Raw genomic sequence first — 72,089 nt, 5'->3', positions numbered from 1 at the left:
GATGAGGAAGAGTTGATTCTGTATGAAGACGATTTTTTCAAAGACCTGAACTGTTCAGATAGACGTCTCGGAAAATTTAAGTGTACTCGTCACTAGATCCATATGGCTTAGAGAAGAGTAGAGTACGTTTTGCGAAAATGCTTCAGTGAGTCTGTCAGTTAATTTGGTCAACCATAACCCTTTGTGTGACGTCTTTAGAAAGTATTATGCCAAGTCTAACCTAATTTATGATACCTATGTGTCCTATGTCTTTCCGGGCTCTCAATATTGTCTAATTTAGCTGTATTTTTGGATGATTGTATCGCTGCCTTCCAATCAGTTTCCCATATAATACTAATAAAAAAATTAGCCTTCTTAAGTTGGATCTCATCTTTCTTGCAGAATTGCCATTGCTTGAACGTCGTCGACAACGTTAGGTCCGCAAGGTAGTATTGTGGGCCCCCCTTTTACTAGTCATATAAATTTAATTATTGCCAAATCTTATGCCATGCTTGTTTTTGTTAGGCGTCATAGCTCTGATTTCTCCGACCCTTCTACGCTGAAGCTTTTGTATACGGCGTTTGTCAGTTCCAAACTGGAGTATGCATCCTTCATTTGGTCTACGTATTATTCGTGTCATGCTGCTAGAATTGAACAAATCCAGAAAGTATTCTTACTTTTCACTTTGCGTAATTTACGCTTTTCGGATCCTATCGCTACATATGAAGCGCGATGCTTATTGATCAACTTAAAATCATTGCAAAGTAGGAGAATAATCCTATCTTTATCTTTCATTTTCTACTTAATACGTGGGGCTATTGACTGTCCGATGCTTCTTGAGAGGATTTTCTATAATATTCCGGCCAGAGCTCTGCGTAGGTGGGAGCTCTTCTATGTTGGTCTTTCAAAGTCCCTTTATGCTCTGAATGCTCCTATTTTCAGAACCTTAATTGAGTTCAATAAAATCTCTAAATTTGTTGAGATAGATTTTTCATTTTTAAAAAATCAGCTAATAAAATCTTTGAATATTTATTATAAATATATTAGTTTAACTGTACTTTCTTTTTTTTATAGCCATTAACCATAAAATATGTCTACTTAGCCTATAAGAATCCATTATATTCATTGGTTAGTAAATAAATAAATAAAAAAATATATATATATATTATATATATTTTTTTTTAATATAACTTTCAAATAAATACAATATTTTTAGTTTTCTTTTTATATAATATGTAATTCCGAAGCTGAGTTATTTCTTATCACGATAACCTTGAATGTGTATGCAAATGCATTTCTATTTCTATAATATCTTACATCTGATTCAGTTCAATACGCAAATACGCACTGAGTATAGGAACAGATAAACTCTTCAAAAATTAATGAATACAAAACGAATGAATTCAATTCGTTTGGACATGGAATCCCCCATAAACATATTGCATCCATTGTATCACTGTGTATTATCCCTGCTGTTTCTGCCATTTATATCCTATTTGTGTTTGTATATCATTACTTATCATATACTTATTTTGCATCATAGTTGTTGAACGGATATTTTGAATGATATCAAATATGCTAAATGGGCAAATGTGCATACTTACAGATACATACAGAGATATGTGCATATATGTAAATGCGATAAGTGAAGCGATTGTGCAAGGCGGGGCGAGAAGCCAGATTCACTGACAAACACTACCGAAACTACACGACAGACACACATGACTACATACATACATATTTACGTCCAGACGTACATAATTTGAAATGAGACAATTTGCTTTTGGTTGTTGTTTGTTGTCTCTTCGTTATTTTATTATTGCCTCCTGTACGGTTGTTGACGGCGGTTGTATTCATGCGCCGATCGTGCAACAAATGACCAAACATATTTGATTATATTATACACCCACACAAGCAAACTATTATAGTCATGCAATCGCATTAATTTCATATGTGGATTTGTATGCGTATGCACATAAATATCTACGTATTTAGGGTGTAAAAGAAGAATATCAAATATTCGAAATGGTAATAGCATAAAAGCTTTAATAAATACGGGTTCCAAATTAACTGTTTTGGAGATATCGCCAGTTATTCTTTGCTGAAGCCTTTATTTCCATTTACTAGTTTATTTAAAATTTAGAAACAAAAAAAAAAAAAACAAAAAGCAAAAACTAAGTTACATAAGACGTCCGTGTACCCTTCTACCATTGCCAAACAGACACGACATCTATGTCTGCAAAATAGGTACATAGGGAGGAAAATAAAATGGTTTAAGTACCACTCTGTCACTTCCCAAGTAGCACAAAGCGCCGTTTTGATACCATTATGATGATTTAATGGAGAAAATTGATGGGATTCAGGTTACCGCATTGTCCCAGGCTGTCGCAGAAAGGATCACTCTTACAGAGAGGAGCAATCGTTAACACAGAAAGTGGTCAACTATCTCCTTCTCGGAAAGGCTTCACTGCTTCTGCAATTGCGATTTAATGGTAAACATAGCTTTTCCGCGTGTGTGCCGATCGTCCAATGACCGGTAACACTAATTAGCAATTTCATTTCCCTCGATGTTCTTATATCCTGGAATCCGGATCAGAGATATGTTACGTGTACACCCACTCCTTATAGGAGTTGATTAGTTGACTTTGTTATTTTGTTCGATTATCGGAAAAAATGTTAATATTTATTTGGCTCCCACGTACTCCAAACATTTTGTATGCCTGCGGGATCGCAAAGTATTCGGCAATTGCAAGGAAGTAAATAAACTGGCTGATTTAGAGAAAACCCCTGCTCCGACTTCCGATTCCATCTTGGAGCTGCCATTGAAGACAGAGGTACCGGCTTCGGTGCAGATTTTCCTTTTGTTCCAATACTGTCTACGTGGACAAATTGCCCCGGCACGACCCTGAAACTCCAGTTTGCGGATAGAGAGATCTGCCTGGGCTTGAGAGAAATATGGTATTAACTGCACAAAAATTCTACTATGTCCTTTGAGTGATTGTTTCCAGAGGCCAATCTTTTTTAACCTGATTGTACTTTGAGCAGCAATGGAAATAATCAAAAAATCGATGGGAAGTACGTTGTAAACGATATTCAGGGCAGCACTGGTGCAAGTTCGACATGCTTCGGTGATTTCAATGCATGCAGTCCTTTGTCTCCTCCCTAGTTTAGTGATATTATTTCAATTTCAAAGAGCTTCTCATCAGAACAGGCATCCATCCGTTAAAATTGGCAGTACCACTACGTTGTACATCTAAGGCAGGACCTGTGGCTTGAGTCCCCATTTTTATCGAACAGAGATTTGGCCTGCTTTACTTGAATTCCAATGTTTCTGAAACATTATCGAACACTCTCTTTAAAACCGCCTCTGTGATTCAAATTTGCTGGTGTTTTTGATTAATTTGTATTTTCCGTAATTTTCTTCGAATTCAACATAAATAATTCCACAAAATATCAGCTCATTGTGATAAGGAAATCCGCGTAAAAGTGGAGTTATAAGATCATGAAATTAACAAAGGAGCTAATTCTTTTTTAACACCCTGAATATGTATGCATGCATATCTGCACTGTACTTGGTTGTATATTCGCACAAATAGGGACATAAATTTAAAATGTTAATGTTCATTCTGATGCTGCACCAAATGGATGACAACAAAAATATAAATATCCAAGTAGTAGAACTTCTTTACGTACCGTTACCCTATTATGAACATTTAGGTATAGCAATAGCTAGGCTAAAGAATCACACAGCTAAGGTTGGCGAATAACTACTGGGGGATCTATCCAAACACGGCAATAAGAAGCTATTGAAATGAGTATATCAACTTCTATGTAGACCGTGGTTAGATGAAAGTGTGGGTATTTTATATTCCGATTAGTATTTAAGTTTTTTTTGCAGCACGGTCCTGAAATATGCGCAAATTATCTCGGTAACAATTTCCTTATCGCTTTTACGACTCTATTCAGCAGCACGAAATGGAGCCGCATATATGACTGCATACAAGTCTCGAAATCTGTTAAGCTGTGCCACCAGCTCTGCCAGAATCGGGAAGTGCCTTACGTGGTCTCAGATAGAGTCACACGATAGCTGGTCGATAGTCTTAGTCACAAGAGCGTAATGTAATATGATGATATATGTACATATAATTGTCTTACTACTTTTACCGTAGCCTTCCATCAGTAATGGCTTTTGGAAGGTGCACTGGCTTCACTCAGTAGTTGGGCTGCCAGTTCCGATACAAAACGGAGTTGATGCTATTCACCAGAAAATACATGCCTCCACCTTTTAAGCTTTCAAGACTAAACAACCAGTGTCTTACTCTCTCATCGGAAGTCAAGTATCTTGGTGTAATACTTGACCCCAAGCTCCACTGGAAGCTGCACGTAGAAAACCGAGTTAAGAAGATTAATATAGCCTTCTACGCCTGCAAATCTATGTTCGACAAAAAATGGGGTCTCAAGCCACGTATCGTACTTTGGATGTACATCTTAGTGTTCTGCCAATTTTGACATATGGTTGCCTAGATTGGTGGGTCGCTCTTCAGAAGGTCTACAAACCCACTAAACTAGAGAGAGTGCAGGGAACTGCAACGTTATTCTGCACTTCATTCCTGTGGATCTGCAAGATGAATCCATCAGAGTGCTATTTACGTTGGAGGAGATTGGCCTCTGGAGACAACTTCCTGTAGGACATAGTGGCATCTTGAAGCAGATCTTCCCTTCTTTTTCTGTTCTTCACACTGATCTCTCCATCCGCAAACTGGGTTTTGAGGGTTGTGCTAGGGCTATCTTTCCGAGCAGGCAAGATTGGAAGGAGGGGAGAGTCGGCACGGATATAGATACCTCTGCTTCCACTGACGGATCCAAGATGGAGTCTGGAGTGGGAGCGGGGGTTTACTCTAAATCAGTCAGCATTTCGGTCTCCTTTAAGCTGCCGGAAAAAAGCAGCGTTTTTCAAGCAGACGTCTTCACGATCCTGCAAGCATGCAAAATATGAGGGAGACATTCATATTTTTCCCGATAGTCAATCTGCGATCAAGGCCCTGTCGTCGCCGTTTTGCAGCTCTCTTCTGGTGAACTCCTGTAAGGAGGAACTCAAACGTCTCGAACGTGCAGGAAACATTTCCCTTATCTGGGTTCCTGGGCACAGGAATATAGAGGGAAATGAAATTGCCGATGAGCTTGCCAGGAAGGGATCGGCACTCATGCGGAGAAGCTTGGAATTCCGTACAACCCCTATTGCAGAAGCTGTGGGGATCCTGCAGAGAAAGAGGCTATTGAACACTTTTTCTGCAAATGTCCCGCTCTGGCGGCTAGGCGCTTGAGATTCCTTAACGTGCCCTTTGGGGATGACTTGAAGAAATTCTTCAGTCTATATGCCTTTTCTCTCCTACACTACATCAACAGCACTGTGTGGCTGTAGACGGTTTTTCTCTTCCCTAAATCTATTCACAGGTATTGGTCCAAAACGGCACGTAAGTGCTACTTGAAGTGTACTTGGGGTACTCTTGCCATCTTACCTACCTACCTTTACCATAGCCGGATAAGTCGGTGCATGACTACCATTCCGAAGCGCACAGGTTCGGATCTTCGTACAAGAAAATGCAAACGATAGAACCAGTCTTTCCTAATAGCGGTCACCGGTCACAATAGCAAATCTCCGAGTGTATTTCTGCCAAGAAAAAGCTCCGCATAAAAACCACTTGTAGTTCAGAGTCGGCTTAAAAATGTAGGCCTGTAGTAAGATCTGTCAGAAGATGATTAAGATTCTTCGATTCTAGATTCATATAACCTACATTGAATCCTATCAGAGGCCCTCCAGCGGTTTCTCAATGACAAGAGGTTGCCCACGCGTTATAATGAGAAGGCCAGCTACATCCACTATAATGAATTGAAAATAAGACTACGGAGGAGATAATCCAAATTCTTCGACAATATACGCGCTTCTCTCCCAATTTAGTTACACTAGTGTAAACATATTAAGCTACCACTTTAATTGCCTTATTCAAAGTGCACAGCTACAGTAGGATATGTGAAAATCGTACCAATTAATTGACGTTTGCTAAATGTCTGAAAATCTATTAAAAAAAGTAAGAATACTTTCTGCATAAACTTTTGACCTGAGAAATAACTGTAATAGTTTGTTAGTTAGATATTTGTGCTGATGTCTGCGTAAATATTTACTAAGTCATATTTCTTTGTATAACTTTTGCATAATTCAACATGTTGCATGAACAAACACAACTAGACGTTTCCTGGAATGAGTTAACCGCTAACGGTTTGTGATGCGTAAAAAGAGCACAGCTTCCGGTAAATTTCTTTACTAAACACAAAGGGAACTCAAGAAGCAAATACATTTGAATAGCGGCAGAAAACAAAAACGCAAACAAAACATTCATAACGCGCAAACGACATAAAGAAGAATGGGCAAACGTACAGGTGTCAATGGGGGTAAAATGGCTTAGGCATATCACATAGGCAAAAATTGAAGCTGCATATATTGTACATACACACATATCTAACATGCATATCACACATACCTTGCTTTTAACTTTATGACCCATAGGAAAATTACTATGTACCAATCAAAAGTGGTAGAACTTGCTCTTAAAGGCCACGCAAAGTACCTCGGAGTAATTTTGGATAGCAAACTATCATGGAAGCACAATATATTGGAGATGAAGAAAAAGGTCAGTAACGCAATATATGCAAGTAAAAGAATGCTCGGAGTTACATGGGGTCTATCGCCTTCAATAATGTATTGGTGCTGTAGTAATGCCAATATTACTCTATGCTGCTCTAGTGTGGTGGACTGCATTGAGAAAAACGACACAGAAAACACCTATGGAAAGTCTTGGTGCACTCTGCACGACAGGGGCAATTAAAACTACTCCTACGGCAGCACTTGAAAGAACACTCAACCTACAACGATTGACATTGCGGCAGAAGGTCTAGCAACTAGATCTGCCGCAAGACTTAACGCAACGGGTGAATTTACCTGTAAAATACTCGGACATAGCTCAATAGGTATGAGTTTTTGGACCAATACGGACTATATGACTACGAAATACAATTGGGTGAAGTGATTTCGAACAACAATAGAAGAAGAGGGGTGGAAAAGAGGTATGAAACCTAACCCAAATACGCTAAATATATTTACTGACGGCTCAAAACTGATGGACGGAGTAGGTGCAGGGATTTATTGCGCAGAGCTGAACATCAGAAGTCTTTGCGATAGGAAAAGCTGCTGAAATAGCATTAGCAAGGACATCGAGCAACTCCAACATAAATATATATGCGTTGACAGTCCAGCGGCAATAAAGGCAATACACTCATATCTACTTTTCGATTCTCTTCGTGTATAATCTTTTAAATTTCAATATAAATTGTTGTGAGTTACAGAGTTTAATTACATATCAAACAAAGCACCATGAGCAGGTTCATTTATTTGTAGATCAACGGTATAGAACTAACTATGCCCTCAATGAACCAATGGTGAGATGCATTCGATACTGCAACAATTATCCTAGCCTCGACTTTAGACTAAGTTTATATAATTTTAGGCAACAATTGTTTATAATCTTTAACTAATACAATAATTAAAAATTATAACTGATATTTAACTTCTCTCCGTTTTTACTTAACGGCATTCTTATTTACATACATTTCATACGGTCCGCTCAATTCACACGTATTCACACTCGGCCAATCAGTCGTTGCGGAGCCGGCAAGCAATCTACATGAGTGTTTGTTGGGTTGATTTTCTCGCATGGCTCCAATACAATCTCAGTTTTTTGGTAAACAAACACCTGTTCCGTTAGTCAATCAGCTGATTCTTTCAAGTTCGATGAGCGCTAGTTAACGGTCTAATCTTGGCCACACCTCTTAAGACCTTTTCACCATGATTCAAACTGACTCGACCTGTATTTTATTACACCAGGGTCTCTAATATACATTGTTTGTTGGTGCCTAGTATGCTACGTATGTCTAGCCTTTTCCTGCTGGGTTTATTTGCATAAAATATTTAACTGTAGATTCCTATGTACTTATATAATTGCAGGTGCTGTTGTTTTGTTGGTGTCAAAATGCGGCATCGTGCCGTCTACGTGAATGGTGTGACCCATTATTGATGGCCAACTCGCACGAAAAGTGTTAAATAAAAAATATTTACGTGATTAAAATCTCTAATTATTGTACAACTATATTTGCTACTTGATTATGTACTTATATGTATGTACAATACATATGTACGCAAGTGGCGGCAACAAGGTAAACTAAATTTCTTGTTAGCCTTGGTTGCTTGGGTTCGTTGTTGTTTTGAGTATTGAATTATTGCAACAAACAGTAGCACAGACAGAACTATATGAAGAAAACAAAAGCAGCAGAAAGGCTCGTACCATACATTTTTTTGTGCCGCTAATGTCACGTGGTATATATGTATATATGTTTACGTGTCTAAAATGCTGCATATGACAATTGCAATAGTGACAATAGTAGAAAAATACAATATTAGAAAAAAGTTGGTTTAAACAAATAAAATAAAAAAGTAGCGCAGCAGCAATTATTGCGGCCTCTTTGAACGCAAATGTCGAGGCATTACATATTATATTTCGTTAAACGTCATGACACATACGGGGGTCTAAAGAAAAGTTCGCTAAGAAACAATTACATTTAAAAACAATGTTGGGGACTTACAGGTGAGTACATAAAAATATTTATGTGTAGGTGGTATGTACTTATAGATTCCATAACTTCACTTTAGGTGAAATCCCTTAGTTCCGCGCCGTATGGCTAGCAACGCGCTTACTATATTCTAGTGTGCGGTATCGTTTATTCTCTGGATATGCGTGCGTAATAATTAGTTCGGTTATGCGGTATTAATGGGATAATGTGCAACATTGCTAGTTTATGGTTTACACATCGACTAACAGACTAACATCGATTTAACAGAGCAGAGTATGTTGTCTCCAACTTCTGTTGAGTACCCCTTTTTTGTAAGACGATCGGTGTTTCGCTATTTCTCGTGCTCAACGTTTTTTTATCTCATATTTTTTATTTTAAATAATTTCGCTCTTCTGATAGTTAAAAATTATTCTATCATTATTAATACTTTTTATTAAATCTTACATAATATAACAATTATTAATTTATATATTTTCGAATACCTTTGAACACATAGAGAGAGAGTTTTTGATTATCTTATTGGTTGGGGAATAAGGTCGTAGCGTTTTTATATGTTCTTTTATTTTATAACGATTTGTTTGCTGTTTGTCAAAGCGTAAGTATTCATTCGATGAAACTCTTTCTGCTGTTCAAAACTATGTTAATTGCATTTTTGAGTTATTTAATTTTTTATTAGTTTTGAGGCTTAGAAATGGAATACCCAAAAACAAACCATATTTGTGTTTTTGTTTGGTTCGCAGTTACAGCGACCATGGTCCACTGCGTCGTGTGGTGTGGCCATTAAAACGATACCTCCTCCTTCTGGGGTGACAACCTTCCCGCGACTACTTTCCATATTACTTAGGGAGGGCCCAGAACGGCATCCATAAGGACCAATTCTATTCATCCACGCCTGGGTCCACCATATTTGTGGTCAGCTTTCATGCTATAGGCTCATCTTCTTGTGTATCTGTCTGTGCGTCTTCGCTTTGTTGCAATGTGTCGAGGTCAATCTTTTTTTTTTCGTAGTACGTTCTCGATGTATTTCTTTAACGCGTTCCAGCTATCCTCGCGTTCAAGAATTTTGCTGGTTATTCTGCTCGGCGCGATGTCGCCAACCTGCTCCTCCAGAGCATTTCTTTCCACGAGCCATCTGTCATAACTAAAAAACGTGTGTTCAGCGTAATCGCTGAGCGCTTCGCAGTATATGCACTTGGAATCGCTTACCTTGTCCATGCGGTATAGGTATCATCGGAAGTATCCGTGGCCCGAGAGGAACGAAGTTAAGAAGTAGTTCACTTCCCCGAAGCTCCTTTGGACCCATTTGTCAATTGATGGAATAAGCTTCGCTGTCTATCTGTCACTCGGTTCAGTGTCCCATCTGCTTTGCCACCGCAGCATCTCAGCAGGTTTGCCATCTTCGTTCTGAGAAGCTAGAGATGACGTATTTCTTCTTGGAATCCCATTACAAGCTGATTACAAAGACTGTTGCGTCAGAGACAGCAGGGTGGGCTGGGCAACTTTGAGTGCCGCTGTTCGTTTCACAGCCTCCAGTGCTTTGCAGTTTAGCGCAATTCTCTATACCACTATAATTAGCCTACTTTTGCTCTGTGTTGGCCCATCGATGTTTACCATTAATCTACGTGACCTTTGTTGCTTTGGTAGTTGCTTGGTTTAGCTTCCTTCTAGTGTGCCGAGCTGGTATGACCGCCGCTATATCGTCCGCGTATCTTACAAGATATAGATCTTCTGGCATTTCTATGATCAATATCTCGTCGGAAATCGGTACCGTGAATAGATCCTTGAGCTGAGCCAAACGTTACCGCTTTTGTTTTCTGGCCATCTGGTGTGTCGTTCAGCAGTTTAAGCTCACTCAGGTAGCTCTGGAGAATCCTTAGCAGGTCTGCAGGTATTCGAAATTTTTCTCGAGTGTCTATCCAACGTAGGATGTTACGGGGCGTTTCGTACATCAAGCGTTGCTAGGACGGTGATGCGGTTCGGGTAGTGGCGTCTGCGTTGAGAAAACCATTTGAAACACATAAGTCGCAAGTTCTTCACTTGAACTCTAAATATTTTCCCAAAGTTATAATGAATTTATATTACAAACGTTTTAATAAAACAAAAAAATTTAATTTGTATTGCAAAAAAAAATTAAATTTTAAGTATTGTACAAATCATATAAAAATTCAAATTGAAATTAGGGGGAAGAAATCAATTTTGCAACTATTTATCGTTACTTGATAGCAAGCGGGCACGTTTATTCCGGCTGGACCAAAAATGTAGTCATCAGTAGATATGTCAGATACTATGTCAGGTATGTTCAGTCCATCTGTCGAGTTTTATTTAAATTATTAACGGCTTCTGCTGGATTTTTTGTTGGAACAAAGTCTGTTATTAGCCATTGTTTTCTGCTTCCTCGAGTTGTTTATACACGGTGGCATAAAATTAATCACTCTATTGGAAAATTTATAATCTTTGCAAATGGCGTAATTTTCCACTTGTGAACTAAACAGCTGCAGTGTTCAAGTAGACAATCGCACTCCATTGTTTGCCAAAGGTCAAATAAAGATTTTCATTACTCAAAATTATTATCTTTATCAAGTAAAAAAATGATTAAAAAAAGAATAGGATTAATAATTTTGTGCCACCTTGTATAATATCGTACTAAAATTTTAATGCACACTCGGACTTCATTGATTATAAAATGTACTTATTGCATCGTTTTTGGAGGAACATGTGTATGTTTGTATCTTTACTTAATCTTACACGAAAAATGTTTATTTATATTTTGTTTAGAAAACATTCTTTGTATTGAGATTAGGGCAAAAACGATAAATTCGTGAAAAAACTTATTAGTGCACCATGTTATTTCAAAATCGTGTAAAAGAAGGGAGTGTAAGCAGAGAGTTAGGTGTATAGCCCGAACAAAAATCTACAATTTCCAGAATTTGTAACTAATGGAACTTTTGTTAGTCCCCCTTCAATATTGATAACAAAGTTCGTGCAAACAAGAAAATGTATATTTGTTAACATTCAAAAAATTGCAAAATAAGCCAGCTGCTCCAGCATCGGTGGCAATGCACCACCAGCCGGTCATTTATCGTTGCCACCAGCCACTCTATACACATACTTTGTGCGGGTTTTTGTTGTTGTATTGAGTTGTGGGGGCATTCATGACATACGAATTATTGTTGCAAAGTGATGAGCCAAGTGATAAATGTGCAGCAGCCACTGACGGCAACTCCCCCAACCGCCAACATTATTTATGTATCTTTAACAGTAACGGCAACGGCAGCGGTAACGGCAACGTCAAAGCAACAAAAATACGTACGTGTAGCGCACTGCAGCTGAAACGTCAGCAACACCCACTTCTGTTGCAGTTGTTGCTACTTCACTTTTTGGTTTTTGTTAATTTTCTTGTTGCTGTTGCTCTCTTTAATTTATTGCCAAAATGCGTGCGCTTTGTTGCTGATGTTTCCCCTTTGATTGTTGTTGGCGGCGTTGGTACTTACTATTACCGCTGCGCTCTGTTCGCTACTGCGCACCAAACGTTATTGTTGTCGTCTTTTATCAGAAACTGAGTTGATATTTTATGTTTGTTTTTTATATGCTGGTTATTGCTTTTGTTGTTCCAGTATTTGTTACGTGTAGCGGATGTCGTTTTGTTGCGGTTGTTAAGCAAAATTTGTAGTGCGTGCCATAGTCTGATCGTGGCGGCGGTAAGCATTGTTGGTATTGTTTTTGTTCTGACACGAACGTCGCACGTCTTATCGTTGCGAAGGTAAATTACTTTTTTCCCCTTAAGCTTTCTTTGTTACTTTTTTTAAACGTTATTAACTTTTATGTTGCTCTTTAATTGTATTTTAATTTGTATTTCTTTATTTTTCCTTCAATACGTACATTAGGGTGAGTCAATTTATCATTAAAAAATATAACCGATTTTGTTTCGGTGACTGAAGTATTCTGCTGGTACTGCTGGATAGAAAATCCCATTGACCTGTTGCTCTAAAATGGATTTCAAATGCCCTTATTTTTAATTTTAGTTATTAATTGACAATTTTTTTTCATTTTGTTTAATTTTTTTGGAAGTATGTATGTATTCGATTTGCCCTACTTATAAAAATAACTATTTATAGCACCTATATTATTTCAAGTTAAAAAAAATATTTAAAATATATCTAAAAATATTATATTGTACATGGACCGAAAAGTCCCGGTCTAACTCAACCACCTATGACGAGTTTTATTTTCAAAACAATGGACAAAAAAGAATTTCGTGTTGCTGCTTCTTGATGGGAAAGATACCATCCAAGCGAAGCAATGGCTTGAAAAATATTATGGGGACTCCGCTCCTTCGCTCAAAAGTGGTGGTAGAGACACCTATGATGCACAACATACGATGCACGATGGACGACAAAACGAGGCGTTAACAGCAGAAAACATCGAAAAAATACACAAAATCGTTTTGAATGATCGAAAAGTAAAGTTAAGTGAGTTACCTGACATCGTAAAGTATCAAAAGAACGTGGTGGCTTTATATTCCTTTCGAATTTGACTATGAGAAAGGTCTGTTCAAAGTGGGTGCCACGTTTGCTTACTATTGCCCAACAACAAAAACGTGTTGGTGAATAGCGTTTGCTTACTTTCAAGACAACGCACCGTACCTCAAGTCAATCAATCCAATGACAAAACTGCATGAATTTAACTTCGCATTGCTACATCCACCGTATTTGGCCATCAGAGTTGGTTTCCAGTGACTACTGGCTGTTTGCAGACCTAAAACATACTCGCTGGTAATAAATTTCGCTCGAATAAAGAGGTTATCGCTGAAACTGAGGACTATTTTGAGACAAAAGATGAATCGCTCGACAAAAGTGGTATTGAAACGTGCGCTGGAATGATTTCGTTGTTCTTGATGGAAATTACGCTGATGAATAAACCTAAAAAATAAAACATGTTTTTTTTGTTAGGCCCCGGACTTTTCAGTCCATGTGTTGTATACAAATCAAAACATTAACTAACTATAAATCAGTATATTTCCTGCTGAAGTATTAAACTTGAATGTAATTTTCCTCAGGCTTGTTGAAGTAGGAAAAAATTGTATGCTCCAAATTTTTAAATTACTCATAAAATCTGGACTCAGCAGCTCCCAATGGTACATGAAATGTTAATATATCCAATCCTTAGGAAATTATTAGAAGCAGTTTTTTCTAGTTTTTCCTCCGAGTGAATTTCTGCTATGAAAAACCTCCTGATGAAAACCATTTGCCGTTCGGAGTTGGCTTAGAACTGTTGCTCCGCGAATACATTCTCTGAATAAAAATATTTGTTATGAAATTCTGCTGTTAGTCTCTTAAGTCTTGAGATTAAAATACAAATTAAATGCCAGAAAGGAGTAAAAACGAAAAATGTGTTAAGGATTAATTTCGTAAGAGAAAAAAAGGGCGTCTACCAAGTAGTTAGAGTGTTAAAATGTTTCACAATAATCTTACCAAATTTTTTTAAACGTAACTGCTGAACATCTAATACATATACAAGAATAGTTTTCTAAACCATAACTTTCAACATAACTTTCAAGTAGCCGATAGACAGAACCTTATTTTTCTTGTGTTTTACACATGTAATTATACGATTCGAAATACAGTTACAAATAACATAACTATTTTGGATTAATGTCAGCAAAGTAAATATCAAAACTGAATTCGATTTACCCATAAACCGCATACTTAAAGTTCCTTAAAAAAAACTTTAACAAAATAAAAAGAAAGTGATTGAGGATTGATAATTAAAATTCAAATGAGAAGGTTCGAAATCCATTTGAGAGCTTTGATTCTAAGGAATCAGTATAATAATTCTGTCGCCGAAGCAAGGCACAGAAAACATTTGACCCGCCCTAATGTTTATTTATTTTTTGTATCTAATTCTAGTCTTCGTTTACTTGTGATGCTGGTAATGGCGCCTGTTGACGCCAAAAATTGCTACACTTGACTACCAAATGGGCATAACCAGTGAGACGTAACTTTACAACGAGTCCAACAATCATCGGAAAAATAAAAATAAAAAAAAATTTCGCAGGCAAACAAGTTGCAATATTTTTTCATTGGGGAAGTGCATAAAATAGTGTAAAAATAATGCCTTATTTTTCATCGTGCATGTATGGGTGGCTGAGATATTGGTGGACTAGGCATATTCGGATTAATTAAGCGTATCACTCTATCATACACTATAGGAAATAGAATAAGTTTTACAGATAACCGATAACCGAGGAGTAACGCCATTAGAAAACACATTTTCTCATTTTGGTGTTTCATGCATGGAGATTTGAACCTACATACTCGGAATGTAGTCACGCACTAACGCATTCGGCTACGTCGGCCGATTAAGGATTTAAAATATTTAGGTAGTTCGCAAGGTGGCGTAAGTTTCGTTTTGTCTCAAGTCATAAAGTATTTAACATTTAAACAAATAACTATTTCGCGAACTTTAATCCACTTGCACGATACCTTGCGAATCCCCTAAACTCTACTTTTAGCCTTTTAAACAGCATATACGCCATATATCAACACCACACTTTCGACGGCTATTTCTAACATTTATTGAATATCACTTTCAAACTTTAGGATCGTCAACCGTGACTTTGAACTTGTGGCCGATTTAGATTATCCTAGTCAGAGAGCCAGAAATCATGCAGCTTATGCAGAAACTAGATATAATTTATCCAATCAAGCACTATTTATTTGCAAACTATCAGAAAAGGACAGCTGATGAATAAGTGACACACAGTTCTCTTAATTAAAAGATCTCTAAAAGAAGGGAATTTAATAAGAGGTACACATTACAAACCAGGATTTGCCCCTCATTAAAAATAATTGAATACGCTACGGCTAGGACAATTTACATCATTCAGAAGTTCAAAGTCAAAGTTGTCGATCCTAAAGTTGGAAAATGCCATTCAACAAATGTTAGAAAAATTATATGAAAAACAACTAATTGCGAGATAAAATAATATTTAACTAGAATAATTAGATAGCGAGGCCTCTTTTCGGGGTGTCATTTTTTCAATTTTTCAACTTACCTTCTATCCACTATCCGCTACATATCGGTTATGTTTTGTATAATATCGGAATACAAATGACTTTGAAGTTCTCAGTGTTCCTCCTAGAATACTCAATCCTGCAACGTGGACGAGACTAATTATAACTGATTTTTAGCATGATAGCAGTGTGATACAAGTTCAAAAAAAGGCGCTAGTATTCCCTATATTCAGTATTGTCAAGATGCTGCTTGCTTTGCTGTGAAAACTGTCAAAACAGAATAAAAATGTACGACCAATGGCAGATTTGTTTCAAAGTTTCGAACAGCACTGGGTGGTCTTTGATATTTCAATTGTGATCACCTCTTCGAGAGATAACACGGTCCGGAAACTTTTGCCGTAAAAGATCAATGGTTTCGTTGCTTGTGTGGCAGGTAGCGCCGTCTTGTTGAAAATAAACGTTGTCCAGATCAATACTATCCAATTTCGGCCATAAAAAATTGTTAATCATCTCTCCTGTTTAACGCCTAACACCTGTTATTGGAAAACCCTTTATTAGCTTATTTCAAAGGTACCATTTGGCCATAGAAACTTGCATGATGGTACAATCAGTCAGACATCATCTCTCCTTCCATAATAATTGTTTTTGTATAAGGACGAACTTTTCTCTGAAAATTTGTTAGTTTTTGGGTACTCCGGCAGAAGTTAAATAGTATTTTAAAAAGATTTGAGACACGTGTTCGTATACACATAATCGAAAATTTTGGAAATAAAAACATTTTCGGGAGAAGTACAAAGAGGACTTTATAGTCGGCGAGAACTAATTCGCAGAAAAAAGTTCCGTTTTTTTTTTTGCTTTTGTTCGTCCGCATTGCCTACTCGTAAATCATACTCAGTTTCGGGGAAAATTTCGTGTGCTAACAATGGAGTTGGGAGCTAAGGAAAATTGCATTGCAGTGATTGCATTTCATAAGTCTGGTAAAAGTGCTAGTGAGATTTACGAATTGCTGAAAAATCTTAATATTTCGAGAATGTTCGTTTACCGCACGATTAACCGTTTTCCCCAAACGTCTGAAGAGACAGACAGAAAAGGAAATTATCGTCGCCGTGTGGTTTAAACCAGTGTAGCAATAAAACCCATTCGATAAAGAATTCGCAGAAATCCCCTTAGAAAGCAGAAAACCATGCCCAGGAAAATTAATGTATCGACTAGATCCATATCAAAACTACTTAGAGATGATCTCCACATGAAAGGCTTCAGTCGCTCAACTGGTCATCTTTTGACAACGTGCTTGAAACAAAAAATAGACCCGATAGTGGCAAGCAGCTTTTTCGGTGGCACCTTGTCGACGGCCATTAAAATATTCTTCTCCCAGATGAGAAAATTTTCACTGTTGAAGAAGTTTTTAATAAGCAAAACGACAAAATCTATGCTAAAACTTCTAAAGACGCAAAATATGTTGTTCCAAGGGCTCAGTGTCGCCACCATCCAGCTTCCGTAATAGTTTTGTGGGGCTTTGCGGCTTTACATCTCTTCATTTCTGCAAAAAAAGGGGTTAAGACCGAGCAAAAATGTATCAGGAGTATGTCGTAGAATACGTGATGAAGCAATTGAGCAGTACTTTCTTAAATGAAGAGTGTCGGACGCAGAAGATTGGATGTCTGGAAGTCCAGATCGGAATCCACGGCATACAGTTTGTTGTCAGAATTGGAGAACTTGGCCTGTTGAAGACCTTACAGCAATTTGGAGAGTCTCAAACTATCTTTAGTTCGAGCAGCAACGTTAATATCCATGGAAATCGTGCGTGCTGCAAAAGCTGAATGACCTAATCGTTTGAAGGCTTGTGTAAAAGCAAATGATGATCATTTCGAATGAAAATAATTTTTTTTTTAATATTTACATGACTAGATAAAACTAGCGTAATTAAAAAATGTATTATAATTGCATATCTATAATGGACTTAACTTGTAACAGAACTTATGGCAGGACTATTTATGATATATGTATGCAATTTTTATATGCTTTCAAAAGCTTGTGTTAAATATTCCAAAAATTATAACTAAATATATTTACATATGTATATTGGCCTGTCATATTCTCGTTTAATCGAAAATTTCAATGAATTAATAAAAAAAAAAATAATGATCGTTCAATAAAAATAAAAATGTATTGAAAAATTCAAGAAATAATTCTTTATTATTTACTAATTTTTAAGGCGTCAACTTTAAAACACAAACAATTTTAAAATATTATTATAATACATAAACATAAGAAAGGAAAAAGGATCAAATCAAAGAAAATTCTATAAAGATGGTTAGGCTTTCAAAAAGTACCAAGCTTCAACTTTAGTCGCAAAACGATAGTACTGGTGATTTAGCTTGTGAACAATCTTAAGTTAACTCTACTAAAGAGCATTCAAAAAATTTTGCTCGCATGAGTCCCTCAATGTTTTAAGCATACTTACTTATTTATCAGTCTCATAAACGTATACTAAATATGACTATAAAATGGTGTCGGTCCGGCAGGAACAGCGTTTGTCCCACCATTTGCAAACTTGTCGGCGACTGCGTTTCAGGCAACCGCGCATTGAATAAGTATCCAACTCCGTATTACTGGGCTGAAGGGTGCCGCATATAAAACATTACTTAGATAAATCTTGAATATCTGAGAACTTTCAGAAATAGAGACTTCAGGCTATGGCTTCAAGCTGGAAGTACAATGGAGAGCTTAGTACTTGTGAACGTTCACTCGCCCATTTGTTATCTAATGATGCACCAATGTTTGTATACCTTATATACTCTATGTATGTACACTTATATATTCTCTAACCATTCTGGTCTGCCATTTTGACTAGGAACTTACTTCCATGCCAAAGCAGATTTCTCTAAGCTTCGAATCATTTTAGGAATTACTACTAATGCAAAGATATTAATCTGAGCCTACTTGGATCCCGTTATCCTCCTCGTCTTGATTATATTATGACGTACACTTGTTCACAGTGAGGCTCCTAATACCGAATCATGATTGGAGTTATTATTACTTTGTAAGACAGTCCACATCACGCTCTTGATCTAAATCTTCTCTTTAATAAACATTCATGTTCACCATCGTTACTTTTTTCTGCCGCTCGGCACCTGATGCTGACATGTCTGCTGGCATGATGCTGAGGCGCAGCGTGTTATCATAGCACTGGCATCGTATATTATACATACACGATATACTCCTCTGGTATGGACACTATGATTTTATGAACATTTCAACAAGTTTTACAGCTTTTACCACTAAATATGTGAAAGAGAATCTTCGGAAAAGTAACTAAAGCAACAATGAAGCAACAAAAGCAACGATATGCTAATAAAAAAGTTTGGCACCAATTTAAGTATCAGCTATGGCCATCATCAAACGCATAACGAATGCAGTGGCAAGCAACAGTTTCTAACGATAGACAAATGTACATATAAATGTAGGCAAGTCTGGTGTATATGAATGCATACGAATGGACAAGTATGTGCATCTGGGTTTGCTATGCATTCAAGGAGATCTCAGCATTGCCGCAAACCTTTTGTTGGCGAGCAGTAGAAATCATTTCAAATGGCCATTAAACGTCGCTTAAACATACATGAATTTTCCACTGTATTTTTCTTTCGAATTTTTTCTCAGTTGGTCAAATTCAATGTGCGGTCATAAATTTCAAGTCCTAAGGAAGATCAAGACAGAAAGAACAAACGAACCAAAAACTGAATAAAAAAAAACAAACACAGAAGAGAAAGAATGCAACTTTAGTAACACAGATTTGATTTGCTTTTTGTTTTTGTTTTTGTATAATACAATATGGTTTGCAAGCTGATGAACGCGATCGACGATTCGATGAGATTCTCGATTGTGGGTTTACTGCTTAAAATTCTCCAATTTCAGTTTTCATTTCGTATAGAAAGCGTTTAAAAACGTACACACAAACTCATACATATATGTACGTATAGAAATATATATATATGTATGTATATATAATATATGTGTGTAAACTTCTTTGAATAAATTAAGGCGCTCTGATCTTTGGTGCAACACAACGTGAGAATTTATCAGAATCACCCGAACTGACCGGTGTTGTGACTTCGTTTATGATTTCCTGCAGCATCTCACAATTTCACCATCACGCGCATCTGTGATTTTTTCATGCTTTCTTTCTTCCCTTTGTATTTTATTTCTTTTACTTTGTCGCTTTTAAGTACTTTAATGTATTAATATAAATTTAAAAGCGTTCATTTTCTACTGAAATGTGTACAAAACAGTTGACATTATGGTTTTGTGATTAAAATTTTTATGGCTATTTATGTGCTTCGAAACGGACACATTTTTGGTTCCACAAGTATAAAGGCTTGAAGTTCGATTGACATACCTTTGATGGAGGTACTTTTTTTATGTATGCGCGACTGCGTAGTTTTATTATGCCATCAAAATATTTATTTTGGTTTTATGTGTTTTTCTTGCCGATAGTGTCCGTGTTGTCAGTCACTTGACGTCTAGCCCAAATAAATTATTTGACTTAAGCATACAAATGCAATAAGGCGCTAAATTATATAGTTTTCTTAAGCGCCAAAATATACTTTCTTATGTGATTATATTTGATACTAGGCCTTTATGCTAAGCGTTAGCAAGTGCCGAATGGATTAAGCAACTGGTATAAATAAACATTTTTTGGTATACTGGAAAAAAGCTGAGTATTAGTAAGACCAAGTTCATACATTGAAACATTTTTGTTTCAAATCGTTCCTTTTGCTGCTCGTGCTCTGTCAAAACCCTTTATGCTCTCATTTTCCTTAATGTTGTTGTTAGCTGTAGATTAAAAACTAAATCCTTCCAAGCAACGGAGTTGCCGTTTGTGAATACGACGGGCAACACCAAAAGAAAATTCGCAAAGTTGAAGCAATAAAAGTCTCCTTGTATGAACGCGGTCTAATGAAACTCTCCTGAAAGAGAGTTGACATCATTGGTAAGTTATACCAGTTTTATGAGGTATAACCATACTCGCTGACGGCGAGTCTTGCTCGATAACTTTGTTGTTGCTTTCACATGCAAATTTTTCGTCAAGTGAGCAGAAAAGTTCATTATGTCAGATCCATAATCATTTTATGTTTGACTCTTGTGAACACTCAAACCATGGAGAGCGTAAAGGTCAAAATAAAGATTTCCATCACTCAAAATCATTTTTTTATTTACTTATTAAGAAAAGTTATTCAAAAACAAAATTGGATGATTAATTTGCTGCCTTCTTTTATTATAGCCTTAGCCGCGCTGCGGTGACTCTAATATGACTCATGGCAATGAAACAAAATTGTCCAGTTTTTGGGAAGGATACTATTAAAAACTATGGCGGCTGCCGTAACCGAATGGGTTGGTGCGTGACAACCACTCGGAATTCAGAGAGAACGTAGGTTCGAATCTCGGAGGCAACCCTCCGAGTGTATTTCTGCCACGAAAAAGCTCCTCATAAAAAGTATCTGCCGTTCGAAGTCAGCTTGAAGCTGTAGGTCCCTCCAATTGTTGAGCAACACCAAGACGCACGCCACAAATAGGAGGAGGAGCTCGGTCCAACACCCAGAAAAGGTGTACGCGCCGATTATATATATATATATATATAATACTAATTGTATAAGTGTGTACATATATATACATATATATATATGTATTTAAAAGAAGAAAAAAGGTTAATGTTTATTGAGGAAGTAGGGCTAAGTTGACTTATGATAAGTTTTTAATAATTACAGTAAACATTCAGATATTTCAATGAAACTCGAAATGAAAATTTTTGATAAGATTTGGGAAGATTGATATGCTTTTCTATCTAAATTTGAATAGATCCTAGCCTATTGGTAACGGACCGTAGCGGTCGCCGTAGCCGAATGGGTTTGTGCGTGACTACCATTCGGAATTCAGAGAGAACGTATGTTTGTGAAACATCAAAATAAAGAAAACTATTTTTCTAATAGCGACCTCCTCTCGGCAGGCAATAGCAATCCTCCGAGTGTATTTCTGCCATGAAAAAGCTCCTCATAAAAAATATCTGCCGCTCGGAGTCGGTTTGAAACTGTAGGTCCGTCCATTTGTAGAACAACATCAACACGCCACAAATAGGATGTAGGCGAAGATAATATATATATATATATATTTATATATATAAAGGGTGATTTTTTAAGAGCTATAGGAACGTTTTAAAAAAACCCACGTAAAATTCAGAAAAATGCATGAAATTTTTATTTAAATCGATAGTACAGTCCATATAATTTAATGTTTGAAGATTATTTCATGCAAATGTTGACCGCGACTGCGCTTCAAATGGTCCATCCGCTTAGTCCAATTTTGGCATACTCTTTCCAATGTTTCGGCCGGTATCTCACATATAATTGCTTTAATGTTGTCTTCCAATGCGTTAATTGAAGCAGGCTTGTCTGAATAGACATGAGCTTTAACATAGCCCACGATCGCACGATCTGGGTGGCCAATTGACAGGTCCCGAACGTGAAATAAAATGTTCACCGAACTCGCCTCTCAACAAGTCCATTGTTACGCGCGGGCAAAAAAAAGTTGGATACTATTTCACGGTAGCACTCACCATTCACAGTTGCATTACGATTCGCAGCATCTTGAAGTACGGTCCAATGATACTTCCAGCCCATAAACCGCACCAAACTGTGACCTTTTCTGGATACATTGGTAGCTTTTGCAATTCTTCTGGCTGATCTTCACTCCAAAATCTACAATTCTGCTTATTTACGTACCCATTGATCCAAAAACGAGCGTCGTCGCTGAACACAATTTTTCGATAAAAAAGTGGATATTCGGCCAACTTTCCAAGAGTCCATTCACCAAAAATTCTGCGTTGCGGTAGGTCATTCGGCTTTAATTCTTGCACCAGCTTTCGCAAAATTTTCCACGTTGTTGAGTAACAGAGACCCTTCGAAACCAAATAGCCCCCTTTTGGTTGAACCCCATAACAATGACGTCATGAAACCATCGCGTTATGTAATATTACATCCTTTATAAAGTTTTTAGCTGCGTTTCTCCTCTAATTTGTGGTGTGCGTCTTGATATTGTCCTACAAATGCAAGGATGTAATATACAATTTTATACCGCAGAGGGTTTTTTATGAGGGCATTTTTCATGGCAGGAATACACTCGAAAGTTTGTTACTACTTGCCGAGGGGGGACAGCTATGCATGTATTAGAAAAAAAATTTTCTAAAATTTAATGTTTCATATCCACAATAAGCATTGAAGAGTGGATAAACCGAAAGCAGCTATGCCCAAGATCATTCGGCTATGGCTTCCGCCAATACTTACAGTCACAGAAAAACACACTCGAGCTGAATAACTAAAACAAGTGCGCAGTTTACAACAGCCAAATGCCTTAATGAGACCTTAAAAGGTCCACGAAAAGGCTTAAGATCCCTTTTAGTTTATAATCTACTATGTTCCATCTAAATAAGATGCCAACCCTGCCGTACATTAAGCTGGGTTTTAGTACGCATTTGATCAGTCTGATAAATTGCGGTAAGAGAAATTTTCTGCTTCACTTACCTTTTGTTGTTTTTCGCTATTGTTTTTTTCTTTTCAACACAAGTGTGATTTATATTTTACTTGCCTATACAAAAGTATTTGTTTTATTTTTACGATTATATTTCAAGTGATCTTGTCCCATATGGTTTGACATCTTTATGTGATCCACACCTCTAATACAGATGTTAAAAGTCACTCAACTCACAAATAGGCGACATGAAAAACCAGTAGAGGTTTTGGAATAGCAGAAGAAAAGGAACTGTGTAGTTTTGGATACATTCCTTTACACAGAAACAGAGTTGACGCTGTTGCTGCTGCTGTTGCGCAAGCTGCTTTTTCTTTGGCATGCGGCAATATCAACGCATGATGTAAGTATGAAACTCGCGCAAGCGCACAACCAGTGACAAGTTCTTGTGCACCCGCTGCGATAAGATTGCTTATCTTGAAAAGTGATCATTTTCGAAACGAAATGATGTGGTGGCATTCTCAACTTGTCTGCAACTTCATAATTTACCTACCATAGGCTTTACGGTCCTTATTTTTTGTATCTATTTTTATTTTTGTAAAAGGTCGTTCATGTCACTGCCTTTGAGCGCCTCAAAATATAGGAACGCATGGAGGGTCAGAACGCAGGGCGGACAGGTTGTGAAGTCTGATAGTCAGTTGGCGCGTTCGCGTGTTTGTATGTGTATGTGTGCATGTAGTCACAAGTTGTGTTGTTTAGTAATGTTGCTGTTGTTGCTGAAGGATGCTGGGCATGATGGCCTGGGATTTACTTATAAATCGTAAACGGTAATCGTTGCATCCACTTCGATTATCAGTGATGCGAGTAATTTAATGCCATCTGAGTAGATTCATACAAATGTAGGGCTACGAATCGAACTCCACCATTGACATGTGACATGCACTTCCACTGAAATAGGTATTTTCATCTTATCTGTGTGGTATTTAGCGTGAATTACAAGGGATTGTTGCAGGCGCTGGACTGTGATAGCAGTAGGTTTATGAGTTCGTATTGTTGCTGTCAAAGTGGTTACGTGCCTTTGTTGTGCCAGCACTTATTTGAGCTGACAGTTTCATCCAACAATGACATTTAATCGAAAGCATTCGTGGTACTTTTTTTTAATAAGTAAACACTTTAGACTAATAGTCGACTACTGGCGCCACACTTGCTGTCTTATTTAGAAGCACAGAAGTTCATTTACGTACCTAGAACAAATTTATGAACATTTAAAAGTAAAAATATTAACTCCGATTTCATTTTCAACATCCTTGTTTGGTTAAAATTCAACAACTTTTTTAATAATGTCAACAACCATACTTATTGTTAAACTATATTTGAATTGAAATTCATCATTTAAAAAATTGAATTAAATTTACAAACAAATTCCTAGTTCAAAAATTTGCTTTTACATCTCAATTAAATGCTTAAATCTGTTAATATTTAATTGGTCGAACTTCTCGTCCTAATTATGGTGTGCGTCGTGATGCTTTCCACAAAATAGAGGTACCTACACTTTTAAGCCGCCTCCGAATGGCAGATGGTTGGAGATTTGTCATTGCTGATTGAAGAGCAACCGCTACTACGGTTACGGTGGCCTTCTATACTTAGATACTTATGAAGGCAACAGAGTATTGTTTATTTTAAAAACAAATGTTAATAAATTGAAATATATTATTTGTTTCACACTCACTCACATCAGTAAATTTTTATTTATTTTATTAGGTGCGCAACTAAGTTTTCGCTGTTTTTTGATGAAAATACAATTTTATTCTGAAAAAATGGTTAAAAGTGAACCATTGAAAATATTGCTCATCGTTGGCTACTACTTTTTCCCATCTTTCTGGTAGATCTCATATACCGTCGCGGTAAAACTGTTTATCTTTTGAGGCTACAGGTGATAACCGGACCTGGAGAATATTGCGGGTGGGGTAGGATTTCCCATTTCAGTGTTTCCAGGTAGGTTTTAACGGGTTTGGCAACGTGAGGCTCAATTTCATCAATTGAAGTCGATATCGATCCCAACAGTTCATAATAAATAACACCAACTTGGTCCCACCAAATACATAGCATAACCTTCGCAGCGTGAATATTCGGCTGAGGCGACGACGTAGAAGCATGTCCGGGCAGTCCCCATGACTTTCTTTTCTTTGGATTGCTATAATGAATCCATTTTTTATCACCCGTCATGACGCGTCATGAGATGAAGAAAACCCTTCCTTTTTGCAGCTGGAGCAGTAGTTCACAGGCGAAAACACGACGTTCAACATCCCTTGGTTTTAACTCATAAGGAACCCAAGTCCCCTGTTTCTGAGTCGTTCCCAAAGCGTGCAATCGCTTGGAAATGTATTGCGGGTAACTCCTAATATTGAAGCAAGCTCTTCTTGTGTTTGACACTGATCCCCATTGAGCAATGCCTCCAATTCAGCGTATTCGAAGGTTTTTGTCCTTCCTTCATGCCGACGGTTGTTAACATTAAAAACACCTTCTTTGAAGCGACGGAACCAATCTCGGCACGTTGTTTCACTTAAAGCAGCATCTCCATAAACTTTTTGTAGCTCTCGATGCGCTTCAGCCACCGTTTTTTTCGAATCAAAGAGGAAAATCAAAAAATTCGACATTTTCACAAAACCAAAAGTATATGATACCAAACCATCGGCATTTCAAGCTATTTTCATTAATGCATTTTTTTCTTCGAAGAGTACCATACTCATATCTGGGTAGCGATCACATGCGGCTCGCTATGAGATCCCTTCCACGCATACCCTGGCGTGATCTCGTTCTGCTCAATTCATTGCCCTTCTGGGGTATCTCAAAGTATTATTTTGGGCTCTATATTTTTCGTCTTATTTACATATAAATAATATTTGCAGTTGCTTTTCATTTGCCATGCCCCTATTATATGAACACGACTTGATACTTTTTGCTGTAATAAGAAACTCACAGGATGCGATAAGGTTTTACGATGACCTTAATGAACTCACTTAAAGGTGTACATATCCATGTATCTCTTTAAATTTAAAAAAATTTGAAATTACTTGCCCTACATCTTGTGATATTCTATAATATATAATATCGTGTTATAATATCTCTAATAATGCCCTCCAATCTGTGGATGAAATCAAAGGCCATGGAGTAATTTTTGACTCAAACATTTCTTTCTCAAGTCATAACGGTGCAAGTTGGTGCAAGAGTAGCTATCTTCTCAGACAGTCAAGCAGCTATTAAGGCCTTAGACTCCAACTACATTTCATCCAAATTGGTCCTACAGTGTAGAGAGGAGCTGAAACTGCTCAGCCATTGGCTCGAAATTACCCTGATATGGGTTCCCGGTCATAGGAACATACAAGGCAATGAGATAGCGGATGAGCTAGCAAGAAAGGGCTCAACACTAGACATAACAGAGGCGGTGGCAGTTTCCACCCCACTGAACACACTAAAAGCATCTATTGCTTCACACTATCATGCTTTAGCCGAAAGAAGATGGAAGCAAATACCTACATGTATTACAACAAAAAACACATGGCCGTCATATAAAATCCAAAGGACGAATGACCTGTTAGGATGCTCTCGGCCAAACATTTCACGGATCACTGCAACCCTTACAGGACATTGGAAAGTAGGGGATCATGCAGCTAGACTCAATCTACCCTTCAATCCTATCTGTAGAAGCTGTCAAGCGGAAGGGGCGAAGGAAAGTCTGTTCCACTATTTATGTGAATGTCCGGGACTAGCCAGGGCACGACTCCGATCCTTCGGTAAGCCTTTCCTACAGCAAATTGAGGAGATCTCAGTCATCGAGATAAAGGATTTGCTCCTATTCTTGGACCTCACTAAATGGATCTGACTTGGAAACAAAAAAAAAAAAAAAAAAAAAAAAAAAAAAAATCATCATCATTTCACGAGATAGTGGTATTAAAACGGTGCTGGTCACTAATTAGGAGCATTTCAGCTAAGAAATGTTCAACCACCTCAACAACAACAACAACAACATAACGTTATTATCTCAAAATCATACCCAATCTTAGCTTTATTAGACGTAGTGGTTCACGCATCATTAAAAATTTAAATTACTTTTTACAGCATTTCTTCGCTTTAGATTCGAATAAGCTTTTCTCTTACGCTTTTTAGCTCAAGATATTCATAACGAATTTTCAGTCCAATGCATCTATTGCTTGGACTTTTCGCGAATGCAATTATTATTATATAATTCATAGTTTACCCGATTTTGCGGCACATAGGGTCAAAGTTAATGATTCCCGCTTATTTCTATCTTTTGCTTCAATTGAGTACAGATAAAATCATTGTGGGTTATTTCCTCATTTCGCCAGAATCCTCTTGGTTTACCCCTGCGTCTATAGCCTATGGGCTCCACTCCAAGGCCATCGTTGGTATTTCTTGGGCTGGATTTCGATGTCAATTGTAACTTGATTTCACTTTCTGTGCAATTCAGCTGTTGTACCATACGCCAAATATGTATGTCCAAAAGGCTCTACCTGCTCTCAGATAACTGGGTGTTTGGTCCCTGTATAAATAATACTTGGCAGAGGTCAGAAGTTGTGCGTTGATGGAACCAGTTGTAAATAATAATGTTTGGCTACTCCTCGGTAATAGCAGTTAAAAATTTTCTCCACTTGCGTGAACACTTGCTCATGAAAGCATCCTACAAATGCCATTCATATTTATTCAAGATATTGTCGAGGCTTTATGTATTTAAAAACATCGATTTGGTAAAAATGCCAGAGAAATACATTTAAGTACTTCCAGGTTTTGAAGTCGTCAACGCTAAAAGAATGTCCTTAAAATATATCTACAATATTCTATAAGTATGTGCAAAATTGCTTTGCTTCGTTTTGAAGTTCATTTCAGGCTTTTTAACAACAAAAATGCACTTTACGCTTAATCCAGTCCTCACAAGAGTTCAGTCAGAATAAGAGACAAGCAGGCATAAAACGAAAACTAAAAAAATGTTGCCATTGTTCAGCGCCCATCAATGAGTTATTAATCATTAAAGTACGTCATAAAGTAATGCAAAATCGGAAAATCAGTTCCCACATGACCACAGTTGACACACAACAAAAAATACAATAAAGTTGTAATAATGGCTTAAACAGCCTCCAGGGCACTCACTAGCATTGCAACTGTGTATTGTTAACAAATTAATAACATTTGATTGACTTTAAATGACAGCGATAAAGCTGTATACATACTTTTCGAGTGCTCTGTGGCGCGCGACATGCCCAAAGTACGCATAACTACTAAGATAACGATACAAAGGATACGGGGGTTATTAAATCAATCGTATTGCACCACCACAATCGCACCACAATACATCATAACGATAGTGACACGAGCCTTCAAGGAGCCATCAGCAATCAGAGATGCTGTTGCGGCGGTTGCACGCACGACAAGCAGCAACTGTTGCAGTACAGAACGCTTACGTACGCATACACTGATTCCATCGTCCATCACACGGGCATTATTAACATCTCAGCTGCTGTACACAATGGACGCAGTGACACGTTACTTCCTTCCTGGCAAGGCGGACGTTGACGTTGGGCTCACGATGTCAATAGGCCGCAGGCCACAAAAAGTTGTTGACTATGTGCACGCTAGAATGGCTAGTGTTGCTGCTGCTGCTAATGTTGATATTGCCGTTGATGGCTGAGGCGTTGGTGTCACAAAAAGACACGTGTCTTTAATCCGGTAATTATTTTGTCATCATTTGAAATCGTTAAAAAGGAAAATGACTGAATGTCTGCTGTTTCATTTGTGGGCTGGATTTGCTATGAATTAAGTAAATGACAAACGGCAGGGAATTAATGCGATTTGTTGAAGATATGTATTTATAGGAAACGCATTAATTCAATTCACATATACAAATCATACTTACATACATGTGCTGCTCCTGAGATGGTTTTATTAAGTAAAGTTACAAAAGCAAACCTATAAACACAAAAAAAGAAGCAAAATGAGAATAAAATATTGCTTAACCGCATTCACTATGTATTTCACTATGTTTATGTATTAAGCCATGCCTAGCTCGCGTTACTTTCCCAGGCTATTGCGGCTCACAAGTTAATTTATGCCCAACAACCGATATCGATGCCGATACACAGATAGCGCCTTTCTAACCTCATTTCACTTGAAGCCGTGCCGTGAGTCAGTGTTTGCTTCGAGCTGTTGACATTTTTGTTTCACTATCTTTACATTTAGCCTTTCGGCATCCGCCTTTTTTATGTTTTAAAATTTTCGGTGGCTGTAACAAGTGTGTCTGTCGATCTTTTTGTGTCGCTGCTCACCTTTTTGTGAATCTTTTGCTGAGCTGTGTATGCAGTGCGTACCGCATACAGGTAGGCGAGGTCCCTCCTAGGTAATCTGTTGTAATCTAAACGGTTTTTGTTTTCATTGTTCAGTCACCTTTAACTCCGTTCCATTATTTTTCCTTGCTCTTCGCCTTTTTTTAATTTGTAAATATGTTTATGCCCTCAGCAAATAATCGTGTTTTAGATACAGTAATGAAAATCCATTTCTTTCAATGCTTCAAATTGTAAAACGGATTTGGTGAGGTGTTTCGCAATCTGTACGCAGATGTATCGCCTTCAAAAGACATCAAGAGAGATTTCGTTAAATAGTAGTGGCTACATGTGGAATGTAATCATCAAATGGAGTTTCAGACCTTCTTAAAAGAGTCTCTATGTAGCATCAGTACTTAGGCGAAATTCGCCACGTCACAGCCGAATTATTTCAAGCTTAGAAAATATTACTCTCAACCCGCATAAGTTACCTGTTCTGTAGCCGGATGCCGTGTGCCATCTATGAACGGGCAGCTGAAGGTGAAGGTGAAAGTAAGTCCCTCTATTGAAAACTTCAATTGAGGGTTGTATTCCGTCTTTCCCTGGTATTCTGTGGACAAGGCGATACCACTACCATATAAAACGTAACAGAAGGATGCTCAATTAACTATGATTCAATACAAGCCTCCATCCACAAAAATATTAAGTATCGATTTGGAACTTTTGTAAACCACCTCAGCGATTTAAAATCGGACTAGCCAACATACTCGAGTGCACCATAGTAAGTAAAGAAGTAATAGGCAATTTTTGTGTGTGGGTCATTGAATGGTTTTTTTAGATAAGTATGCGGACTTATGACTCATGCAGCATCCATTAATTTTCCTTTGCCTTGTGCGCTAATGACCACTCGAACATTACATTTGCTGACTGGTAATACGTTTAAGAGTCGAGCAAGTTGGATTTTGCTCTCACCGAAGCTGCGTTGACCAAGCCAACACTCTTCTCATTATAGTAGAACAATCAGTTGGGTGGCACTCCCCGCTTTACACTCTGCTCATTGACTTAAAGAAGGCATTCGACACCATCAAACGAGACTCAAAGTAGAAAGGGAGTTTCCGCTAAGATAATTCGCCTCAACAGAGTCCTTTATCAGAACTCCGAGCTGGCAACGCTTCATATGGCAACATCAGCGACTCATTCACCACCAACGCATCCGTAAGGCAAGGTTGCCACATGGCGCTCCTTCTCTTCGCCATCGCCCTACGTGATGTCGTGAGCCAATTGAACCTGCACAAAAGAGGCATCGTATGGAGTTTCACTAGAGATCTTGAGGGCCTGGACTTCGCTGATGACATTTGCCTCTTGTCTCACAAACTCACTGCCATGCACTCGAAGGCGGACAGACATCGCCAGGACGAAAGCTATCAGAGCCAATCACTATAAAGCAAGACATACCAGTGGTTGACGGGTGTCCAGTGGACAGCTTCTGCTACCTCGGCTGCAGTATCTTAGCAGACAGCGGAGCAGATGAAGATGTCAACTGCAGGCTAAACAAAGCAAGGACGGCGTTCTGAACTGCGCATATTCAGCTCATGTGTGAAGTCAGTATTGCTGTACGGGGGTGAAACATGGTCGCTCTTTAACACATTTCACAGAGGCTACAATCTATAGTCAACCCATCCTATAACAAATCAAATTCAGAAAATGACGAGGGATAGGTCACACGCTTAGAAAACCACCAGATAGCATAGCAAGTGTTACTGGAACCCGCAAGGGTCGGTCAATGAATACTTGGAAAAGGTCGATGTTGCGCGAACTAGCAGATGCCGGCTTCACAAGGGACGGCCAGCATCTTCAACATATGAACATAATAAATAGACGCATGTAGAATTCGATAGACTTATAATTTCGACTATAAATCACACCTGACATTTTATTGATTACGTTTGTTTGCATTTTTTTTATTCTTCTCGCATACCACAACGATCTGCAACAAATTCCGTAAAAGTGTGGACTTTAAGAACAAATGACACGCAGTGTGAGTAATATACAGATTTTCTAAAACCACCAACTTCGTGATTATCATAGTTAGGCCTGGATCAAGGTGAACTCATATAAGGTGCTACCACACCATAGAAATATAATAATTTGGTGCGCTTTTGCCAAATTTTAGCTGAAGGAAGGAGTGGGAAGCAAATAAAAATTCTCTTACTTTGACAGTTAAGTACCAATCAGCTGATGAAGCAATGCCATTTTATATGAATTTATGTTGGTCTGGATACCGTAGCAGGAACAATTTCTAATAATTCCAAATAGATACCTCAGGTATCAAACAGCATCATTAGAAGAAAATTTGTCTACGCGCAAAGTAGTTTCTTCCATTAAACTTCACTATTCTGCTTAAAATCTGCAGTGCCTCCTGTTTCTCCAATATTTGTGAGATTAATTCCTTATTAATATTAATATAAATAAAACAAGGTGGCGCAAAATTAATCATACAATATTGTGTTAGAATAACTTTTTAATTAATCCTGTCAAATATGATTGACGTTCAAGAACTTTTGCAAAAATTGTATGTCTTTCCATGTTGTGATTAATTATGTTTCATTGTTGCAATTCTTCATCTTCTTAATTGGCGCGTTAACCGCTTACGCGTTTGACCGAGATTAACCAAGCGCGCCAGCCGTTTCTTTCACGTGCTAACCGGCGTCAGTTGGACACACCAAGTGAAGTCAAGTCCTTCTCCACCTGACCTTTCCAACGCAGAGGAGGCCTTCCTCTTCCTCTGTTACCACCAGCTGGTACCGCATCGAATACTTTCAAAGCCGGAGCGCTTATATCCATTCGGACGACCTGACCCAGCCAGCGCAGCAGCTGGATCTTTATTCGCTGTGCTATGTCTATGTCGTGGTAAAGCTCATACAGCTCATCGTTCCATCACCTGCGATATTCGCCGTTGCCAACGTGCAAAGGTCCAAAAATCTTGCGCAGAATCTTTCTGTCAAACACTCCAAGTGACGCTTCATCGAATATTGTCATCGTCCAAGCTTCTGCGCCATACATTAGGACGGGCATTATGAGAGCCTTGTAGAGTGTTAGTTTTATTCGCCAAGTTCTCTGTACTACTCAGTTGCCTACTTAGTCCAAAGTAGCACTTGTTGGCAAGAGAGATTCTCCGTTGGATTTCAAGATTATATGAAAGACTTCTATTGGAAAATTCCTTACTTCAACGTTGACCAAAGTGTTTCAAAATTATTATTAATATTATTTATTAAAATATAATTAAAATTACAGATTAATGTAATATAAATGCTCCAACTACCAGGGCTATCGGCTTCGTTCCAAAATTAACTTTTCATTAATTTGAGCATAAAGCATTAATACGAAATTTACAAATTTTCTGTATTTTACAATGGGAAATATTTCAGGGTGTAGGGTATTTAAAACCAAACTATACTTTAACCACATACCGGGAAAGAATTATGATAATTTATCAAAGGTTATTAGACATATCTAAATTGTCCGCCATTTTTCTGTGTTCCCACCAAGAGTATTCAAGTACTTATACATACATATAAACATAGGTATGCTTTATTGCCGCAGCTATGGGTTATACCGCCATTGGTTATTGAGATTCACCTCTTGTGGTTGTTCCATAGCGCAGTTGTATGGCGACGGCGTCTATCGTGCCTGCACACGTATAATAGAGACATCAAAAATCTTGATTAATTGTCACTTCAAAGGCAAATATTTAACCCAATGCTATACTTAGTAAGCTGCGAATGCGTGCTTACGTTGCCCACCCCCCATGCCAGACTTCGATTTTTCAGTGTGTCGGTGCGCCAGCGTCTATTGTCGCACAAGCGTTAGATCTCACAGATCGGCTTTTATGGTATTTATTACTGCGTACACAAAAGAAGCGATGATATATTTATTTGTTTGTTAGCCGTTGTGTAAAATTAATTTTTCGTAATTTTTATCGCGGCTTTTCTAAATTGATTTTTTATTAAAATCACTACTTGTTGAAATTTTAAATACTTCTATTTATTCCATTGGCTTCTGCTGATGATCGCTTTTTTGCTTATCGATGTTTCGTGTTGCTGCCGCACAGCTGTTATTGTAGTTATTATAATTTGAGCTGGAATTTGTTGTATAGGTATATTGTCATTTGGTTATTTCTACCTTTGACTGTTTTTTGGGCAACAAATTTGTTGAGCTTATAAAGTTAAATGTTGCCATACATACATAAATTAGAAGTTGATAAAAGGCCATTACAACTTGTCTGGCCTAAAACAGTTACGTATCTTAATTCCTCAGCATGGGCAAAGGCAGAGGAGAAATTTGCATATACATTTCTGTGCTCTCGCATATGTATGTATGTAGTAAATGCTACTTTTATTTTAAGCCTTGCTAAATAATTTAATAGTGGAGTTAATTGATTAATGGGCTTCGTGACGTCAATATTAGGCCAATCGATATGCCGCCAAATTACTTGGACATTTATAGCACCAGTCGAAAAGAAAAAGAAAAGATATGCAGAAGTATATTCGATCAGCCACTTAGTAGAGAAAATGTTTATGTGTTGAACTGTCGAGAGGCACCGATTTTCATAAATCAATTGCACATTTTAGTGAAATCAGGGCAACTAATAAATTAAGTTCATAAAGACTTATATCACGGCGAACTGTTTACATTTTATATTATAGCTTCGAAAAATTTTAAATGTTGAAAGTTACTGTTAGTTTGTACAAATGTTCTCACATTTATAATAATAATAATAATTTATCCTAGTAGGTGGTCCAATGACCGACACTGCGACCTAAAAGATCTTTTGTGTCAAGCTACCTAATTTAATATGGATGATCCTTCTGATCATCCGTGAAAGTTACCCGACCACTACATCAGGTTCTAGTTTGCCTAGTTGTTCTCTGCCTTTGGAAAGGAGTTGGTTGAAAGCCATGTTCTTCCAACAATTTTTCTGCTATATGTATAAACCTTAGTATATCTGTAATAGGAGCTTTCTTTATTTCTTCCGGATCCAGTTGATCACGGTGGAAAATTTGCATTCTGGTTCTAGCCAGTGCAACGCACTCGCACAATAAGTGCTCCGTTGTTTCATCATCCTCAAAACAGAGTCTACACTCAGTGTCCCTGAGAAGTTGAATTCTATTAAGATGATAGTTTAGATAGTAGTGGCCCGTAAGAAAGCCTACCATTTTCCTGATATCTACTTTCCGTAAGTTAATCAGTTCCTTTTTGTAGGTAAAAGGTCTAACCAACCTCTTGGCTTGACGAAGTTTCAGATTATCTTCCCAGTAAGCTATTCTGAGAGTATGTTCCCACTGGTCTACCCTGGATTTAGCTTCCGCCCAGTTGATACCACAATATGGTTCTGGTCCTATAAGGTCTGATGTCGATCCAGCCCTTGCCAGTTCATCAGCAATTTCGTTGCCCTCGATTCCAGAGTGACCTGGAACCCAGCAGAGTACAACCGTATTTTTTGTACTTAATTTTTGAAGATTGTTTACACATTCTTCCACTAGTCTCGACTCCAAAGAATGAGACATTAGTGCTTTCAGTGCCGCTTGGCTGTCCGAATATATAGTTATGTGGGCCCCTTTGATACCCCTTTTTAGATTTGTCAGTGCACAGATCGAAATCGCTTGGATTTCGGCCTGGAAGACACTGGGCCATTTGCCCATGGGTTCTGAAATTTTTGTGTTGGGTCCAAAGATCCCGGCACCAACTCCAGTATTTGTTTTTGAACCATCAGTGAACCATTTCAGACTTTTTGGGTTAACCCAAGGTCCTCCAATTTCCCATTCATCACGGTCTGAGATAATTATCTCATAATTTCTATTGAAGACCCGTTTCGGAATTATGTAGTCTGTTACTGAACAGCTAATATCCCTATCCGGTATTTTTCTTAGAATACTCATATGACCAAAGTCACTGTATTCCTTATTTGACAAGATTTGCATTTTTAGTGCATTTCTAATATAGCTGCACATTTCCATATGAATATATGCAGTGGGGATAATCCTACTATCGCTTCAACTGCAAACCTAATGTGTAGATGGTCTGACAAAGAGGCTTCGTCAGACACATGCCAATTTCTCACGAAGTTAGCAATGTATGGGCTTGTTAGAGTAAGGTCTAGTACCTCCTCTCTAATAGCGTTAATAAACGTAGGTTTAGTACCTTTATTACTGATGTTTACGTTTTTGCTTAACAGATAATTTAAGAGAGACTCACCTCTATTGTTGACATCCGAGCTGCCCCAGATACAGTGATGCGCGTTTGCATCGCATCCGATCACGAACTGTATGTTCCGTGAGTGACAGTGCTCAATAAGCGCCTGCACCTCTACAGGAGGTATATCGTTGGAATCGCCCGGGAAGTAGGCAGACGCACAAACAATTTCCTGTGCCCCCTTTTCCGTTGCGATTTCTATTTGGATAGCTGCCAGATCCTGGCTGGCAAACTCTGAAAGTGGAAAGTAGTTAGTGTTATTGTCTACCATTATCGCAGCCCTTGGACGCGGGCAGTGATAATAAACCAACTTACATTCCTTGCTAGATAGTCCTTTAACTTGACCACCAAATACCCACGGCTCTTGTAGTAGAGCTATGGATATTTTTTCCTCGGCGAATCTCTTGCACATGGTGGCTGATGCTCCTGTGGCATGGTGCAAGTTCGCCTGTAGCACCTTCAATGTGCTCATTTTTGGCTATTTTCTGCCACAAGGTGCTGGAGCCTTGCGCCCCGAGGTCCCTTGTTTTTGTGGTCCTTATGACCCCCCACCGGCCGTGGTTTTGCTTGCTTTGGCACCTGGGTGTGCCGAGCTGCAGCGGTAGCCTTTTTCACGACCTTTATCGCGTTTTGTCGCTCTAACGCCGCTTTGCCTGTTGAGAGTTTCTCCACCTCACATTTATTCACAGTAAAATTATCCGTTGCTAGCTATAATTTTACATTTTTCTTCCTCCTAGGCTATTTATGAATGGACCCAATATTTTTCACAAGATATCGATTTTTCGTCTTTAAAATTTGTCTATCTAATTGGAATAATTCGTGTGTTGCACATTGAACTCCCCACTCTTGTAGCGTTGAATCCCTTCGCTCATGTTGTTTTACTAACAGAAGCCCCAACATTAAGTTGCGAATATTACCCGACGCACCCGCCATACAGATTGTTTTTATTAGTAGCGAAATGTAAAACTTTTCGCTCGAATGTCGATGTTTTCAGTGCCAAAAAATCATAGTGCTTGAAAGGCAAACGACATGCATATAGGTTTTCAAGTTGGTTACAGTGGTCTTGATCTGTGACACAAAATTAGTAAGTCATCTGTTCAATGCAATATAAAACATGTTTTGAGAATGAGTTATCAAAAGTTACACTAAATTGCACGATTTGGATTAAATCAAATGTCATTGCTTGACATTTGTGAAAGTTATGCTGCCTTGAGTAAATTTACCTCTGCACGTGCTTTCGCTCTTTTACAGTTTTAAAAATGGATTTGAGTTTGCAACAATGAGTTTGTGTTAAATTTTTCGTTAAAAATGGATTCAGTAGTACGCAAAACTTAGAACTTACGGTAATGATAATCTAAAGAAAATAGGTGTTTGTGAGTGGCATGAACGTTTCAGGAAAGATCAAGGGACCGGCAAGCGAGTGAGTAGAGAGTTTCGAAGGAACAAAGACCAAATAAACCCCGTCGCTTTAAGTAAAACAAGAAAGCGATGCTCAAGGTTTTTATGTACTATAACGGTATTTTACACCACGAATTTGTGCAAGATGGCCAGACAGTTAATTATTTGGACTATTATGTGGGCGTTATGAAAAGTTTGTATGAAGGAAAAAAAATGTGAGAAAACAACTCGTGAATTTTGCACCATGTTAACACACCGTCGCACAGTGCCATCATTATCCGTGAACTTTTGACCCTCCAATAGGCATTGAATTCACCTAGTAAGACTCCCTGAAATTTTTTTCTGTTTGATTGAGTCGAAAACCACAACGGGGAACGCGTTAAAACTAAAAGGACGGTTCTGACGGCTATACTGGAAACAGAGTTCCAGAAAATTAGCGTTGCAGTTGATGTGGAAGGGGGCCATTTGGAAGGTGATGATATCACTTTTGTGTAAGAAACTTGTATTTTAAATTTTCTGGATATATTTTGGGAATTTTTAAGATTGCTAAATTTGTCTTCAAAATCCTTTACTTACGAAAAAACCGGCGCAAACTACGAAAATTCTTTCAGACTCTTCAAAAAAAAATAATCAATTTTTATTTTATTTTTACCTTTTTGCAAAATACTGTCAGTTTTTCAAAAAATATGAAAAATTAATAAATAAGTTTAGAAACGTTAGAATAAAGTATACTACCCGATTTGCAAATTTATTTGTTTAAATTTTTTATTTTATTTAAAACAAAATTGTCTACTAAGAAGTTTACATTTTTTTTGCAACTATTTCAATTTTTGTTTTTAATTTTTTCATCCTAAATGTTACGAAAGTAAAAATTACACTCAAATAATTGAAACAAAACTTAAAAAAATAAAAAAAAATTTGTGATAATGAATGACTATTATTTGTTAGGGGTATTCAGCTGATGGAAATTATGGCGAATTGGCGGTAAACTCAATTAAACGCCCAAATCCTTTTTCGGATGGCAATGGGGCTGTCATGACATGAACATTAACTGGATGCTTAACAGTCAGCTTATCAGCAGAACACCAGGTCCGATGCATGCAACTATTCGCCTAAAAGAAAAATTCACCCGTTAATATTACGGGTTTTTATTATTATTAATATTTGCCTTAGCCCGCTCAAGTCCTTTTACAATGTGCTCCAGAATTTGAGATCTCCTGCACTTAAACATGGCATTGGACACATGAACACCATTTTTCCATAAAAAAGCTTTAGCTTCACCCAATGGTTAGTTTGGCTTTGCCACAAACAAATTAATGATCTTCTCAGCTTGCTTTGGAGCGGTATATTTTTGGACCTCCTTCATTGAAGTTGTTAACGTTCTTAACTTCAGTATACCGGTGCGCTCATTTACGTCTTCGACTTCTTCAAATATTTTGCTGCAGGTAGACGTGACTTACACTGCTTAAAATCGTTTTTCATGCCTGGAACTCATTTTGTAAAAACAACGTACGCTTTCAAAAGTTTTCACAAAATTAACAAATTGGCAGAATTTAGTTTTTTTTTGTAACGGAAATTTAAGTTAGATTTTCCCAGACTGCTAACCACCATTCATGTACCTTACTTCATAATAATGAAATAAAACACTGTACAACAACAAATGTTTTAAACACAAATGGGCTCGTTAGCCTTTCGATCTTTCAGCTCTCAGTTGCTTTAATTTTACTACTTTATTTTTTGATATTCACGAAAATAACATACAGTAGGTTCTGTTTTTATGCGGCTTTTTTTTATGCGGTTTTGAAATAGTGCGGTTTTTTTTTATTACAAAATGCATGTCGACCTATCGGGAATTGTACATATAAACAAGATTCTAAGCCAGCTAAGCAAAAACTCATCACAGATTACATCAGAAATGCTAACCCTACAAGTATGGAACCGCCTGCATAACTATTTAGATCAGACGTGTAAAGTGACGAAAGTGATTTTGCGCCAAATCCTAAACGAACGCGCAACATGTGGGTATTGTCTGATTTTATTTCTGACTTAAATTTATTTTTCGATTCTGACGTTTCTTAAATAAAGATATAATTTACAAAAATACAATATTTTGTTTATGCGATTTTATTTAATTATTTCAGATTCATGCGGTCTATGGAACGTATCTATAGTTATAATATGGGACTAGTGCCCTTTTTTATGCGATTTTATTACATTATTTCAGATTTATGCGGTTTTAGAAGGTTTGAAACGTATCTATAGTTTTACTATAGAACTAGTAGCTTTTTTTATGCTGTTTTTTTTATGCTGTTTCTTGCGGAACGTATCTACCGCATAAAAACAGAACCTACTGTAGTTTTAAAAAGTATTACAAGAAGTTTCCTTCTTAACAAAAGCTCATCAGTATTGATAGCTATCAGACTTCTCGAGAAATGAGTTCCTCCCATAAAAAATTCTTTCTTTTTTCCAGGAAGCTTGTCTCATGCAAAAATAAAAACAATTAAATCAACAAAACTCCCTGAACAATTAATAAGTATTTGTACTTATTTTATTTTTAATACTTTTATTTTATAAAACATCGTGTGACAGTTGGAAAAGTTTAGCCGCTTTACCACGACGCAATAACAAATTCACTAAAAACATAAAATAATTGTTTCTTAATTGCAATGTTCTTGGAGCAACAAATGGGCAATAAATGACAATAACTAATGTCAATATTATAACAAAATTAGAAAAATGTGGCAGTATGGAAAATTCGCACGAGCCATATTTGAATAGAAAGCCACGCTTAAGTGCCACGCATATTTTTCAGCACGTTTTTTGCATTGCTTATTTGCTTTAATTTTTTTCATGTTGATTATCGAATAACCTGAGCGCGTGCAAGTATTTTTTACGCAGTAGTGTATTAAATCTAAAAAACCTTTCGCACAAGCAAACAACATGGCTTACAATAATAAAAAAAGTTTTGGTGATGATTAATTATTTGGATCGGATAATGCAGATTTTGATTTTTTTGGTTTTGAGACGATACAATAATCTAAAACATTCCACTTTACTATACCTTCTACCGGGCGGTCGCCGTAGTCGAATGGGTTGGTGCATGACTGCCATTCGGAATACACAGAGAGAACGTGTGTTCGAATCTCGGTGAAACACCAAAATTAAGAAAAACATTTTTCTAATAGCAGTCCAAGTGTATTCGCCATGAAAAAATTCCTTATAAAAATATCTGCCGTACGGAGTCGACTTGAAACAGTAGGTCTATCCATTTGTTGAACAACATCAAGACGCACACAATAGGAGGAGGAGCTCGACCAAATACCCAAAAAGGGTGTACGCGCCAATTATATATATATACCTTCTTCTTTCTCCTTCAATCAAAACTTTTCTTATTAAATTGTATCTTAAAGATTTAAGTACTTTCTTAGTTTATCTTCTAGATCCAAGGGCTTATGTTAAATTTTGAAAATATTTTGATTACAGTAGAACAGCTGATTTAATTTTTTTTATTCGTCATAGCGTATAGAAAATCAAATTGAAATATTTGGTTCTATTGAATATATTGTACGATATACTGAGGCTCTCACCAACAATCTTATTGAACCTTATCAGTATGGTTTTAGACCTGGAAAGTTCACAATTAACCAAAGATTCACAATTAAGTCTTGAGAATACTTATGAAAAGGAAATCGATACACGCCACCTTTTCGTCGATTTTAAAGCCACTTTCATCATATCATTAAAAGAACTATCTAAAATGCTGCAATCTCTGAATTTGGTAAATCTGTAAAACTTATAAAGATGTTAAGCGATACAAACACACCAAGTTCGATCAAACGTCAAGGTTTTGCTCACTGTTTTCTTCGATTAGCATGGCGTAGCGCATTAGGAGTTCTTACCACCGGGTCGTATGGTAAATAAGGAGTATTATCTTGAAGTTATGTGCCGTTTGCGTAATGCACCTGCTCACTCATCTTTGTTTGTGAAAGATTATTTGGTCAAAAACAGCACTGTTATCATGTCTCAGCCACCGTATTCACCAGATTTCGCCCCCTGCGACTTTTTCCTGTTCCCATGAAAGAACGGCGTTTTGTGACGATTGAGGAGATAAAAACCGAATCGCTGAGAGAGCTCAAGGGTATACCAAAAATTACATATCCGAACTGCTTCGAGGATTGGAAAAAACGCTGGCACAAGTGTATTATATTTGAGGGGACTACTTTCAAGGAGATAAAATAGAAAATAATGAATAAATAAATAAATACTTTGAGAAAACTGAAAATTCCCGTCATTTTTGGAACACACCTCGTATTGTATGAGCATTTGAGAAAGCTTTGAACAAAGTGGGTGCCGCGATTGTTCACTGTCTTGTTTGATCAAGACAATGCACCGTGTCACAAGTCAATCAAAACAATGACAAAACTAAATGAATTAAACTTCGAATTGCTCCCACATCCACCGTATTCGGCCAGCAGATTTGGCTCCCAGTGGCTACTGGCTGTTCGCAGATCTAAAAAAATGCTCGCCGTTAAGAAATTTTGCTCGAATGAAGAGGTCATCGCTGAAACTGAGACCTATTTTCAGGCAAAAGATGAATCGCTCGACAAAAGTGGTATCAGAATCTTAAAACGGCGCTGGAATGATTTCGTTGATCGTGATGGAAATTACGTTGATGATTAAAGCAAATTTGGAACAAAAATTAAGAAAAAAATACCAGTCTAACGGTTAGACGCGATAGAAGTGAAACCTTCCGTAAAACAAACTGAGAGGGAATGAGACGAAAGCAGCATTAGGAGCGGGATAATTATAGGTTTATTATAATATTGCTATAAAGTTCATATTTTATTTTCTTCATTTTATTATTATTCATCCTCAATGTTTTCAATTTCAACAAATGATGCGAGTGGCTTATGATAGCTAAAATAATACAGACATACTAACATACACACAAACATTCGTAGGACGCTTGGTCTAAGCAAGTATTAGGTAGTGTAGTATAAGGGGGGAAGCCGGTCTAGAATTTTGAAAAAATCGAAAAATTTGTTTTTGTCTTAAAAGGTGCTTTAGGGTCTTAGAAATAATATACCAAATGAGGGATGCCAGCAAAAATGTCTAAATGCCCAAATTTTTCATTCGACGGCAGTGCCTCGCAGGTATGCCCCGAACGCTACTTACAACTTTAAACGCGTTTTTCTCGAAATCACTTTTTTTAAACTGGCCGAAGACATAACTCGAACAAATCTTTACCGATTCTTACGAAATTTTGACAATACATTCGAAATACCTTTCTCCGGAGACGTACGTAGGATTTTTTATTTATATTACATAGTTTTTTTTTTTAATCAACAATTTTATGTCGTTCTTTATAGTGAAAATTGTAACTTTTTGTTCAAACGTGCACCATTTCGCGAAAAAACAAAATATCGAAAAAATCCTACGTACGTCTCTTTCTGTTGTTATATTGAAACTAAAAAAATTTTATTTTTTGATCCAGGACAAAAATTAAGGAGTTTACGTCTTCGGCAATGGACCCACTAGAAAAAAAGGCGCCTTAGGTGAACTGCTGGACAGCGGCCATTTTGAAATTAATTCAGACGAAAAATTTTGTATTTGTACCATGAAAGCTATATTATTAAACCTATTTCACAGATTTTCGATTGATTCCTTTGTTGAGTCAAAATAAATTCATAAAATATGCCCATTTTTTGCGCTCTAGACCAGCTTCCCCCCATAAGTATACATAATGCCTCCTCGCTCACCGTGGCTCCGTAATACGCAGGCGCGCACACATACGTACTAGCATACATATGTACGTATGACGCTTGAACTAAACACCAAAGCAAGTAATAGGCAGTGTAGTATACATACTATAATACTCACTATACTGGCGTGGCTCAGCAGTACGCAGCCACACACATATACGTATATCAACATATCGCTTTTTCGTTTCATCGAGTCTCAAATCACTCCCAACGATTCTAAAGAAGTTTTCACTTCAAAAGTGTTGTCCTGGATCTGGTAGTGAACGATGACATGACGAAGTACCTTCTGTCCTTAAACACCCAGGCGGTGAACTCTCGTATTAAAATTTCAAATTGTAAGATACATCGTTTACTTAGGAACAGGTTGAGAAGTAAAGTCCACTTTCGAAGAACAAAAGTCACATTTTATACTTATAAGTCTCTCATCGTGCTCATCCTATTGTATTACGTAAAAACTTTGACGATGACTGGGGAAGAGTTTTGGACTTTTGCCTATTGGCGATTGGACGATGAAGCAGTGAGCTGTATGACCTTTGCCGCGATATAGACATAGTGCAGCGAAAAACATCCAGGTTAGGTTATGTCTGGCTAGGTTATCTCATCCGATAGGATGGTTAGTTGTACCAGAGGAAAACTCTGCGCTGGAAAGATCAGGTTGAGAAATATATTGGCTGCTCTTGTCACCGGTTAGCACGAAAAACAAATGACTAGCGCGTTTTGTTAAACTCGTCCAAAATCCCTTAAGCGGGTAGAGGAGCTACACCAAGCCGTGGCTGGGTACACCATGCATGATATAAAACCCTCTTTCGCACTGAAAACTAAAATGGGGCAATGCTATTTTAAATTTTTACATCTGAAAATTGTTAGAAAATCTATCAAGGCCATTTTCAAAAATGTGTCGGGCTTACGGAAATTGTATGTAGTATATTCATGAAATAAAGTAAACATATGTGTATCCATGTATAGTCACTTGTAAATATACTACGAATGAAAATAAATCCTATAGCTAATTTTTCCAACGCTTAAGTCAAAGCACCGTTAAACACTTTAATAGCTTTATAAAAACCTGTAAATACATGTACATATGTATATACAAGTGTTATCATTTTTAAACGCGCTTGGCTCTGATTGTACCCAGGGATATTACACAACTGATGTTTGCACACAAAAGTGACAAAATAGAAGGGGAATACAGAAAACAAAAAAAAAAGAACAAATAAATTCAACGAATAGTACGAAAGAGCGGTATGGCAAAAAGGGAGAGGGCAAACAATTCAGCCTTCATATTTGTCGGAAATCCTATTTACATTTCAAAAGGAGCGTAAATGAAAAAATCAAACAAAACTATTAAAAACAAATATTTGTGAGGCCAACAAAATACGGTTGGCTGGAAGCGAGCGTCAACTAAGGCAGCTTACACACTCGTATATGTGGTGGTAGTGCAAAAAAATTCCGGAGAGGGACCAAGTGTTAAACATAAAGTGAACATATGCACTGGAAGCTTACCAACAGAAAAGCAAAAGCCAAAATAAAAACAATTTTTACTCTACTTTCGGTGTTAAAGTGGTTGTTGTTGGTTTTGGCAATTTTTCGAAAGATTTTGTTTCACCCTTTTCCGCTCCCAGCGTCGTCACCGATAGCCCAAGCCCGGCAGCATAACATCCGTTTTAACAATTTGTACAATTGCCAACCTGAACGCTCAGAGCAAAAGCGGTAAGTAAAACCGGTCGCGAGCAGAGGATCCTGTAAACGAACAACTTCCGATTACAACTTCATTTGTAAATGTTTCCGAATTTTACACTTTTGACACACGCTTTCGTATGAGTATACAGGAAGTGGATGATAGTAGAAAGGGTATAGAGTGAAGCGGAGAATCTTATTGTAAATAATAACTAGGGCTACCACATTTCTTTACCATTTCGATACTAGAGAACAAATACAAATTTTTCTATTAAAAATTGTTTGAATGTGGTTAAAATTACAAGTATTCTTCATAAAAAGTAATGGAAGCGTTTGAGCAACTCTTTCGGTTGTGGTAAAGAGTTGTCAATGCAAATTTCTGAAAGTTGGAAATAAAATTATTGTGCACTGTTTAGATGGATCTCTGGAGAAGGCGAATCATCTCTTTCTCAAATAGCCGATTGAGTAAGTTCTTATGCATTCTTGTGTTGTCAAAATTACAGTTCTTATGCAAATGCCTCATTTTGGAAAGCAGTAAATAACCTATAAATCCAGTATTAAACATTTGTGCAGGGTTTTATGCACTTCCATCGTATTTTTCTTTCTTTTACTCAGAAAATGGAGATCGTTTCGAGAAATTGCTAATTTGGAGTTAGAAGGAGAACTTCAAGTTGGTTGGAAAGTAAGAAAGCATGAAATGAAATTAGATTTTTTATCCAGTATAAATTCTGTCCATTTTATTTTTTTTTTTATGCCTATAAACTTTCAAAACCAAATATTTTGATCACTGCTCGATATTCGGTGCTCTCTATTGCATAAAAATGTATTAAAACGTCAACTTCAAATGACGTGTAAACAAATAATGAATTGACAGATCAAACAAAAAAAAAAGTATTTGTTGTGGTGAGGACCAAAGAGTCCAATGTAATGTCTATGATATGTAAATATGGTATACCATACTAAACCCAAAGAAATACGATTAATATAATAGTATTAGGGTATTCGCTTCCTCTGAAATTACTCAGAATATCCTTTTGAAACTCATATTTTATGGAGTTGTTTTGTAGTAGTAATAGAAATCGTTTGAATGGATACAAACGCTCCGGCTCTGAAAGTATTCAATGCGATACCCGCTGGTGATGGCAGAGGAAAAGGAAGGCCTCATCTGCGTTGGAAAGTTCAGATGGAGTATGACTTGGCTTCACTTGGTGTGTTCAACTGACGCCGGCCAGCACGAGAAATAAACGACAGTTTTGTTAAACTCGACCAAAATCATTCAAATAAATTAAGCAATTATCGCGTCAATTAAGAAGAAGAAGAATATATTTGAGACCAGACTGTTGATCGCTATCATCAGTTTTACAGTCGTATTAATATGTACATATCATAGACATCGGTTTCGAAAACTCCACAGTCGCTTGTATCTCCATCAATCTCTTATTATAGCTTCATTAAGTTCATCACTAAGCTTGAATCACATAGAAAATAGTTCATAGTTTAACTCCATTCTAAGCGGGAATGAAAAAATGTTAAAGTCTCTGCATACCAAAATCAAATACAAAAAGTCACCCTCGTATTTGAGGAAATAGCTTCCATAACAGTTGTTGGAGTGAGTGTTGGTGTTAATGCCAGAAAAATCCGAATGGGCGTGGGTGGCTGAAAACATTACCAGTCGACTAACCGATTCCTTGTCTACTTTCCACACATCTGTCAACCTCATTGAACTGCTTTTCGTCTGTCAAAGCAGAGAGCGAGTTTATCGTTTTCGTATGGATGCGCCAACAACTAGTTCGCACCACCACCCTTCAACATGTGTGCACTTGCACGAGTATATTAAATACTATTACAATGCTCTGGTGTAAATTAAGTCCAACGGATTTATGCCCTTTATTTGCTATTATTGTAATTGTTGCCATTGCTCAAATTTCTCTTCATCTATTGGCGTTTATTGTTTTATTGCCCTTTTACAGATTTATTCGTATTTGTTCCTTTGCTTTGGCTACTGGTTTTACCAGGCGTCTAGGCTGTAAGGATTCGCTAATCTCTTTAACATACATTTGCATCATTTATTGTTGCTTACCGGGGGTGACGACGTTGATGGCTGCTTTTGACCCTCATTACGTGTTGTAAGTCGGCGGGAGACGTGACTCGCGGGTATAATACAAACCAGCCGTAAGTGCTTTGATATACACACACATACATATGTATATTACAAATTGATGGATGTCTTTATGAAGTAGTTTGTTGAGCATATTTTCTTGGTAAAGTTTCAGGGATTTCTGCATTTGATATTTTACTCAGTTGTACAAATATTATCAAATTTTGCGGCCAAGTAGAATGCACTGAAAAAAGAGGCTGGATGAAATTTCTGTACTAATTTTTCTATATAATTTGTCTGTTGTAGGAGGGAAGTGGAAAAAGGAGAAGGGGAGGAACCAGATAGGTAGAAAAAAAGGAAGAAGGGGCTTGAATTAGAGGATGACGACCAACAGTGGCGATTTACGTTTGTATTAACCGCTTCAAGCTACTGATGAATATCTCCAGATGTGTGATATTTAAACCCGCAATATTCGTCGGTGTAGCGAAAAATTGAGAGGCCATATTTTTAAACCTTAGCCCGACGAGAGCAAGGCAGCTTAGCAGAAAGTGCTGAGATGATTCCATGTGTACCTAACCGACAGTGTCCGGTGAGGATATCTACCAAATTCGATAGCTGTGGCTTTGTTAGTCTTAGAAGTTCTCTCGAGCACCCCCGATCCACCCGCGGACAGAAGGATTTCACGACTTTGCACGTTTGCGCACTAGCCCAGCGCTCGCTGAGTTGACGTGCGGTCCATCTTTCTAGGTTCACAGGATCTTAAGGGAACTCCAATCCTTTCATATTGCAATGAAGCCGTCTCAAGGATCCCCTGTCTATCCAGCTCATCGGTCTAACAGTTTTCCTCTATGCCGCTGTGAGCGGCCTAATATCGAAGTATTCCGATGCAAGCGAAAGGGAGGTCAGGCATTCCCCGACTAATTTCGAACGCACAAACAACGAGCCCAAGGCCATAATTGCCGCTTGGCTGTCGGAGTAGATATTTACCTCCTTCACTGTAATTAAAGAAGCGAGCAACGAATCCACTGTTTTCTTAATTGCGGCTACTTCCGCTTGGAAAGCGTTACAGTGGTTCGGAAGCTCGTAGTATACTCCCTCACCAACTCTTCCGTTCGACTTCGAGCCGTCCGTAAACATGTTTGCGATGCCCTGCCTCTAAATGCCCCGCCCACTCTTCCCTTGAATGAATATGAATGGAAAAATTTCCGCTCGGACCTAGCGAAGGTGTACAGTGATCTAGCTTATGGTCTGAACACCTCAATCTGATTGCGCGCCAACTGATTTCAATGAGGGCAGACCTCTGAACCCTCTTCAGCTTCTTACCTCATGCCATCTTTTCCAGTGGGTTCCACCAGACAAGGACTCCGTACAGCAAAATTGGCTTTATAATTGTGTTATAAAGCTGAAAAGTAACTTTTGGCGGAATGCCCAATCTTTTGTCAATGGCGCCTCTACAACCATAGAAGGCAACAAAAATAGACGACTAGTCGCAATTTTTTGAAACTTTACTCATAAAACGATTACATTACCGTAATATCAGAACCAGATCTGGTTTGTTGTGCCGGTTTCCAATTTGGAAAATAGCATTTGTTGTTTTATTTTTTGTTCTGGAAGTAAAATGAGGCATAATTCATGAAATGTATAAGCATATTAAAAATATGGATGAAACAGTCTGAACTAAAAAACGAATATTTCTCAAAAATTTAGATAATAAACGATGTTATTCGCCCTCGTTGGCATGAAGCGATGTAGAAGGCTCTGCAGATTATCTTCGCAGTCTGCTATTAAAACAGCATCATCTGCATAGGAAATAATTGTTATGTTTTGGTTGATCAATTTGTAATATTGAAGTTGGTTAACCTCCGAAAAAATTTTATCCAAGATGAGATAAAATAGCTTAGAGAGCCCTTCTGTCGTACTCCCGTTGCATAGGAACATAGTTAATTTTCCATTCAGCATGACTTTTGCTGTACAGTCGGTATTGACGTCATTAATAATGTGGACAATCTGTCGGAGAGCCCTTCTTTCTTTTATTATTTCCAATACATCCTTCAGCCACATAAAGTATGTATGCGGGACTAATAAAATAGAGTTGCATCAATATTTGAAGCAGAAATCCTGCTTAGTGTATTTTCCTGAAAATATCAGCATAAATTTGCTTACATAATTTCTATTTTGCTTTGTAAGTAATTTTTCCAAAACTTTCCTACTAAATAAAAATCCATTTTTTCCTTTTGCAATGCTGCCGAGCTGTACGTTGATGAGCTTGTAATAAACTTGTAAATTTATTCTACTGCTTGCTAACAACTAAAGAAAATTTCATTAGCATGATTTTTTGGTGCACTCCTCTATATAAAATGCTTTAGCCTGTCCTACGGAATTTATCTCACGCAAGGATTTTATGCTGAGGGGCCGTCACGTTTAGTGGTTGTTTAAGCTTTTGCTTTGGCAGTAAGAATTTCATTGTTTCTTTATCAACTATTTGTACAAGTTAAGTTGTAATTGTGTCTTGAGACTTGCAATATTGTGCTATCCTGAGCTCTGCCATCTTTTCAATATAGCTTTTGCTCTGAAATATATAAATACATTGTATATGTAAGTAGGCGGTTGTTTATTAAAGCTAAAACATTCATGCGCCAAACGTGCTTTATATGTGTGTGTAAAAATACTATCTTAAGATACTTTAGCATTCCACCAGCGCTAAACAAATACGGGTGCCACGACAAGGCATATAGCAAAGCACAGTGTTCAAATGTGGCAAAATATGGAAAGTGTAGACCAGAAAAAAGTATTTAAGAATCCAAAAAGTAAAAAAATTCTATTATACCTGCATTAAGCGCCCAACTTAATATAATTTTCAAAGGCATGTTATGGTAAATTTATTTCGATATTTAGATAATATGAGACTGATGAAAAATAAATTGTTTCTAACGCTTCAATTTGTCCATTGGCCAAAATAATGAGATAAATGAGGGCATGAAATGAGATTGGTGCATGACTACCACTCGGAAGTAGATAGGTTCGCAGCCTCGGACACGAGACACCAATTCATAGAAAAAGTGTTTTCTAATGGCCTTCGCTCCTCGCCAGACAATAGCAAATCTTCGCGTGTATTGCTGGCATAAAGAAGCTCCTCATAAAAAAACCATCTTCCGTTAAGACTCTGTTTAAAACTGTAGGTCGCACCACATATAGGAGGAGGAGCTCGCCCATAAGGTGGCACAAAATTTGTTTTGAATAACTAACTAAATAAAAAGATTTCTTGCGTTCCATTGCTTGCCCGCTTGTATACTGCAGCTCTTTAGTTCACAAGTGTCAAATATGATTGATGTACGATGCCATTTGCAAAAACTATAGATCTTCGGACAGAGTGACTACTTTTGCGCCACTTTGTATATAATATATTATAAATAACAAATTTACTTATATATAATAGGTTTTTCAATAAGTGTTGCGAGTCTTTTCGAACTGCAAAACTTATTCGTTAGACAAGGATGCATTTTGTCACCCCTTCCAAAACTCAAATGCTTTAGATGTTGGATTAATGAACAATGGAAGTACATTTGCGACTATAAAAAATACTCTGGAGCCATGAAATTAGCATGGAATTAGTGTGGGATTGGGGGGAAACAGATATCATGGGTGCGACATTTAAGGCACTGGGCGACACTTATATAGATAAATATATATAAAGTATATACACTTTTGTGCGATCGCTAGCGTTCGAAAACGAACATGCAAATAAAGAAGAAGAAGTACATAAAACATGTATGTATACTTATTTATGGCTCGCACTTGTTATAGTTTATGTTTGGAAAATATGAGCTCAGATTTACCAATAAAATTGGATTAAGAACAAAAAGTTTTGTGAAAATATCGAAGTGATAATTTGAAGTACCACTGACACTCCCCAAGTAGCGTTTTGATACCATTATGAGGCCCTGAATAGGCATATATGTACAGCCAGTTGTTGATGTAATGGAGAAGGTGGATAGGCGCACTGTCCCAGGCTTTCGAATAAAGTTCGAAGAAAGAAGAACGCAGTGACCTTAATCGTCTAACTGCCAAACACGGACATTTACAGAGAAAGTGCTTAATAGTGTCCTACTCTGAAAAGTCCCATCACTTCTGCAAGGGGGTTTATTGGTAAACATATATTTTCCAATGGCCGGTAAACACAGCTACGAGTTTGAAAATTAGAGTCTCCACCGCCTCTTAGAAGACCTCTGAGCCCAATTCAGCTGACCCCTTTCTGGCAAGCAATTTATTTCCTTCTATGTTCCTATATCCTGAAACCCAGATCAGAGAAATGTTCCGGTTACACAAAAGGTATTTGATTTCCTACTTACAGAAGTTGACTAGTTTGGATCTGCACCATAGCTTTGTCAGACTTTCAGACAACGTCAGGATTGAATATAGGAAAAGATCTTAATATCACCCTCACTCCCACGTTCCCTAAGCATTTTGCATGCGTGCAGCATCGCAAAGACTTTTGCTGAAAACACTAGTAGTATTCGGCAATTGTAAGCATATAGATGAATTAGGTGGTTTATAGAAAACCGCTGCTTCCGATTCCATCTTGGAGCCGTCAGTGAAGACTTAGGTACCAGCTTCGAGGCAGATTTTCCCCTCGTTCCAATCCTGCCTACTTAGAGAGATTGCTCTGGCCCGTCCATTCAACTCCAGTTTTCGCGCAGAAAGATCTGTCCGAAATTGAGAGAAATACGGTGTTAACTGCCCAAAAATGCTGCCATGTCGATTGAGAGTTTGCCTCCAACCTTGAGAGATTGCCTGCCAAAATCCTTTAATCTGATTGTGCTTTGAGCAGAAAGGGAAATAATGTAAAGGTCGGTGGAGAGTACGTTTAGTGTTATTATAGCCCTTCGGAAGAGCTTCCCATCAAACCAGGCATACATATGTTCGTTTGAATTGGCAGAACCACTACGTTGAACACAGCTCGCACTGTGGCTTGAGTTCCCATTTTTTGCCGAACATAGATTTGCAGGAGTAGAAAGCTATACTGGCCTTCTTTTCCCGATTTCCAATGTATGGCCTCCAATGGAGTTTGGAGTCAAGTATCACTCAATCAAATGATTACGAAAAAATGAATTATTCACCTTAGCATTTATGTTAGGTTATTCATAAGATTGAAAAATAAAAGTCAATATCTATTTTCATGATTTAAAAAAACGTACACACTGTTCTATGTGGCAGCGAGTAACTGAACTGTTAAATCTATTTTGTGTGCATAGGATTTTGGAAGAATTTTCCCGTTGAATTGTTTTTTGCGCAACTTTTGTTGTTTACACAAAAAGTTTGGAATAGAAACTACTACGCGCGAGTGCCACTGCCGCCACTTCAGACAAATCTTCAAGTCTACATACCCACATAGGTACGTACGAGCAAATACACCAAAAGTTGCAGCAAAAGTGCTCCCTTATCCCGCTGCGTATTAGAATATGTTTTTTTATATACATATGTATGTATTTGTCTGTTGCCCCCTGCCAGCTTATGATTTTAATCCCCGCTTCCAAATAGTCACAGTCGTTTCGGGTAGATATAAATATATGTATGTATGAACTTATGTACTTGGAAAGGTATGTGTGTAAGTGAAAGGTATGTTTGTATTGCACTACTTTTGGCCCTGTTAACCCCACCCCGATAGTTGGCAGGAGTTCGTTGGGTCGTTTGTAACAAAACAGCGCTGCAGGATTGGGAATACAAACGTACTGTGGCACATGCATACATATGTGTGTATGTTGAGCAGCGCAGCGAGTTTTTTCACAGTTGAATTCACAAAATTGTCACGTCTACTATTTTTCGTTGTCGAATTTATTTACTCAACTGATTTTGATAACATTCGTGTACATGCAAAGATTTCGCAATTAATTGCTAGTGACTACGAGAGTACTTACTCACACACACATATAACTTGCATTTACAAACCTACAGTTGAATACACAATTGATGTATTGTTTTTTCGCTTTAGTTTTATGTATTCTGATTTAGTTTTTTATCTCTTCTTGTGTATTTTCATTGGGCTGAAACTGCTGTTTACACTACGGGTGACTTTCTAAAAGGTAGTAGTGGTTCAATAGTAAAAAAAAAAAGACATTTTAATCCAACCTAAGTGCGGCTCAGGTTACGCGTTTTCCGATTTATCTGTATTCATATAAAAATTGATACTCGAGGGGAGGACAATTTTCGGCTTAGCTGCAAAAGTGTTTTTGGGCAACCGATCATATATCACCTACTTCTTCTCCATACAAGTAATACACTATTTTTTATGATTACCAACTTCTCATAGCGTTATAAATACGAATACTATATCGGCCAATACAGTAGTGTGCCCATCAAAAGCAACCTTGCGCTTTCCTTGCAATATTTATTTTATTTTATTTGATGAAATATGTAATATTCTTGCGCGCAATTTCAATTGCTTTGATGGATATTATTTTAAAAGAGTGAATAATTGAGTACGTTGACTTGTGCCAAATAAACTGGGTCATGACGGGCCTCATAAAAATCTGTTTTTTACATAACTATGAAGTTAATAAATCAAATATTATTATATTTACCTCACTTGGTTAAGCGATTAATTGATTATTTAAGTGATTAAATAAATTAAATTTACAAGAATTGGTCAACAATCGTTTCCATATACAAGGTGGTGCAAATTTAACCACCTTACCGGAAGATTTATAATATTTGCAAATGGCGTCATATTTGAAACTTGTGAACTAGAGAGCTGCAGCTCATTTAAAACATTTTTTTAGTAAAAAAGTTATTCAAAAATTATTAATTTTACGCCACCTTGTATTAAAAAAAATTATTTCAATTTATGTACGTCTATTTTCGCGATCTCTTACTTATATCGCTCCCCAGAAAGTTGGATTTAGAAACTTAAATGCCACTGCTATTTTGAGATTTATAAGACATCGCTTGAGCTCGTCTGTATGTAAGAAATTAGTGTTTGGAGTTATAGAGTTGAACTTTTTCTTCCAAAATTGATGGAATTTTTTTCCGCATAGCATTGGCAAGTTAGAATAGATTTCAATAGATTTAAGAAACACGGAGAAATAAAATATCTACGTTGAAATTATATACATGTATACATATAATTTGCACTTACCCCCTTTTTGGGTGTTTATCTGAGCACCTCCTCCTATTTGTGATGCTCGTCTTGATATTGGTTCACAGAGCCGATTTAAGCCGATTCCGAACGACAGGTATTTTTTATGAGGAGCTTTTTCATGGCAGAAATATACTCGGCGGTTTGCCATTGCCTGCCGAGGGGTGACCGCTATTAGAAAAAACTTTTCTTCATTTTGGTGTTTCACGGAGATTCGAACCTACGTTCTCCGAATGACTCCCAATGATAGTCTCGCACCAACCCATTCGGTATGACAAAAAAAAAATCATTAATGAACTTTTACATTAAATTAAAATGCAATATGCGTATTAAACTTTTTTTGAATTTAAATTTTTTAATATAAAAAAAACAAAAAACTGCTTCGCGTTTTCGGTCAATAAATACTTGTTATTGTAGTCAAAAGTTTGAAACCAAGGCAAATTTTACGGGAAGTGTTAGTAGAGCAGATGATTTAATTTTTTTATCTATTTATTTATTTATTCTCTAAATTTTGTCAAACCGTCTATATGTGTGAATAAATTTTAACATTCTAAGGACTAAAAGCGAAAACAATACATTTTGCTCCGTTGTTACTACTTCTTCAATATTCTTTAGCTTGAGCACAGCAAAGGATTTGAAAAATATTTTTTTAAAAATTTCACAAACAACAAATTAAGAGCAATTCAAAATAAATCAATTGTCGAGCGAACAGTATGGCAAGTTTCGCCGTCTTGTTGGAACCAGATGTCGTTGATGGTTAGCTTATGAATTTGTGGAAACAAAAATGTGATCAATATGGCTCGATAGCCCTCGCCATTTACCGTGACGGTAGCTCCTTCCTCATTTTGAAAGAAATAAGGAGCGATGATGCCGTAGAGCTCTATGAACTTCACAAATAGATTTTTTTTTTCCAAGAAAACTTTCCCAATTTGGAAACGCGGTGTGGCGTTGAACGTTTCATGATGACTTTCCAAATCTTACTGAAGAGAAACGCTAAGCCATACTTATCGATATCAATAGTTTTCACCACCAAAATGGTATGTAAAACAGTTTTTTTTCCAATAGCGGCCACTCCATGACAGTCCTCCAAGTGCATTTCTGCCTTGAAACAGTTCCTCATAAAAACCTACCTGTCGTTCGGGGCCGGCATACAATTTGAAGTGTCTGCATTTATGGAACAACATTAGACACGCACCTCAATTCGAAGGAGGAGCTCGGCTAAATACCCAACAAAGGGTATAAGCGCCAAATAGCTCACAAAAGTCGGTGGTTTTTTATCTATAGCTGGTAATATGCATTTCATAGTATTCTATAATACTTTTGGTATATTTTTATGACTTGCTGATTCTAAATATGAGGGCTTACTAGCTCAAGAACAATTTCCTTCAAAAGATCTCCCCTCTGAGTCAAATTATCGGTATTGTTTTTTATAAATAAATTACTCTCTTATGCCAGCAATATCCATAAGAGCGAAAAAAGAGTCGGAAATATTAGGAAATATTATTAAAAATATTATAAAAGTAGCCAATAATTACAGATTATTAATAATGGAAGTCAACAGAAAAAAATAAGTAAATAAATAAAAATTGGTACATTTTAAAGTTTTTGTTTGATAAGGGCGAAAATGAAATTATGTGTGGTGCTTATAGTGCCGATACTATAGCAGCTAATTACGTGCAATTTTGGTTTCGTCTATTCCGTTCAGGCATTTTTGATGTTAAAGAAAATGTCGATAAAACCGACCGACCATAACATAGTGTTAAACCATTTGCCACCAAAATAATGGATTTATTTCCCAAATTTCTACCCACATCTTTAATTACCTTCTATTACCAGCTATTAAAATTGTCTTCCCAGGCGCTGTGACGTCAGTACAGAAAATAAGCATACGAAAAGAAAAGATAGAATAAGCGAAGTGAGTGAAAAGCCAAGAATAAGTATTGCTCACATTTCCAGTTCCACGGGCATAGATTTGCACATTGCTTAGTTTCTACACAGGCGTCACTCATTTGCCGAATTTGCCAAGAATAAAGTAGCGGTGGTCGGACGGATTCATTTTCTGTAATTCTGGATGTATCTTCTGAACATCTTCCACATTGTGGTACTAATCCAATCAATGTCGATCAAGTGTGATATTGTTTCATAGTAGAGTCAGTGCAAGTATTTATTACAAAAAGTAAATATGGTATTCAGTTATCCTTTGATTGTATAATATTAATAATATTAGGAGGTGCAGTAAATAGTGATAAATGTTCTAAAAAATAACATCTGTCCTTAAAAGAAACCTGTCTGAAGTACTTTTCTTAATATTAAAAATTATTACTTAATTTTACGATATTTTTTAAGGAAACTGCTTTGGATTGGAATAGGAAATTTTATACTTGCATGTGGCTTTGTGAATTCAATTGTTACTGAAATAAAAATTCTTGTTGATATAAACCTCTATAAACATTTGACCGAAGACAGTTTGAAGGACTGAAATTGGTTGCTTTTGATGCGCACAACACTGTAGCACATATGTTTGCGTGTGTGACACTTTTACCCATCGATAATAATTTGTTTTTTATTCTTTATTTTGGATCTACTGATGCGCTGATGAACGGCAGTTCAGCTGAGCAGAATCGCAGCGGGTATGACGCCATGGTGTGGAAAAATGAGAACCTTAAAAATTTCCACATAAAATTTAAACCCTTGGTCGGTTATATATATTTTTATAGGCTACTTTGGTATGTTAATTGCTTTGCTTTATCGATTCCACTGAGCGCGACATTTTTATATATTTTTATAGGCTACTTCGGTATGTTAATTGCATTGCTTTATCGGCCCCACGGAGGGCGAAACTTGACCTTAGTGCTTCACAGCTTTTTAACCTGTCCAACGCGCAATCAAATTTTGTTTTTATATGATCAATATTGTCATAGTTCTCCTATTCACTCAACTAATCGCCCACAAGTGATGCCACTTCATATACCTTTTGAGAGATTTATATGTTTTTTCTGTACTTCTTTTATACATATGTACATACATATATGTGGATAAGTATATAGGAAATAAAAACACGAGCATGCGCATGTTAAAACATTCAAACACCATTTGATCTATCCAATATTATGGTATATGATCATGAACAGCACAATAATTCTTTATGTAGTGCAACAAAAGTCCCTAATCTTAGTAGTTAGGCTGGGAATACTATCGGTAAAATTTGGAAATACAGGGTTTGATTGAAAAGTAATGAGCCTTATTTTTTTAAGCAGTTTTATTAAACCTTTTGGCTTATACAACTAATATTCTTCAAAACAAGACCCTTGAGCGTCAATACACCGCTGGTAGCAGTCCTTTCACTGCAGGAAACATTTTTTGAACTCATCCGCCGGAATTGCGTTCAATTCGGCTGTCACAGTTTTTTGGATCGAATCGATGGAGTCGAAACGCCTCCCCTTCAGCTTTCTTTTCAAGCGCGGAAACAAGAAGAAGTCCGGAGGGGACAGGTCTGGGCTGTAGGGAGGGTGGGGAAGCACCGGAACCCCCATCTAGGCCAATGCAGAGGTGCAGAGGAAGGCGGTGTGCGCCGGCGCATTGTCGTGATGAAAGGTCCAATTGTTGACGAAGTCGGGCCGAACCCGGGCGACGCGGTTTTTCAGCCGAAGGAGCACTTCTTTATAAAATGCCGCGTTTACAGTGCTTCCTGGAGGTACAAACTGTTTAGCTTTACGCAAAATTTGATCGAGTAACGTTTCTCCAAAGATCGATGCATTTTCGCCACTGCAAAATCCTAACACACTTTTAAAACAGCTTTCACGCGCGGAGCTTGACTGCACCGCTGTTGCCAGCGAACTGGTACCGGTTTCTAGTGGAAGGGGAAGGTGCAATGATCATTTTCCCTCACCAGCCGATTCTGTTGATCGCTTGGCAGACGCTCCGCTCCCTGTACTAACCAATAATTATAGAGTATTTAATGTTATTAACTAGTATTTATAACCTATTCGGTAGCCTTAGCCGAAAGGGTTGTTGCGCGACTACCATTCGGAAGTGCGTACGTTCGAATCTCCGTGCATGAAGCAAGCATGCATTTAGCATTCGGAGTCGGCTCAAAATTGTAGGTCCCTCCATTTGTGGAATAACATCAAGACGCGCGCCACAAATAGAAGCGGGAGCTCGGCTAAACACCTAACAGAAATGTACGCGCCAACAATTTTTTTATTTGAAACTCTTTTTTTTCTTTTCTCGCTGATAAAATATTACTCGCTCTGAGAATTCAAGAGCCATTGCAGTACCCGTTTGAAAAGAAATTGAATGCTAAATTTTCAATATGTAACTATGATACATAGGCATTTACATGTACCACTCTCACCCCAAAGGAGATGTAGAAACGCTTCACTGAATTTAAGTTAAGTTAAAATTTTACATATTTTGCATGTGCATCTATAAATAATATTTGTATTTTAAAACTGACTTTAAAGGTTCCGAATTAATTTAATCTGGCATATTTATATCACTTTCAGCAAAGAGCGCGGTGTAGGGGACATTTTTGCAAAAATTACGGGCTCACGGCCATCCTCGAGTTTGTGGCAGTACGAAATGGAAAGCGGTGCATAAAACATTTGTAAATCCATGTATGGCGAAGAAAGAAAGGCTTCATAAATTGGTATACCATATACCCAGTTACATATGACAGTACATTGCACACATATAATTATACGTACTGGTTGCTACACATCATGAAATCCGCATTCGGCAAACTTAACATAAATTTGTTTTGAGCATTTGTCCCTTATGAAGTCTAATCCGCATTTATTTTATTCGCAGCTACAAATCGTCGCTTTAATAATGTCAACATGAGTTATTTGGAGCGGCACCGAGAAAATGTTGTTTGCTGTTGGCAGTACTTACATATGTACGGATGAGCTCAAAGGTGATAGTAACCCAGTTGACAGAAAAATGTTAATTTGCATACCAACCGTCCCATTGGAAAAAGTGTTTTTGTGTTTTTTTTTTTAATATTTTTCGGCGATAAAACGACATTTCATATGTAAGACTAAGTTTTCTTCCGCCCATCTGATGGTACAAGCAATAACTCTCACAGCTATAAAAAGTGACTGTGACAGCGTGACCGTACCTAAATTATTCAGGTGATCGAACAATGGATGTGAGAGGTTCAGTAAGTTATATACGTTTCCGCCAAGTGTCCAGATTACTCTGTATGGTATTGAAAATTATTCTAGCCATTCTCTCAATTAGTGTCAACAGGAAACCTAGTCCCGTGCTTTACACTTTCCCACATCCACGACTGCGTCTGCATATCTTGAGTTGGTTATTACTCGTACCAATGCAAGGGCCTTGCGCGTAGACTACCTGCCTCCAAAGTAAGCGATGCTCATCGTGCTCACTAGCTTTGCTATGATGTGAAATCATGTCCGAATGTTCTGATGAATCGAACTTCGAAAATAATCAACCATAAATATAAAATAATTTGTTTCCATTTCTACAGGCATTTGGAACACCTGGTGTGACGTTCGTGAGGGAATGGATTGGCGAGGAATACCATCCAGACTGCGTGGAACCCACTCTTAAGCATGAGTGAGGCAGCATTACGATCTGGGGCTGTATGGCTGCAGATAGTGCCGCGAAATGTTTATTTTAGTCATTTGAACAGTCATAAATGTATTAGAAACTGTACTCTTGGTTTCGTTAATGCGCATTTTCGGCGACACTAATATAAAGGGTCCGCCAGATAACTTTACGGAATAAAAATACTATAAAAAAGAAATACTCAATATTTTTCCAAACTGTTTTTTTTTATTTTGAAGTACAATCCTTCCGGTTAATGATGGAACACAACTTCATTCATATGGCTGCCTCGGCTAGCCATGCACCATCCCATACGATCGGTCCAATTTTTCAACACATTGCGGATGTTGGTCTTCAGTGCATCAATTGTTGCTGGTTTGTTGGCATAACACTGGTTCGGGTGTATGCACGGTTTTTGGTCGGTCACGCGTTGGTTTGTCAATAAGCAACCCAGTTTCTCTTACTTTTTTTCGCAAAGTAACGCACATACGCTTCATTCGGTGCTTTTCTTCTTCCTATTGCCGTACGTAATTCTCGTACACATTCTGCAACATTACCATGATTTTCAAAGTAATGTCGCAATATTTCCCAGCGTTCTTTGAGCGTATATACAACCATTTTCGTTCAGCGGAAGAATAAAACTAATTTTCTGTCAAATCAGATGACAGCTAAGTGTTACCATTCTTCAAATAATACCTAGTTCAAATCCGTAACGATAGATGGCGGGCCCTGTATAAAGAGTTAAAAGCAAAGCTTACGCGAAGGTTGTTGTTATCAAAGCAAAGGGTGGACCTACTAAATATTAATGCTTTTATCGCTAATTCCTTTAATATGTACTGATTTATTAATAAAGGATCAGTACTTCACTTTTTACAATGAAAAATTTTAAAAATAATTAATTGGGTGCCTAATACTTTAGGGAGCTTTGAGGCGTAACGTAACTTAGGAACTGGATAATTATTGATGGATATATTTAGTGCGCTGAGAGTCCATAATATAATCAACGACATTATCGAGAGTCAATTAACACCTAAGAATTAAGAAGCACGGCGCTATACTGACTTTCTCTTCATAAGGGTATTTAAACAAACTCATCTAAACCCGTCTTGCGTCGAAACAGTACATTTCTTAAGCCTATTGTTGGGTGACCCCGAATACAATACTTAGTGGACCGTCAACCTAGATGTGGGATAGAAAATGAATATCGGAGTATGACAGCCATGTCGGTAGCGACTAAATGGATCGGCTCGAGCAACTCAGAGTTACACATACTACCGCTTTCCCTGCTTAACCTGGTACCTTAATAATCTGAGGTATATAGTAGTGACATATGAACATTCGACAGAAATCATCGGAAAAACCCTTACGAAACTACCTGAAAATGAAACCTTAAAGTGATAAAAATCAATTTTGTTCTTTTACTTTATATTTGTTTAATAGTTTTTTTTTATTATAAAGGTTACACATGAAATAAATAACTTTTCGTGGATGTTTTGCGAGGTTGGAGATGGTGTAGATTATGGATTGATTTTTCACTTTGCTCAGTCATCAATTGAACTTTTATAGAACCTTTTATTTTACAAACACGTGATACCACTGCTATTCTATAAAACGGGACTTGATAGCCGCTGGGACATGAGTTAGATTTCTAAATTTGCGAAAAGAGTGAGGTGACACAGACATGCCGACCAGCAGAGGAGGTAATACTTTCCGCCCTGCTGTTATTTGTCTTCAAAGCGCTTAAGGTAGAGTCTGCTCAAATACTCATTTTTTATAGATATTTTTTAGAATTTTTTTTTTAAGAAAATAAAATGCGATCGTTTTTTTTTATAGTATGCTATTATTGACATCAAATAGTATACAAAAACAATTTTTTTTTACATATTTTTTTGTAGTAGTGTGGCATCAAAGTTAGCGTCTTAAAAAAAGATAGGTGGCTTGTCAACAGAATTTTGGCTCTTCAGGACATCTCAAACGAAAAAGTCAAACTTAAATGAAAAAAACATACCTTATTTTCAAAAGACCGCCATTTTGTTATTTTTCAAAAAAAATTTGCTATTGTAGCACCTGCCAGAATGACAAGCCTACAGAAAAATAATCAGTTGCAAATTTGGCTTTTATTGGGTTATATTCCTTTTTGCTGCACTTTCTGCTACTTTTAGCAAAGTTATTCGATGAATGGTAGCACTTCTGGGCTTCAAACATTTTACTTAATCGTTTCACTGCGGGGTGCAGCACTTTAAGCAAATCGAATTTTCGTCGTCGATATCGGCGCGTTTGCTCTACGCGATGGCTACTTTTTCATGTCAGGCTTCTTCCCTCCACCTGCCCACCGACTTCAGGTGCCTACGACCCCAGTAAAAGGAAATATTTCAAAACGAAAAAGATATCGTATGTGCATAAATCCAATTCGAAAATGTTTTAGAACTTGGCAGCATGTTGTATTACACGCTCAATAAATCAAAACGCTGCGGCTGCCAGTTAAGCAGCTACATATCCTCGCCATCACCAGCGACAACAGCTGGCGTCGGACTGATTTAAAAGCTCGCACTGCGTCGACACTTGGGGTTTTTGTGCATATATCAACTCAACATATAATCTTAACAGTACGTGTAATACATAACAACAATGCCGCATAACGCCCTGGTTGCGCGCATAAGTGTCAAAAGGCCTAGGGCTTCATTTCAGTGTCTTGCTTTGGGCAGCACCGCTGGCAGCAACGGGAGCACTCGTGTGCCGTCAGCAGCCACAGCCGCTGTTGCGGTTCATAAAACAAATTTTCGTTATGAATTATTGTTACAACAACAATTGCTTCTTGTGGCGTATTTATGGTGGACGGTGCGGGTGTTCGGCAGCCTTGTCGGATCTTGGCTGTTGGCTTAAAAGTGTGAATGGCTATAGGTTAGGTGTCCATCGTAAGACTTGTTAAAAGCGATATTTTCCCGGTGCTATGCTGATTTTTATTTTTCAATTTATGTGTTTATTTTTTTTACTTACATTGTCATTGCTTCTGTTGCCGCCACATTCATATGCTGCAACAATGCTTATGGCATTTGCTCTTAAGTAAAATTTAAGACATTTTATTCTATGCCAAAGTTGCATCTTTTCAACCTTCCATCGCGCGATGCTGTTGGTTGTGCTTTAAGATGATTCGCTACGCTGTATAATTCATTTATTTGGAGTTATGGCAAACAGTAACCGCAGCGTGCCTACATGCATGTGCTATGCTCTTTAGATATCGTCAAAAAAAAAACTGTACTCGTATATTGCAAGTCGCTCCATATTACTTACCTGCTCTTACGAGTGAACATACGAGAATTTGCATATGTATGTGAATATTTCATTTGTTGCTGTACTTGCTATTGTTGCCGTTTATAAATGGCGAGTGCAATAATTTAAGGATTTCAATGATAAACGTCATCTTCGTTGAATGTCAACTCGCGCTAAAGTGCAAAAGCAGCATTGCATACTGGCAAGATAAGCGGCAAGTTATAGGTTGAAGAGAGCTTGTGTTCATCTTTGTTGGCTGAAGGTGGTTAAGGTCAGTGCATTTGAAAGTTTGTACAATTTTAATGGGCTCGGTTGGGCGGATACATTTTGGGTTAGTCCAATTTTAGTTGTGCTATGAGAGAAATGCACTCAAAGGTTTGAAATTACGAGGCGTGACCACTATAGGAAAAATCTGCCTCCATAACATAGTAAGTCATGCCCACAGTTGGCATCGAAGTCGAGGCTAACCGAATGGTAGTCACGCATAAACACATTTGGCTATAACAGCTGCAAACTCAGATTCAAATATCGGGTTTTTTTTAGTTGCATTAGAACTATAGCCGCCAGCTGCTGTAGTCGAATGGTTTGGTGTGTGACTACGATTCGGAATTCGAATCTCGTTGATACACCAAAACGAAGTACACTTTTTTTCGAATTGCGGTCGCCCCTCGGCAGTTAATGGCAAACCTCCGTGTGTATGCCATGAAAGAGCTCCTCACAAAAACCATTTGCCGTTCGGATTTGGCTTAAAACTGTAGGTCCCTTCATTTGTGAAACAACATCAAGACGATCGGAGGAGGAGCTCGGCTAACTACCCAAATATATATATATATATATATAGAGCTATAGATATCGATATTTATGGTTTGACAGCTTATAATGACAAACTTTGCAGAAAGTCAAAACAACGCTTCCAAATTATGGAAATTTACTTTGAAAAAACTTGAATCTCTTCGCGAAGCTCATGGAGCGCTAGCGGCATATCGGCCCTTATTTTTTTCGAAATTAGAAAAGAGCTGCTGTCATTGTGAATGACGAGTACCATCGACCCAAGCTGACTGAATTTTCGTTTCTAAAAAACAAACAGCTAAATATCGACGACATTTGGTTCTAACAAGACGGTGCAACTTACCATATAGCTTAAAATCGATGTATTGCAATATTCAAATCAAGAAAGAAGTGAAAGAAATAAGTGAAATATTGGGCTGATTGAATGGATCTTTAAATAACCCAACTGTAACTGACCCCTCTGTAGCACCTTATCTTCGTGGCTTTAGTGAATTCTGTATGTCATCGTTTTCAAAGGACTCACAGATGATTGCATTTTCACAGACTTCTCTAAGGCATTTGATAAAGTGTCGCCCGAAAATCTAGTAAACAAGTTAGCTTGTTCGGATTTTCATTCTACATGTCTGCAATGGCTTAAGTCATATTTGTTGGTCAGATGGTTTGTGGTAAGAATTGTTGGAGTATTATCGAAAGCTTTGTTGCTACTTCAGGTGTCTCCAAGGGAACCACTTCTTTTTAATATTTTTATCAAATACATAAGCAAATGCTGTTCCTTTTCGAATTACTTGCTCTTCGTGGATGATTTAAAAATTTTCTCATCTATTAGGATGCTCTGAAGCTCCTGGGCTTGAACAGTCTGTATAGATGGTGCATGAAGTCGCGTGTGGTTTTGAAAATTAAAAAATGTTTTCATTTAACATTTCAAGCCATCAGTATGTTTTTAACACATTCTACACCATTTCTAATATTGCGCTAAAAAGTGCAACATAGTTTAAGGATTTTACAGTTTTATTCGGTACGAAATTTTCCTTCAGTAACCACACCGCTTCCTGGTTTCATTTGCCACAATGCAATTGAATTTTTTGATCCGTATACCTATAAACTGCTGTTTGCGGCTATTGTTCGTTCTTACTGTTATCATTTGGAGACTCTAAAATCAACTTTTAATAAATAGAAAGGGCGCGTTCAGAAGATATTTCTAAGCAGGCATTACGTCCCGTACGATTTGAGCCCCCCTTTTTCATCCTATGTATAATTCCCGGTTAAAGTTAATTAATCGATAATCTTTAGAAAAGAGAAGAAGAAATCCTTTCACTTTCGTTTACTTTCAGTGATGTTAATGGCATCGTCGACTATCCAGTTCTACTTGAGTGGATAAACTTTAATATTCTTCAAAGAAGACTTGGCAAATTTACTATTTTTATGAGGAACATTTTAAAGCTAAATTTGCGAGTAACCCATTGCATGCGCATGTAGATACTATGATTTTTTATTCAATTCCTGCCTGATTGATTTCGCTTTATTACTTTATTATAGTTAGTTAGTTACTTATTATAATGGTGAATTCATTTTCATTGCTAATATTTCAGTTGCAAATTTGGCTTCTTTTTCTTTAAATTTTTGTATAGTCTGTAAGGTAATTTAAACTGCAAATTATTAAAATAAAATAAATAAACCAATATCAAATACTTCCAATTCCAATGTTCGGTAGAAAAAATATAAACCTTTTGTAATTCTCTGAAAAATTGGTAGTTTATTTCGATAGCCCTTTTCACACAAACAAAAAATAGAGGTATCCCTTCTATGCACATAAGAAAAAATAAAAAAAACTTTGTAGTAAATTAAAGAACATTTCACAAATAAATTATTATTATTAGTAATAATAGTGTATATACAATAATATTTCTTTTTCGGAAATTCAAAAAAAATTTACAATTCATTTTGCTTATAGTATAAGACTTGAAAATTTGTCATCTGCCATTTTCTTTATATGTATGTATAAATATAAATAAAATAACCGATTATTAAACTCTGCTATCAAATAATTTCTATAGCGTAAAGCTGAATACAAAAAATCTAAGTTTTTTCTCCAATTTTCACCGTTTTCTCCATTTAATGTTCTTATAGTTTCTCTTTGTAAACTCAACGAGTACAGGACATCTTCTTCAGATTGCAGAGGTTTAACATTTTTGACATGTTTCCGAATTTATTTGCACTTAACATAAGCAGCCCATATCGTGTTTTGAAAATCATTGAGATATCTTCAATCCGCATTCCATTTTTTATATAGGTTGAACCCTTTGTTTGATCTCAGTAGTTGGATATGCGTGTCGCATTTTCAAGTACCTTTTCGCTATGTTCTCTAATTCTGTCAGCAACTGTGTGCAAAGGCTGTTGCACTGCGTTCTTCGAAAGTTAATCTGAATTCGGATCCCAATTAATTTTTCGTATCACATACTGCGACAATTAATGCGGAAGCCTGCTTTCTTTATATTCATATAAAGTTTTAGAAATATATTTCATGTGATGACCCAATGTGAAGAAGTAGCTTTATTCAGCTGCTGTTTCCAGCGCTATTGCAGAGTTTGGATTAAATTATTATTATGTCTTCTATATTCATACCACTCATCATATTCCGTATTCGTGCAATTAATAGAGAAGCGTTAGCTGCAACCCATACACTTTGGATTATCATATTCCGAACACTTAAAGCGAGTTCGTTCGTAGCAATTAGCATTTTCAGAATCATTATTATTATATATTTCAACCTCTTTCACTTCAATCTTTTAAAAACTGTGCACTTCTCTTGCAATAAATGTTCGGTCCATTTCCTTTTCATTCTCCATTTCGGTCATTTCAGAGTTACTGTCACATAAATTTCGTCATCGGAAACTCATCATCTTCTTCCAATATTTTGATAATATCCTGTGTGCTCCTGCTTTTTTAATGTGCTCTTTGTTTTCTATATAAGACATTGAAAGATTACATAAAAAATACCAAAATGCAAAAAATATCTTCTGAAAAACTGTTTGTAATATAAATAATTTGATCTATTAAAGATGCACTAATGTACAATTACTTCTTCTTCTTCTTTTTGTTTGGCGCGATAACCGCTTACGCGACTTTGGTCGATTTCAACAAATTACGCCAGTCGTTTCTTTCTCGTGCTAACCGGCACCTGTTGTAAACATCTAGGGAAGCCTCCTTCTCCATCTAATCTTCCTCTGCCAGCACCAGCTGGTACTGCATCGCCGAAAAATCATGGACAGTAACGATGACAAAGAGAAAATTTAATGTATTAGTAAAAATGTGAATGTATTGATATTGGCTTTGTAAAACTGTCCCGTGTAAACGCTAAGTAAGTAAAAGGTTAATAATTACATTCTGCAAAGTTTGTACTGGAAATCTCAATACCAAATATTAGTCTAAAAATAGTGATTGTTATTGACTTCAAATCATAAGATTTTATTGTACAATATGTAATTTTAAAGCTTGCTAATGACGAATGATATGCTGATACCCTCCTATGCTAAGAGAAAAATATTATTTTACTGATAGCCTCCTATGCTAAGAGTAAAATATTAATTTAGCTTACTTTGGCGTGGGAATGTGCTTACCGATAAACATAATTTGTTTTTGTCATAGCGAAGCTAAGATATTTATGAGCCGAAAATGGTTCTAGCAAACGAGTAGTGAACAGTAGAAACCTTCAACATTTGCGAAAACATTCAGCAGCCAGCAATAAATACGCACAAGTAGCATTTATCTTGTTGCAACAACAACTGATTTATAGGCCTTTTGCATTTAGCAAGTGTCGAATTTGCAACGAATGCAGCATACAGAATGAGTGGGCGCTCCACATGTAGCAAGCACCAGCATGAACACTTTTAGAGAACAGAAAAGCTGTTGAAGTTGGCTGAGGGGTCAATTGAACGGTTAGGTAGCTACATCATGTCAAAAAGGTGTAACACTGGCAGAAATCGAATTGTAATGTCTGCAACAGTTTGTTTAACTGTTTAACTGGATGAGTAGCTGAGCAACTCAGTAACTGGCATGTTGCAATTGTCGGCTGTAGACACAATGACAGGTTGTGGTAACTTAAGTGTGAGTAGCGCAAAGTCCGTGGCATGTCCTTGGTGTTGCTGGTGCCTGCTGTGCCGCTCCAACTGTCGATTGCACCGAACCAGAGTGATCAAAGTGTGTATAGGCACAGGCACAGGCATAGACATTCGATGGGCCTCTTGTTTTACTGCTAGCAACGATTCTTTTCGCCCTGTGCTAGTTTGTATGCATGCTGATACATACAATATCTGCTCTGTTTGTGCGAGTGTGTGTGTAAGTGTATAGATGAGTGATATTTGCGCATCATTCGCATGCATGTCGTTCGCAGTTTGTACGCGTTGACACGCACACGGTGGCAGCAACACCACAAAACAACGGCAACAGCAACATAAACATCAACAGCAACACTTTAGACAACAGCTTTCCAACTTCTGATTTTATTCGCTAACTTTTGGTCACTGCATACACTTGCTATGTGCGCAACAATCGCCAGTGCGTCAAAACTAACACCGAAACCGCCACCACCACCACCAGCGCCAGCAACATAAACAGCCAAAGCAGCACCAACATTTGCATAATGCTCACATATTGCTGGCAACTTGGCGTAAGAGCAGAGCAAGGTAGTCAACAAGGCAGCAAACAGCGTACAAATAAAATAACAATTTTCATAAACTACGATGCTAAGAGTAACAACTACTCCTACAACAACATCAACGATGTAAACCGTACATCAACAACAGTAGCAGTGATCATCGCAAGCACATAAACAGCAAGGCGAAGGAAGAGCAACTTAGCAACAGCAGGAGTAGGCCCGCAGAAGACTTTTAGATGATGAAGGTAAAGTAGTAATGTTTTGAAGGATTTTAACACGAATCAGTCTCTTGTGTCAATTTGACCAAAACATAGGCTCAATTTCGTGTAAAAAATGTGAAGCACAATGAATATTTTTTTCAAATTTTTAATTATTTTTCAATATACGTATTGTGGTTTGTTTTCTATAAGCGTACAGAGCTCTCTTACTCTTCCGTTTTTTATTACTTAAATCTGTTTTTTTTTTGATGTTGACTTAAATTCACATTTTTTGCTAGGGACAGATATGTTTTAAACTTATGAGTTGGGGTGAACAAACAATAAAGTAATACGTGTAGACATTTGGAAAAATGGTTGTAGCATCGAAATTGGCCATGTTACATTCAGGTGATTTTGTAAACTTTTGGATTATCAGTAATAATTTTGCAGACCTTCATCTTCAAGCTTTGGGCAACACTCATTTTAAACTTCTCTTGAATGTTTTGTACTTATAGGCCTTGCTTATGCTATGAAATACTTTGTTACGTGCAATCTAACGTTTTGGGGAATATTTTTATTTATGTTGCATAATATTTCATCTTAAAGAAAAGTATGCCCACAATTCGTTTATAAGATCATAAGATAAGATCGTTGTTTAAGATCAACTAAGTAAACCTAAGCCCCAATTCTAAGAAAGCTTTAAAAAATGTTTTCGAATAAGACACTCGTTAACGGTTAACACTTGGTTTGATTGCCTCAATCAGCGTTACAAATCATAACCGCAAACTGCAATACAACTTGCAATGCTACATTATTATGAAAACAATAAAAATGTGGTACTGAGGCAGTCAAAGTGGAAATCTCTGATTACTATTAAATCCAACTCTTAAAGTTTGAAAATCTAAGAATTTTTAATGAATTAAAGTTGCTAAACTATTAACCCCTTGGATACGTTTGACGTCTGAGACACGTCATGAACTTGTTTGGCCTAAGTGTAGATGACGTGTCATTTGAGTGTAGACAATATTTATATTAACATGCAGAGTTCTAAATACAACACTTGCTACAAATATTTTGGAAATGAATGAATTCTTGCGTAAAATGTACTGCTCTTACATACAACTCCAAACAACCAAAAATTTAATCCGTTCCACATGCAAATATTTTCTCAAATAAATCTGTCTCCAAAGGGTTAAAACTAAGTTGGTTTGCACAGACACCGCCTAAGTTAATGAAATAATAGGCCTTTTCCATTCGCCAAGTGGTATGAATAAACATTTGTTGGTAAGACTGGAAATGAGCTGCCAAAATTTGCATTTGTTCGGAAGCACTTAATGAGTACTGGTAATACCGCGTTCATATAGGGCAACTTTGTTGCTTCAACTCGTTGCTTTGGAGTCTGACGCTCTGTCAACACCTTTTGTGTTCGCATTCTACTCACTGCCGATATTGACTGCAGACTGAAATTAACAACTGTAAGGTGTGAAAATGACAAAAACATCAAAAGAGAATTCGAAAAGTTGTATGAACGTCGTCTAATAAAACTCTTTCGAAAGAGAAAATGCGGTGAGTTTTGCTCGGTAATTTTGCTGCTTTCATATGCAAATTTGTCGCCAAGTGAGCAGAAAACAGAGACAGTGAGTACAGAAGTGGCCGATCGAGTGACCGCGTGATAATATATCGGTACTAAATAGAAAACAACTCAAACATTAAGGAAATTCGAGTTGTATTTGCAATAATAGTTTGCCATACAATATCCTTGATATATATTACGTTTCGGTAACGCTGCTTCATCTCCCATGTTTGGGAATCGCGAAACTAATACAACGCCTTTCTCCTTTTCAGATATCACCAAAGAAGTTTCTATATAAAGCAATTTGTGTACTATTAAAGGTCATTGTGACCAGACTGATCCTGCCGCCGCGCAGGGTAATACGCACAAGCGGCCATTCGGGAGTGCCTAGTTTCGGATGTCCGTGCGTGAAACACCAAAATGATTGGAAAAGTTTTTTCTAATAATGGTCATTTCTTGGCAGGTGGTGGCAAACCTTAGAGTGTATTTTTGCCATGAAAAACCTCCTTGCCGTTCGGAATCGCCTTAAAGCTGTAGGTCCTTTCATTTGTGGAACAACAGTGACACCCACCACGAATAGGAGGAGGAGCTCGACCAAACACCCAAAAAAGGATGTAAGCGCCAAATAAGTATATTGGTTTCCCATTCATTTTATGTATAGAAAATGTTTCTATTTTGTATTTTCATGACGTTTTTTAGCATTGCAAAAATTTCATAATCTCTTCAAAGCACTTGCATTGTAAAAAATGCTTGAAGGTAATAGTGAGAGAATTTAGAATAATCCCATATTATGAAATAATACTATCTGGTCACCTTGCGATGCAAAGTGAAGTCCTTTGTTCAATACAAACAAATTTATTAATATTTTTATTTTAGCCTTTTGACTTATACCAATTGGCAATGCAACAAATGTTGCAATCGCTTGTTTGCTGTTGTCCTTTGTGGCAGTATTATTGCTGCTGATGTCAAATACTTGTTACTTGAATTTCCTACAACAAATCTTCTTCCTGCCACTGCTTGTTGGCTGGCACATTGACGCCCCGCAAGCATTTGTTTCAACACGAATGCGCAAATGAGACGACATGCAGCGAAGGATTAACAACACGTTGCTGTAAAACAGCTACAGAAACCACAACACCTTTCAGCCGGACTCTTGCTGCACACTTCCAATAACATTTGCGTATGTTTGCGTGTTCCGTTGCACCGACTGACCCTACAGGAAATGAAGTTTTCAAATTGTAAATTCATGGCAAAAAATGGAAGCTAAAAGGGTTGAGGGTCTCTTCACAGCATGGTACCGATGAGGATTCGCTGTCGGTTAGGTAAAAGTTTCTAACTTATGAAATACTGTGTGCATTCACAATATCCATAATAGTCGAGATCTCATTACCCAGTCACAAACAGTCTAAAAGAAATCTTTGTTTAAGCGAGATCGAACTTGGAACGGTGGATCGCGAACTGAGTCAAACCGTTTAATGTGGACATTATAAAATTTTATCAGACCGTGAATGCCGCTGCTGGCGACCACCGTAGCCGAAAGGGTTGGTGCGTGACTATCATTCGGAGAACATGGGTTCGAATCTCAAATAGCAGTTGGATCACAACACATCACAAAGGAGATTATGGGCAAGACGGTGGAGCTTATGAAAATAGTTCCGGGTGCTGTTGAAAGATCCGGGAACGCCGAATTTACTATATGAAGATGCTAAGGCTTGTCAGGCAAAATCAAATTTTCTGAAGTTTTTTTATTTACTTAAATTCACTTAGCTTCCGTTGGGTATTAATTAAATATTTCCTTCAGGGCGACACAGTGCGCTTACGTGCATATTTTTACATCTGTATGTGAGTGAGGTACGCAACAAAAGTTGCTGATGTGTGAATAACAACTTCACCCGGCAGAATGGTTAGCAATAAAATTAATCGTATAGCGGCAACCACAAGCTACAAGTACATATCTACGTGTTGCAACGTGTGGCACATGCGAAAATTTGTTAGCTACAAGCAATACTAACCAAAATATTCTTAATATGCAGCAATAACTATATACAAAGGTCTTTGGTGCCTTTTATATTTCATTGAATTTGTATGGACAGTAAATTTTTTTATGTAGGTATATGCGCCTTTTTAACTGTATTATTTAATAAAATTTCTATTTTTCACAAATATGTTTTTGTCGTACTTTTGTGCAT

The sequence above is a fragment of the Anastrepha obliqua genome, chromosome 3 (assembly GCF_027943255.1).
Source record: "Anastrepha obliqua isolate idAnaObli1 chromosome 3, idAnaObli1_1.0, whole genome shotgun sequence".
NCBI classification, from domain to species: domain Eukaryota; kingdom Metazoa; phylum Arthropoda; class Insecta; order Diptera; family Tephritidae; genus Anastrepha; species Anastrepha obliqua.
The sequence above is the reverse complement of the archived record's forward strand: the minus strand, read 5'-3'. Positions refer to the sequence as shown.